The sequence below is a fragment of the Sylvia atricapilla genome, chromosome 30 (genome assembly GCF_009819655.1).
Source record: "Sylvia atricapilla isolate bSylAtr1 chromosome 30, bSylAtr1.pri, whole genome shotgun sequence".
In the NCBI taxonomy this organism is placed as follows: Eukaryota; Metazoa; Chordata; class Aves; order Passeriformes; family Sylviidae; genus Sylvia; species Sylvia atricapilla.
In genome coordinates this window covers 282-69,322 of record NC_089169.1, presented here as the reverse complement: position 1 = coordinate 69,322, position 69,041 = coordinate 282, and the positions used below count along the sequence as shown (strand labels likewise).

At 56.0% G+C, this 69,041-nt stretch overlaps 5 protein-coding genes and 2 pseudogenes across 5 annotated transcripts in view; 2 read left to right on the top strand and 5 right to left on the bottom strand.

Annotated features, from left to right (window-relative positions):
- LOC136372898 (Fc receptor-like protein 4) overlaps nt 1-8,319 on the top strand; it is a 19,927-nt gene extending 11,608 nt beyond the window's left edge. Inside the window, 3 exon segments of the mRNA XM_066337755.1 lie at nt 7,590-7,673; nt 8,080-8,101; nt 8,191-8,319. Coding sequence (XP_066193852.1) covers nt 7,590-7,673; nt 8,080-8,101; nt 8,191-8,317 — 233 coding nt within the window. The 3' untranslated portion in view covers nt 8,318-8,319.
- A 12,628-nt stretch (nt 8,320-20,947) lies between these two features.
- Nucleotides 20,948-24,676, top strand: LOC136372897 (Fc receptor-like protein 4; annotated as a pseudogene).
- A 3,004-nt stretch (nt 24,677-27,680) lies between these two features.
- Nucleotides 27,681-34,693, bottom strand: LOC136372896 (Fc receptor-like protein 4). The gene is given in 11 exon segments (XM_066337754.1): nt 27,681-27,787; nt 27,790-28,013; nt 28,487-28,539; nt 28,541-28,770; nt 28,860-29,126; nt 29,427-29,636; nt 29,639-29,656; nt 29,745-29,765; nt 30,422-30,503; nt 34,526-34,596; nt 34,642-34,693. Coding segments are annotated over 11 exon segments (1,335 nt in total).
- Nucleotides 34,694-35,188: 495 nt separating this feature from the next.
- LOC136372895 (Fc receptor-like protein 3) lies at nt 35,189-39,781 on the bottom strand (annotated as a pseudogene).
- A 1,378-nt stretch (nt 39,782-41,159) lies between these two features.
- Nucleotides 41,160-44,974, bottom strand: LOC136373042 (high affinity immunoglobulin gamma Fc receptor I-like). Its single transcript, XM_066337980.1, is given in 9 exon segments — nt 41,160-41,479; nt 41,674-41,695; nt 42,266-42,363; nt 42,434-42,725; nt 42,987-43,265; nt 43,366-43,620; nt 43,922-44,213; nt 44,215-44,261; nt 44,903-44,974. Coding segments are annotated over 9 exon segments (1,482 nt in total). The 5' UTR covers nt 44,952-44,974; the 3' UTR covers nt 41,160-41,331.
- Nucleotides 44,975-45,841: 867 nt separating this feature from the next.
- On the bottom strand, nt 45,842-47,443 carry LOC136372894 (zinc finger protein 418-like). Its single transcript, XM_066337753.1, has 2 exons — nt 47,395-47,443; nt 45,842-47,220 (listed from the first exon to the last, which is right to left on the bottom strand). Exons 1-2 carry the CDS (start codon nt 47,441-47,443, stop codon nt 45,842-45,844), a joined length of 1,428 nt encoding a protein of 475 aa, XP_066193850.1.
- A 6,620-nt stretch (nt 47,444-54,063) lies between these two features.
- On the bottom strand, nt 54,064-57,649 carry LOC136373047 (Fc receptor-like protein 4). Its single transcript, XM_066337982.1, is given in 7 exon segments — nt 54,064-54,178; nt 54,268-54,289; nt 54,662-54,748; nt 54,826-55,128; nt 56,477-56,755; nt 56,844-57,110; nt 57,331-57,649. Coding segments are annotated over 7 exon segments (1,377 nt in total). The 5' UTR covers nt 57,635-57,649.
- Nucleotides 57,650-69,041: the final 11,392 nt, after the last annotated feature.

Here is a 69,041-nt window from a genome sequence, read left to right as displayed (position 1 = left end):
TCTGTGCCTGTGTGCAGTGCCCGGGCTGGCTGCAGGCAGTGCCTTAGCCCTGCTGGGCTGTGCACAGGAGCTGCTCCTGGGCAGAGCTGTCTCTCTGCAGCGCTGCCCTTGCCAGGAGCTGCCTCTGTGCCAGGAGCCTGGCCTAGCTCAGCAGCACAGACATAGCACAAGAGCTTCAATGACCCTCTCGGGGCTTGTGCTGAGGCCCTGAACATCAGTCCCTCAGAGGGAGCTTGTCCTGGGTTGTAGTTTAGGATGTATTCTATCACCATCTTCAGTTAATGGCCCATCAATGCCTTGTGCATGGCTCATAGATAACTCTCTCCGGGAGTTATCTCTCTTTAATGGGCCATCAGGGACTTCCTGGATGACTCATCATCCCATTGTGAGATGCTCCGCCCACGGGGAGGAGCCAAGCATTCTCACCTGGATATAAACTGGGATTTGGGACAGTAGAGGCAGCCCTCACCCACTGGATTCCCAGAGGACCAGAGCTACCAGACCTTTCTATGAGATCACTGCTTCAGGAAGACCACCTCGTCTGGACTGCTTCCATCACCCGGATCAGGTTGTATTCTGACTCTGTCAGTGGTTTTTCTTTTTGTATTGTTACATTAATTTTATTTTATTTTAATTTTTTCCTTTTCTTCTCATTAAATTGTATTTCTGACTTAGAGCCTCTCACTTGGTTTGTTTTCAAACCACAACATATTTTTGGCGCCCAGTGTGGGGCACGAGGCAATAAGAAAAGTCAGAATTACAATTTTATTGAAGAAGACACCTGTCTGCTATGATGCTCAACATGCTTACATGTGTCTTATACCTATCTCCCTATATTTTTCTGAATGTGGGGCACTATCTGCCAGCCTTAATACTCCTGCGTAGACCAGGCTATGGTACTAAAATTGCTTTACTGGTCTATTATGTCCATTGCCTGATAAACTCTGAGGCAATGAACATCATTCAGAATATATACCCAGTCTTGTTTTCTTGTTCTAGTCTAGAATGCTACATCTGGGGCCTCAACAGTCTCCCCCAGCCCCTGTGGGGAGGAGTAAAGAATCATTTTTTCCAGCTTTTCAGGAATGACACAGAAGTTTTTGAAAATATTGAGTACCCTCTGGATGCCAAGGACAGCATGATGTTCTTGTTAGTCCTGCTTTGTTTTCTCTGTACGGCCAGCACCATGCTTAGAATCAAAACACTACATGGTGTGTTGGAGCATGTTCTTAAAGAAGTCAAAAAGGTAAAAAGAAGCAAAGCAACAGCATCAACGTCCACACAGACTGTCACAGAGGAGAAGGGAACCAAAGGTGAGGCAGCAGTATCCTCATCTACACAGACCATCACAGAAGAGAAAGAAGCCAAAGGTGAGGCAACAGTGTCCACATCTATGCAGACTGTCACAGAGGAGAAAGAAACCAAAAGTGCCGTCAGCATCTCCACACAAACCGTCACTGAACCGGAACGGCCTAAACCAGTAGCAGTTGCCACCACTCAGAAGAAGAAATCAAGGAGCAAATCAGTCCGCATAGCGACTGACGAGGGTGGAGCAGGACCTTCACACCCAGCTGAAGAGACAGAGATCATTACTCGCTCTCTATCTCTGGGTGAACTGCGTGACCTGCGAAGGGAATTCACCCGCCAAACCAACGAGTCCATCCTCACCTGGCTGCTCCGCATCTGGGACGCTGCAGCCAGTGACACCATTCTGGATGGAACTGAGGCCAGGAAACCTTTGCCTTGTTGGTCCCCACCTGTCATCTCTGTCTGCAGTTTCCTGGTATAACTGTTTTGGCAACACTTCCTCAGTGGGACCAATTAAAACTTCAAGAACCTTTGGAGTTTTTAATCTTACTTTGAGTTCTCAAGAAGTTCTTTGAACACACTTTCAGGGACTGAGTCTGATGTAAACAACTACAAATCCACGGAAGCATCATTCAAGTCCTTGTGCTGTGTCTATGCTGCTTAGCGGGGCTGGGCTCATGGCACAGAGGCAGCTCCTGGAAAACAAGAAGAGCTTCAAAAAGACATTTCTCCTGAGGAGCAACTGCTGAGCAGAGCCCAGCAGGGCTGAGGGCCCTGCCTGCAGGATCTGAGGGCTGTGAAGCAGACAGAGGTTCAAAGCAGCTGGAAGGACAATTCTGAGGTTCTTCATGCAGAAATCTTCGCCATTTCTGACACAGAAGTCTCTGGCTGCAGGGATCTCCTAAAGCTGACCCAGGACACGACTGACAGCACTGTAAGGATGGCTCTGCTGCCATTTCCTGCCTTGGGGAAGGATGTGCTCCAGTGCAGAGCTGCCCTGGGCACAGTCATTGGGACAGGGCAGGAAGGCTTCTGCTGCCAGGGACAGTTGCAGGGGCTGAAGCTGGGGCTGCAGCAATGGGAGCCAAGGGCTGTCATGCAGAGCAGGTGTTGCAGCCCTGAGGGCTCTTGGCCAGGCCAGGGGTATGTGCCACCTGCCGGGGCAGCTCTCAGCCTGCCTGGGAGCTCCCCATGGATGGTGGACGGGGGCTGTGTGTGCAAAGAGTGACTCCTGCCAGGGCTGGTCCTGCTGCAGGTCCTGTAGAGAAGGTGCTGTGTGGGCCAGGGCTGCTCAGAGCTCCAGCTCATGCCCAGGTCATTTCTGAGAGGACTTGTCATGAGCTCATTCAGGGCAAGAGTTTCCTGTTTGAGTCTCTGCTTTCTGCAATCTGTTTTCCCACTTTTCCCTGGCTCAGCTTGGTGGCGATGGAAACTCAGCTGTGCAGGGTAGAGCAGGGGCTGAGGCTCTTAAACCATCAGGCTGAGGATTCCTGGGAACCTCATCAAGTGCATCTAGCTCCCCAACCTCCAGGTCCATGCAACATCACCTTTCCATGGTGCCCAGGCCTGGGGGGAGCTGTTCTCTAATCCCTGCAGCCCCAAGCAGCTGCAGGGCAGAGGTGGTCCAGGGGCTGGGCTGGGCTCTGGCAGCACTGGCAGGAAAGGAGCCTGGGCCCACAGGAACAGCTTGGGCTGGGACAGCTCCAGCAGCAGAGCTGTGGGCAGGGAGGGTGGGAGGCAGTGCTGAGGGAAGCCCTGTTGCAGGGGAGGTGTTGCAGCTGCCAGCCATGCCCTGCAGGGCAGACACTGCCATGAGCAGCATAGCTTTATGTCCCCTCTCAGTCAGCGCAGCCCTCAGTCCAAGGGCTTGGGGCCCTCCGTTCCCTCCTGGGTTGGCAGAGCAGCACCAGAGATGAAGGGCATCTCTCCTGCCATGTGCCCATTCCCTGCTGACCAGGGCCGGGGAGCCACTGTCCTGCACTGCTGCTGCCTGGGAGGGGCCATGCAGGGCCAAGCAGGGAAAGGCTTTTCCTCAGGGCCCAGCTCTCTCTCTCTTTGCCTTGCCCAGGTACACCTGGCATTGCTGACGGGCTCTGTGGGAATGGCATTTCCAGCTGCAGGCTCAGGCCCAGCCCTTGGGCTCCTCCTGTGCAGGCTGAGCACAGCAATAGGGTGTCCCAGCTCCCTCTGCCCCGCGGAGCTCTGGACAGGGCAGGCGTGCAGGCAGGGAATGAGCTGACTCTGCTCCAGCAGTGCCATGGACAGGACACGTGGTGTGTTCTGGGGATGCCATCCAAGCTGTGAGCTGCCTCCAGGGGACACTGGGGGACAGGAGTGTCCTTGGCCAGGAGTGAGTCTGAGACTCTGAGAAAGGCTGAGCCACTTTGCTCTGGAGTGGGTCCCTCTGCTCTCAGCTGTGTCAGGCTGATTTTCAGGAGAACACAGTGACTGCCCTTGATCTCAGGAAGGGCAACTGAGGACAGATGGAGTGACAAAACAGCTCCCTTTACTTTTCACTGAGTTCCAGCCAATGCTCTTGTACTGCACACTTCTCTGTTTTTCCTTGGCACAGCAGGAAACCCTCTCAAACTGCCTTTGGCCATCGCTTAGTCCTGGACAGGAGATGCTGCCAAGCTCCTCTGTGTTAGGAGCAGTTTGGGCTAAGTCCAACCCCAGGACTGGACCTAGTCCCTGTTCCCACTGCTGCAGAGCAGAGCTAATCCCTCAATATCCATGGGAAGAGCCCCTGCTCTTCACAGCAACATGAGCCAAACCCCAGCAGAGCTCCAGGCACAGGGCTGGAGGATGTTCCATGTGGCCCTGCGGTGTCACACTGGCCCCTGGGTCACATGAGGCTTCGCAGTTTCACAAAGCACTTTTGGCTCTGTGGGCCCCACTCTGTCTGTTCTGCTGGTGAGCAGGGTCAGCACTTGAGAAAAGGAAAATTGGTTGGCACAGAGCAGCAGGGCTGAGAGAAAGGCTTGGACATTGCTCAGAAATGTCTCCCCTGACTTCTCACTCTCTTCTCCTTGAACAGCTCCCCATTTCCAGAGCCAGCAAATGTCCAACAGCAGCTCCATCAGCCACTTCCTCCTGCTGGCATTGGCAGACACACAGCAGCTGCAGCTCCTGCACTTCTGCCTCTTCCTGGGCATCTCCCTGGCTGCCCTCCTGGGCAACGGCCTTGTCATCAGCGCCTTCACCTGCGGCCACCACCTGCACAGCCCCATGTTCTTCTTCCTGCTCCTCAACCTGGCCCTCAGCGACCTGGGCTCCATCTGCACCACTGTCCCCAAAACCATGCGCAATTCCCTCTGGGACACCAGTGTTAGGATAGGGTTAATAATTTCTGTTACCACAAAAGCTGGGAATAGAGTCTGAGCTTCACTGCAACCAGGTGTTGCTTCCATTGTTCCAACCAAATCAAGTATAACTCTGCCTGGGTAATCGGGCTGGGGGGAGAAGGAGAAGATTGGGACGGCTTGTACGTAGAAATGAAGTAGGTCGGGTGAAACTGTACCTAATCATCATAAGATAGATGATCGAATTGTAATGATTGTTAGTAGCTGAACATAATTATTATTTCAAAGTAGAATCGTAAAGAAGATATTTACAAAAATTCATGCTTGGATGTATACAATAGAACAATGGAGGTTTAATGATTAACATAGAGTTATGTAACGGAGGGGTATAATATTGGGGCCTTCTTGGATCCTCATCGGAGTTGGATTTGGGGTTTTACCCCAGCTCCCAGAGTTCTCATCAATAAAGCACCCATGTAATCAGTTCCCCTTGATTATGTGTTTTCCTCGCTAACATTTTGGCGACCCAGGCGGTGTTGGGGTGGGTGAAGCCCCAGCTGTTTTGCCCTGGAGAGGGCCAAGCTGAGGAGTTAAGAAAGAATTTTGCAACTTCACCCAGAGCCCCTAAGGCAAAAGACAAACCTTCTAGTCATGGCAACCTGTCCGGAGACCCACAAGCCCCCTCGGGATCTTATGTAGATCTGTTACAAGTGATGTGTTTTGTACTATTTTCCTCCCTCCCTAGTATCCCATAAAATCCCCTGGGTTTCCTCTGGTTGGCAGAGGTACCTCGTACCTGGACCCCTTTCGCTGGTACCTTTGCAATAAAGTACCACCTGCGGAAATTCCACACGAGACCTCTCTCTCTCTCTCATCATGGCTGGCTAAAAGAGGGGCAAACTCACAAGGGCAGGAGCTGAGAGCACTGAGCTGAAATCACTGAGCTGATATCACTGCTCTGCCCTCCTGCTGGGAAGCCCCTCTGCCAGCTGAGGAGCGCCGTCACCCCCCAAGAAGCTGTTTCTAGTGAGACATCTTCTGGGTGTGGTTGTGGCTCTCTGGGTCCCAAGCGATGGACCCCTCGACCAGCTGGATGTCCCCTGCACACAGGGACATCCCAGAACATCCCAGTGCAATGAGACCCCTTGTTGCAATGGGGGACCCCTGGTGCATCCCAAGGCCTTTGGGATCCTTGAGACACTCCAGGTGTGACAGGTCCTTCCTGTCCCACAGAGTGTCTTGTGATGCAGCTCCCGGCACTGCTGCTGGTGGAGGGGGACACGGTGACACTGCGCTGCCGGAGCTGGGAAGATGGCACGGTCACTGGAGTACGATTTTACCACGAGGAGAAGGATCTGGGGGGGCCCATCAATGGGACCGAGCTGTCCCTGTCCCCCCTGCAGCTGCACCACAGTGGCAGCTACTGCTGCAGGGGCTGCGTGAGCTTTGGGCCATCACTGTGGTGGGAGATGTCATCACCAGTGACAGTGACAGTACATGGTGAATGTGGGAATGGGGATGGGAAACCCAAACATCTTCCCAGCTTTCCCCCACCAGTGCCTGGGTTCCTCATCCCTCATTTCATCCTTCCCTGGGTCACCCACACCTTCCCATGTCCCTCTTGGGTCCCTCATCTTTGTCCGGGCCCCTCTCCAGGTCCCCACATCCCTACCTGGCATCCTATACCCCTTCCAAGTTTCCAGCTCCATCTTCTGCTCTCCCTTCCCTACCTGGCTTGCTTTTACCCCTTCCTGCTTCCCTTCAGTCCCACCCTGGGCTCCTCCTACCCCTCTCTGAGCCACCTCACATCCCTCCCTGGGTTCACTTCTCCCTCAATGGGGTCCCCTTCAGCCTCCTCGCACTCCCCTCCTGCTGCTCGCATTATTTCCCAGCCCTCACAGATCCCCCATCCCATGTGCCCCTGCAGGGGTTCTGCTCTCGGGGGTGTCCCTGTGGGCGCAGCCGTGCAGGGGACAGGTGACACTGGGGGACTCCCTGGTGCTGAGCTGAATGGTGGCCAAAGAGACAGGTCCTCTGTCCTTCACCTGGCACTGGGAGGGCTCAGATGCACCACTGGGCACCGACTCTGCCTGGAGCTGCACCACACTGGGGACAAGGACAGCGGCCACTACCAGTGCGGGGCCAGCAACAGGGACAGTTGGCCCAGACCCCCTCACCGCATGTCATGTGAATGGGACCTTCAGGGTGGGGATGACCCCAAGCCCAGCATCCCCCATCCCACACCAGGTCACAGCCTGGTCACTGCAGGTCACAACCCTGAGTGACCAGACGCTCTGGCTGCCCTCACCCACAGCATCCCCAATGGGTGACTGGAAAACACAACCATAAGTCACAGTCCTGGGTGAAAGACTCCTTCTGTCTCCAGGTGCCACCAGGCGCAGACTCCCTCATGTCCCCCATCTGACACTCCCTCCCCCCATTCTCCTGCCCCCACACTGGCTGCCAGCCCCTCCTCCCAGCCTCAGCCCTGTCTCTGTCCCCACAGTGCCCGTGGCCAATGCCACCATCACCCCCGGTCCCCTGTCACACCAGGTGCACTAGGTGACCCCTGTGACCCTGCACTGCTCTGTGCAGGTGGGTTCAGCCCCTGTCACCTTCATCTGGCTGCACAATGGTCAGGAGGTGGCCCGGGGTCCTGTCCTGGAGCTTGAGACGTCGATGTGGGACATTCAGGCACCTACCAGTGCGTGGCCACCAACCAGCTGGACAGCCACCGCATGTTCTGGGCACTCAGCCCCAAACTGGCCCTGGAGGTGGCATTGTGGGGACATGGATGCACAGGTGGGCTCACACAGGGTTCCTATGTGGGCCTGAGACCTCTGGGTTCAACCCTGCTCTGTCCATGGCAGTGACACAAATGGAACAGGGCAAAGGAGGAGAACTCACGAGGTCACTTGGACTGCAGAACCTCTGGGGTAACTCTGGTTACCCCAGTGTGTCTCCCTCTATTTCCTGCAGTGGCTGCAGGGGTCCTTGGGTCCCTGTTGTTCCTGGTCCTGCTGATTGGTATCATTGTGGCCTTTTGCTGGTGGCACCACATGGGTAGGTAACAATGGGGGATGGGGGTCCTGGAGAGTGATGGGAAGGCCCCAGAATATAGTGGCCATGGCAGGGCAAGCACAGCCCCTGACTTGGGCAGTGCTGAGTGCTTAGAACCTTTCCTCTGGGCTCTGGGGTATCTGGGGAGGTGTTGCATGGTTGTGCACAGATGTTTGAGGTCCTATCAGGGTTTTTTTGGGGAATTCAGAAGGTCCCCCTCCCTGCCAGGCTCTGGGTTCTGGGGGCTCAGGGTGTTGGAAGAAGTGGGATGGTTCAGGGTTTCTGGGGGGCATCAGGGATACTGGGGGGGGCCTGGGGGGAATTGAGAATCTGGTGGTGGTTCAAGATTTCCGTGGGTGGATGGTGGCCCCTGGGACTCCAAAGTCACCCCTCCAGTTTTCCTTTGCAGATGCCAGGAAGCACCAGGAAAGGTGAGTTCAAGCTCCAGCCATGATACACCTTTTACCCAAACCCCCAGAACCTCACATCCCCTCTTCCACACACCCCCTTATTCCCACAGGGCCTTCCCAGAGCCTCTGGCATCCCCCGGGGAGGATCCTCAGGCGACCTACATTAAGCTGCAGGGGCCACATGGGCAATCATGGGAACCCAGTGACCTCTACGACAATCTACAACAACAGCTGTGACACTCTGGGGACCGGGAACCACTGAAAGATGACACTGGGGTGTGCTCCCTCCATGGCTCCTGTGGTTGCCCATCCTTCCAAGTGTAGTGGTCATGAGTCAGGGGGAGGCTACACAGGGCACCCAGTGCTCCCCATTTCCTCTCCCAGTACCCACAGAGGCTCCCCCATCCCCTTTCCCAGTACCTGCAGGGGTTCCTCAACTCCCATCTGAGTACTCCAAGTACCCTCAGTAACTTCCCCATTCTCTCCCCACAGTGCTAACAGCACACCCAGGGATTCCCCTTTCTCCATTCCTCCTCCCACTTCTCCTGTCCCATCCCACTGTAAAAGGGCAGTCAGGAAGGATTCTTTCTGATTGATTTTTTGGATTAAAATGGAGCACAAATGTGGCAATATTATATCTGTGGACTGTTTATTGATAAAGGAGGCTAAGTGTCCTTTCTGAAGGGAGATTGGAAGAGAGAGTAGAGAGGGAAAAGGAGAGACAGAGAGAGGAACAGAAGACAGGGACAGTGTTACTCCAAGAACCCTGTGTGCTTTGTTGCCATCACTTGGCAGATGGAGTGTGTGTGTGGTGAGCCCTTGTGGCTTTTGTGAGCGGCTGGGTGGGATTTCCAAGTGGCAGGAGCTGTGCGTCTCTGGCTTTGATGAGTGACGGCTGCAGGCTGGCTGCCGTGGGCTGGACTGCAGTGGGCTGGTGCAGCAGGCTCATTGCTGTGGGCAGCGTGGGCAATATGGCAGAGGCAGCAGGTGCGTGCAGGAAGTTGTTCCCTGCTCCTGGGCCAAAAATACAGCTTTTTGATGAAACTGACACAAATGGCGTTTCTTTGTTTAGCTCTGTCAGGCTTTAGGAATGGAATTCTTCAGTTTTGGGCTGCCAGTATGTCTTGGTTTGAAAGACAGGTGTCAAGGAAGTTGGGAACCTCCCTTGGAATGGAAAATGTGACACCCCCTCCCCCCCCCCCATTCTCTCTGAATTATTATAATTTTGAAATTAAGGGGCTTTCAGGCAAAGATATGGGAAGAGGAATAACAGTTCTGTACTAGTATATGTTGTGAGAAACAAATTAATGGACGTTGACTATCACTTGTGTAATGGTTTTGGTTTGTTTTCTTGGTTAATGCACTATTTATGTGGTGGTTTTGTTTGCTGAATTTTGTTTACCAACTGGGAGATAGGATTTTGGGAGAAAAAGGCGAAAGAGGCTTAACTTAAAAGTAAAAACTGATAGATTTTGTTAATATACACTAAGAAAAGAAAAAAAAAAAAAGGAAAATGAGACCTTCAAACACTTTTGTCTTTACTACAAACTGTTTACTTTCTTATAAAACACTGAGAGAAATCTATGATTTTCAGTTAGTTGCAACCATTTAAACACAATTTTGTATCACTTTGGGAGAGGAGCTTCTCTGGAGTTTATGGAGATACACACTACAAGAAAAGGTTTGGTGGCTCTTAATGTCACAAACCTGCAACCGCCTGGAATTTTGCAGATTCAGTTCAGTTTCCCCTACTTGACAGTTTCTTAAGCTACTTATGGGCTTTTGCATGTTTGGGGTACTGTTTTAAGAACGCTTTTCTAGTACAAAGCAAAGATTCTCTTTTTCTATCTTTAAAATTGTCTCTATCCCAAAAGAAATAGAGACTTCCTTTTATGCTCAGGAGCTGGGGCGTCAAAATCACTTCTTCTCTAGAAGCATTTTTGCCTCAAAGGCTGAGACCTCCTTATGTTTTCCCAGGAGCTAGGGACATATTCTATTCAAAATTCTGAATTAATTCTCATTTATATCAGTACTCACAACTTTTTGGCTAGAGCTTGCATTCTTCTAAACAGAATTATGATATTACAAGAAATTTCTCCATAATTTACATCCAGAGAAGTCTGGTCAGAAATGTTTACTTCTTCTATTCCTTTTTCCAATAGTCTTACTTAGTTCTTTCACTGGCTTTATCTCAGTGCTGTCCTTCTACATTTCAAACCACTCTGTCTTTCATGGAGGAGAGAAAAAGGTTAATGTCTTTGCCCAGAGTATTTTTTTTTTCCTTCATAACTTAAAGACCGCAAGTGATAGTGGAGAAAGAAAAGGGGAGAAGGAGCATGCTCAGGAATGCACCCTATTCCCATGGCACACCAATTCCCCTGGAACCACATCCCTGGGCTGCCCTGCCCCTCAGTAACATCCCCATTCTCTCTCCACAGTGCTAACAGCACACCCAGGGATTCCCCTTTCCCCATGCCCCCTCCCACTCCTCCTGTCCCATCCCACTGTAAAAGGGGCAGTCAGGGAGGATTCTTTCTGATTGATTTTTTGGATTAAAATGGAGCACAAATGTGGCAATATTATATCTGTGGACTGTTTATTGATAAAGGAGGCTAAGTGTCCTTTCTGAAGGGGGATTGGAAGAGAGAGTAGAGAGCGAAAAGGAGAGACAGAGAGAGGAACAAAAGACAGGGACAGTGTTACTCCAAGAACCCCGTGTGCTCTGTTGCCATCACTTGGCAGATGGAGTGTGCATGCGGTGAGCCCTTGTGGCTTTTGTGAGTGGCTGGGTGGGATTTCCAAGTGGCAGGAGTTGTGTGTCTCTGGCTTTGATGAGTAATGACTGCAGGCTGGCTGCCGTGAGCTGGACTGCAGTGGGCTGGTGCAGCAGGCTCATTGCTGTGGGCAACGTGGGCAATATGGCAGAGGCAGCAGGTGCGTGCAGGAAGCCTCTGCTCTTTTGAGGAAGTGGCAAAGCACCCGGTTGTATTTGGCGTGGCAGGCAATGGGAGAGACCCTGGTCGCAGCAGCCACAACTGGGTACAGGCAGCACCCATCCCATTGGGGAAGTGGTGGGGCACCAGTTTGGGGAAGCAGTGGAGCACCAGATCATCGCAAGAATGAGCTTCCTCTTGAAAGCAATGAAGAAGAACTGGTTTGGACAGGGAAGAAGGACCACAGGGAGGCAAAGGTGAGGGCAGGGGACGAAGGACAAATTGACCCTCTGAATGAGCCCCTGATCCCTCCAAGAAATCCAAATCAAAGAGGCTCCTGTTATGTCAGTTAACTGCTTTTATTTGCTAAGGCTCCTCCCACAGCCCAATTTTCTGGGCATTTTTCCCTGGGCATTTTTCCCAGGTATTTTTTCTGGGCATCCAGGCATCTGTCCTACCAGCCAGTGGGGTGTGTATGTGTGTGTGTCACTCACAGCCCACTCAAAGAAGCTTTCTCTCCTCTGGTCTGCTGTTACATGAAGCCTCGCTGGGTTCCTCAGGGCTCCCAGTACATGTACAGCCCCCAGAGTATTTTTTTGCCTCATGTATAGTGTACGTTGAGACATAAATGAAAATCAGATTGATTCCTCTCAACACCCAAAGATATGGGAAGAGGAATAACAGTTCTGTACTAGTATATGTTGTGAGAAACAAGTTAAGGAACGTTAACTTTCCCAGGGTATTGTACGAATTGATATTACATTATTGATCATATTGTTGAATAAATATTGTGATGGTGTTAGTGTTGGGATAGTGATGTGTGCTGTGGAGTGGTTGATGTTCTTGTGGTGGTCTGGTTGCAAGCTTGGTTTTTGAGGAGGTGTTTTTGTGTGTTGCGGTGTGGGTTTTGTGGATTTACACTGGATGGATTGTTGCTGGCCAAGCCTTTGGGACAGGACCTTAAAAGGAGCAGAGCTTCATCCAGTCATGGCCCTGAGAACCACAGTGACAAAACTGAATTGGCGCTAAGGAGGGTGACAGGGCCCGAGACTGTGTAAAACCAAAATGAATATGCATCAAGCTGATGCAGCACCAGGGGTCTAAAGGGTGAAGCTACCGTTTTGTGGACGAGCCTTTTACTTTGTGAATTTTTTTTTTATTGTTCTCAATAAAACTTTTAGAACTCCTTCCCACTTGGGGTCTGAGTTGTTAATAACATATATATATGTGGATAACAAGGCAAACAAACAACAACAATGACAGTGACAAACAGAACCAGGACCACGAGAATGGCTGCAGGTGCTTCCCATTCGGTGCAGTTCCGGACACAGCCAGCAGGGGCGCTGGTGGCTCCCAGCCGGGCAAAGCAGGTGCAATGATTCCGCCGAGGCTGCAGGGGGCGCTGTGGCACCAGCTCGGCTGTCTGTCTGTCTCTCTCTCCATGGTAATGGCGAGTGAAGCTGGCGCAAGGGGTGGAAAAGCGGCTTCCTTTACAAACTCACGGTGGGGAATTTGTCCTGGTTACCCTCTGGATAGTGAAATGTGCTGTAGCTGGAACCTTGAAAGCAGCAGCAGGAATGGCAGAGGTGAGCAGACTCCAGAGTGACAAAACAAAATGTAACAGAAATTCTGCAGCTGCAGCAAGAGCCGTGGGTTGTCCCAGCAGGCACACGGTGCTGGCTTCCACTGTAGCAAAACCAACCAGAGCAAAGGCAGAAGAACTTCGGGGCTGGACAGCAGCAGCCTGGCTCCCAAATGCAGCCAGGAGAGGCACCCTCAGAGGAGGACAGGCTCGAGGTTCTGGGGTTTCCCCTGAGGTGCCCGAGGAGTTGGTGAGGGTTCTTCCAGTCAAAGCGGATGTTAATAAGGTCAGAGTTTGACAGCTGCTCTTCTGAGCAAAGGCTCACCCACAGTAAAGAAGAAGCAGTACAGGGCTGGGTTTTGGCAGTGGCAGTGAATTCTCCCTGTGGGAAGTAGTTTGACTGTTCCTTCTGATCCTCAGATGGGGAGAGAGCTGGGAACTGAGCCCAGCCCCTCACACCCAAGCCAAAATCTTGCCCTGTCTCTGCCCTTCCCAAGAGAAAAAACCCATGGGCTGAGAAGCTCCAACCAGCTGAAGCCCTTCCCCTATCCTTGGCCACTTCTTTAGTCTCTCTTAGGGATGGTCCTTATTCTGTCTTAGCAACAAATTGGAGGAAACTCCTGGAGAGAAAGAAAACAAGAGGAAAAATCTTGACTTCAGCAAACTAAAACCAGGGGCAGCTGCCACTCCCACTCTCAGTGGAGGCACAGAAGGCAAAAATTCCAAAGGCCTGAGAGAGGAGCAATTTCCTGACACAGCAATGAGAGAACAAAAACCAACAGAAACAAGATTCAGAATCCAAAGGGTCACAAAAAGAACAATTTCCAGGGAAAGCTCCCGACAAGGAACAAACCCCAGACACTTCTCCCAGCATCCACAACACAGGAGAACCCTCTGGGTGCCAACAACCACAGCACTGTGAAACTCCTCACCTACCCAGGGCACAGGGAATAGACAGGGCTCTGCCCCATCCCTGCCCTGGGAACAGGGCACATCCCCCTCCTCTGGGGGGGCTGGGGGCTCTGGGGGGGAGCGCTGTGGGGATAAAGGGGATGTGTGGGAGGGGATGGAGAGATTTGGGGTGGGAGTAAAAGAGGGGCCACAGCTGGAGACCACCACTCACCTTTTCTAGAGCTTCCTTGTGGTTGCAGAGGAAAGAGGGGAGCAGTGACCGTGGAGTCCACAGGCCTCTAACCTTTCTAAGGATCCCTGAACACCCACGGGACCCTCATTTCCCCTCAGGAACCTCAAGCATCCCTGAAGCCCCCCAGAATTCATGAACCTCCCCAGTACCCTCAAACAACTCAGCCTCAAGAACATAAAGCCCAGCAGGGAGGGAGACTCCCCCAAAATGCCCTCAGGACCCCTGAAAGAACCGTGAACATCCCTACAGGACCCTCAGACGTGGTCACAATTCTGATGCTGTGGGTCTTGCTCTATCGCTCCCAGAAGTCTGAGGGGCTTCCTACAGCTCCCTGGGACCCCTGTCTCCTGAGGATGGGGGGAGGGGCTGGCACCCAGCAAAAGGGAGAGAAATTGGGGGATGACGGTGTCCTGGGGGATGCTGTGGGTGGGGTCACCCCCAATTCTGGGCTCCTGCTCACCCAGGACGATGACATTCAGGGGGACACTCTCAGCCACGCTGCCCCCATCGCTGACCCGGCAGTGATAGTGGCCGCTGTCATTGTTCCCAACGTGTTGCAGCTCCAGGTGGGGGCTGGTGCCCAGCAGTGCCCCTGAGTCCCCCCGGTGCCAGGTAAAGGACAGGGGACCTGTCCCCGTGGCCGCTGCACAGCTCAGCACCAGGTGGTCCCCCAGTGCCACCTGTCCCCCGGGGGGCTGACCCACACAGACACCCCCGAGAGCAGGACCCCTGCAGGGGGAGGGGGAACCAGGGGACAGTGAGGGACCGAGGGGATGTCGGAGAGGAGCAGGGGGACCCCAGTGAGGAAGGGGGGGCACAGAGCTGGCGGGGCAAGGAACCCAAATGAAGGATGGGGGGTTCAGGGAGAGGACACCTGGAGAGGAACGGGGGGGATGCCCGAGAGGGTGTGGGGACCCTGGGAGGGGATGGTGGGACCTGGGGACCATGGGGGGAGATCAGAGAGGGGTGGAGTTGACTCAGGGATGGGTGAAGTGACCCAGTGAGGGATAGGAGGACTCAAGCAGTGATGGGGGGACATAGAAAATGTTTACTGGAAAGATGAGGGTGCCCACGTAGGGCTGGGGGACCAAGTGAGGGACCTGGGAATGGATGGGGAACCTGCCACAGGAATGGGGGGACCCGGGCAGTAATGAGGGTCTCCAGGCAGAGGTGGGGGACATGGGGAGCTTCTCTCACAGCTCTCACTTGACCCAACACCAACAAAGGGACCACTAAAGGAAGTCCTGCAGGTGCCCCAAGTGCAGGAAGAGCTTCGTGCGCTGCTCCAGCTCCATCCCCCATGGGAGGATCTGTGCTGGGTGATTCCCAGTGACTCCCGGTGGGCAGAGCCCTGGTGATCCGTGGTGCCAGTGATCTGTGTTTGGGAGACAGCTGGGTGAGGGCTCCACATCCTCCTGGCTCCATGTGGCCTGTATTTCATTTTCATTTCTCTTTGTCCTTTCAAAACACCCAAAATCAGGGTAAAAATAAAGACACTGAACTAAGACATGCATGGGGACATGGGTGGATTTTCCAGGGGATGTGGGAGATGCTGGGTGTGAGGGAGTTGAGGGTTTCTGGCAGGGACTTGGGGGTTGCTCAGGGCTGTGGCACATCAGGCCAAGCTACTTCAGCTGCCCGAGAGACCCTGGTGGAGGTTCTGAGGCAGCTGCTCAAGGATCCCCTGCCCTGGAACTGTCCCCATTTCCCCCCCATCCCGGTTCCCAGTGTCCCCTGTCCAGGATCCCCCTCTCTTCCTGCTGTCACCCCCTTGTCCCACACCCATTCCTGTGTCACCCTACTCCCGGTCCCATCCTGCTCCCATCCCACTCCCATCCCAGTCTGGATCCCATTCCCAGTCTCATTCCCTGTTCCTGCCCCATATTCTCTCTCTGGCTGCTGTTTCCATATCCCCAGTCCCATAGTCCCTGCCTTGTTCCCATTCTCATATTCCCAGTGCCGTTGCCGGTGCCGCATTTTCATTTCTACATTCCCTGTCTCATTCCGATTTAGCAGCTCCCAGTCCTGTTCCCGTATTCTCGTTTCCGATCCCACCTTCCTAATCCTCATCTCATATTCTCTCTCCGGTTGCTGTTCCCATATTCCCTGTTCCGTTCCCATATTCCCGTCCCTGGTCCCCTTCTCGGTCCCTGTTCTGTATCTCCGGTACAATTCCTGGTCCCGGTCCCAGTCCCAGTCCCCGGTCCCGGACCCCTCTCATTGGACGCCGCCGCCACCGCTCTGCCCCCCAGTTCCCCGCGCTGCTCCCGTCCACCGATCACAGCGCGTAATCGCTCCTGTATTTGCATAACCATTCCCATTTTGATTTAGCCCCGCCCCTCGCCGCCAGCAGCCGCGGCGGGGCGCTGTGTCCTCCCAGTTCCCTCCCAGTGCTCCCAGTAAGAGCGATACTGGGAGGGAAAGCGCTCCCAGTTCCTTCTCAGTGCTCTCGGGATCGCTCCTGGGGCCGCGCCGGTTTGGAACCCGCCCAGGGCCGAGCGCGGCTGCTTTTGGGTGTGGGCACCGCCCGGGCCGGGCTGGGAGCGGAGGAGGAGCGGGAGGAAGAGGAGGGGGAGAGGACAAGGAAAAGGAAAGGCAGGAGCGGCAGGAAGAAGAGGAGCAGGAACAGGCGATCAGAGCAGGAGGAGGTGGAAAAGGAGCAGCGCGACGAAGTTCTCCCCATTCGGAACCTGCAGGTGAGCGGGGAGGGAGAGCTCGCCCCAAATCCATCTGGGGAAGGTCTTCAGGAGGGTTTTTTTTTTTGCGCGGCAGAGGATGCTTAGATCTTGCAGGACCTCAAAGCCGAGCCTGATATGCCCCTGGAGGGATCTTGGGGGATCCCACATGGCGATCAAGGGGACAGAGGGGAGATATCGGGTTAGGAGATCCCCGGGGGGGAACACGGGAGCCCCGGAGCGGGGAGAGCACAGAGGGGCGATCCTGGAGCCAGGGGACCCCCGGCAGCCTGGAGGGGTGTTGGAGCCTGGAGATGAGCGAGGTCCGGGCCCCCAGAGGCTGAAAGGGGCGCTGACTTCTGCAGCTGCACTTGTGCAGAGGGATCGTCAAACTCAACGTGCTCAGCGCTTGTTTTCCCTTCCAAACCAGGATTTCCCATTCCCAAACCTTGACCCGATGGAGGAGGAGGAGGCTGCAAGGAAGATGGCCCGGGAGCCCCAGGCAGGTGAGGAGGAAGTCAGTGCCCCTTTCCCCCTCTCTCCTGCTCCATGTCCCAGCCCAGCATGTCCCCTGGCTGCAGGGGCTGTCATCGCTGTCCTGCTGGGGATCCACTGGGGGGGAACTCCTTCCCTGTGGGACAGAGGCAAATCCCATCCTCTCCTTGTCCTTCCTCTCCCAGACACTGAGCTGAGGTCGGAGACCAGGGGGGAGAAATCCATGGAAGAGACCGATTCTATCAGCTCCACGGCACAGGAATCCAATGGGGAGGAAAAGCCCCAGAGATCCCACATGAGGAGGGGCTGCAAATGCAGATCACAGCAATCCGAGGAGGAAAGACCCACCCTGGATGGGAGAGGGATCCGGAGAGGTGGCCGGAGCTCAGAGCTGGAGATCCCTGAGCAGCTTCACAATGCTGAGAAACCCTACAAGTCCCCAAAATGTGAGAAGAGCTTCAGCCAGAGCTCTGACCTGATCCGCCACTGGAGAATCCACGCTGGGGAATGGCCCTACGAGTGTGGGGAGTGTGGGAAGTGCTTCAGGATAAGCTCCCACCTGATCAAACACCAAAGGAGCCACACCGGGGAGAGGCCCTACAAGTGTGAGCAGTGCAGGAAGAGGTTTCAGACCAGCTCCAATCTCCTCCTGCACCAGCGGATTCACAGAGAAGAGAGGCCCTTCCTCTGCCCCAACTGTGGGGTGGGATTCACACACAACTCCACCCTCGTCACCCACCACCGCATCTACACCGGGGAGAGGCCCTACGAGTGTGGGGTGTGTGAGAAGAGCTTCAGCCAGAGATCCTCCCTGATCAGCCACTGGGGAATCCACGCTGGGGAACGGCCCTACGGGTGTGGGGGGTGTGGAAGGAGCTTCAGCCGGAGCTGCCAGCTGATTGTCCACCAGAGGAGCCACACGGGGGAACGGCCCTACGAGTGTGGGGACTGTGGGAAGAGCTTTGGGACGAGCTCCCACCTGATCAAACACCTGAGGAACCACACCAGGGAGAGGCCCTACGAGTTTCCACAGTGTGGGAAGAGCTTCTCAGACAGCTCTAACTTGACCCAACAGCAACAGAGCCAGCACTAACAACAGCCCTGCAAGTGGCCCAAGTGCAGGAAGAGCTTCATATGCTGCTCCAGCTCCATCCCCCATGGGAGGATCCGTGCTGGATGATCCCCAGTGACTCCCGGTGGGCAGAGCCCTGGTGATCCGTGGTGCCAGTGATCTGTGTTTGGGAGACAGCTGGGTGAGGGCTCCACATCTTCCTGGCTCCCTGTGGCCTGGATTTCCTTTTCATTTCTCTTTGTCCTTTCAAAACTCCCCAAACTGAGGTAAAAATAAAGATGTTGAACTAAGATAAGGATGGGGAACATGAGGGGATCTTCCAGGGGATGTGGGGGATGCTGGGTGTGAGGGAGTTGAGGGTTCCTGGCAGGGACTTGGAGGTTGCTCAGGGCTGTGGGCACACCAGGCCAAGCAGCTCTGAGAGAGAGCTCGGTGGAGGTTCTGAGGCAGCTGCTCAAAGACTCCCTGCCCTGGAACTGTCCCCATCTCCCCCCCATCCCGGTTCCCAGTGTCCCCTGTCCAGGATCCCCCTCTCTTCCTGCTGTCACCCCCTTGTCCCACGCCCATTCCTGTGTCACCCTACTCCCGGTCCCATCCTGCTCCCATCCCAATCCAGACCCCATTCCTGTACTCATTCCCTGTCCCTGTTCTGTATTCTCTGTCTGGTTGCCATTCCCATATTCCCAGTCCCATATTCCCAGTCCCATATTCCCTGTTCTGTTCCCATTCTCATATTCCTGGTCCTGTTGCCAGGCCTGCACTTCCATTGCTATATTCTCTGTTCTATTCCCATATTCCCAGTCCCATTGCCATATTCCAGTTTTCCATCCCGTTCCCATCTTCCTATTCCCCATCCCATATTCTCTGTCTGATTGCTGTTTCCATATTCCTTGTCCCACTTCCATATTCCTAATTCCAGGTCCCATTGCAGCTCCCTCTCCCATATTCCCGGCCCCATTCCCAGTCTTTTTCCCATATTCCCTGGCCCCTTTCCTGTTCCCCATATCTGGTCCCTGTCCTGTATTCCCAGTCCCATTCCCAGTGCCATCCCCAAGGGCCACCTCTCACACGGGGCCCTCAGGGCTCCACAGCTCGGGCTGCCTGTGGCACACAAACCCTCCATCCCTGCTGCTGTCCTTGGCAGCTGCACAGAGCACAAGGCTTTGGGCATTTCTCAGAGGCCCCCGCTGGCCAGAGCAGCCCCTCCTGCCAGCACCTGCTGTGCCTCAGAGCCCTCCATCATGCTGGGGACATGGAGGGGACATGAGCCTGCAGGAGCCTCCTGCTCTTGACACAGGAGCAGGGCTGCAGCTCCAGCCTTTGGACCCTGGGCTGCAGCAGCCCAGGGGAGGCCCAGCTGCAGAGCTCGCAGCCCTGAATGAGTTTCTCTGCAACATTCTGAGCATCTCATATTCTCTCTTCAGTCACTGTTTCCATATTCCCTGTCCCGTTCCCATATTCCCATACCTGGTGCCATTCTTGGACCCTGTTCCGTATCTCCAGTACTGTTGTGTTGCACAAAAGAGTTTGTTTTGCACTGGGTGTTCTTTGATTATACCTTCCCATGTATCTTTGCACCTCTCCATCACTTGATACGCCATGTATCACCCCTCCTCCTGGGCTTTTTCCTCCTGGATTTTGTCATGTGAGTTCTACATTAAACCTGTGGGACCGTTTCCTACGAGCAATAAGAGCACCTTCTGTCTTTTATCTTTGTCCTAGCCCAGATTCCCCACAGAGGTCCACAGGGCCGGACCTTAGGGCTGAGGGAATCAGGGCACAATACCTTACCCAGTCCCATTCCTGGTCATGTCCCCTCTCAGCAGGTGCTGCTGCCATTGCTCCAGGCCCCCCAAGCCCTCACATGTCCATGGAAACATTGCTGTGCTATGGCCTGGGGTGTCCTGACACCACTGGCACCCCCACACTGGGTCACACAGTGCACCAGGGGTCCCAGGTTCCACAAACAGGGTCCCCCTGCACTGGGATGCTCTGGGATGTCCCTGGGTGCAGGGAAAGGGCTCTGGTCACACCAGGGGGTGACCCATGGAGCGGAGCCCACCCAGAGCCCTTGGGATCTGGCAGGTGCCAGGATGGGGACACCCAAACCCCCCTCAACATTTAAGACTCTCACGGGGGGCTGTGCCCAGTGGCAGGTCTGTCACACGTGTGGGCACTACTCTCAGTGAGAGTGAAGTGATTGGGTCCTTCCTGCCTCCAGTGCTGCCCATCCTTGTATCTGGTGGTGGCACCCGAGTCCTGGCACACAGAGGAGATGTGACCCATGGGCTCACTCAGCCTATGCCCACCCCTTGGACCCCCATTCCCCTGGGGCCCCAAGCATGGAATCCCCATTCTTTATGCCCCCTCTCCCTCTGACCGCCATCCCAGTATTCACATGGCCCAGGACCCTATTTCCAAGGAACCCTCTCCCATTCCTTCCATCCCCTGAAATCCTCCTTCCCCCAGGACCTTGATTCACCCAGAACACCCCACTGTTCCCACAGCCCATCCCTGGCACATGCATCCCATGACCCCAAATCCCTGCAGCCCACATTCCCCTGGGACTCCCATCCCTGAATCCCCCACCTCTGGAACCCCCAGTCCCATGGCACCCCCATCCCAAGTGACTCCCCCTCCTCAGGACCCTCATTCCCCATGGACCCAACCACTAGGACCCCCCATTGCCGTGGACACCCATCCCTGGCTCCCCAAACCCCCAGAGTCCCCCAGTCCTGAGAACCCCATGTCCCATTGTGTGCCACCCAGCCTTGTCCCCAGCCTGTCCCCACCCTGCCCACAGCCTGTCCCCAGCTTGTGGCCACCCTACCCCCAACAAAATCCACCACGATGTGAGGCGAGGCCTGACCCTGCTTCCTTCCGCTCTGTCTGAAGAGCTCACACCCAGGGGACAATCACCCCGTACAGCAAGTGGACAGCCAGTCCACATGGCTGGGGACACGGGGATGGCCTGGAAGGTGACACTGCTCCTGTGGGGTGAGTGCCCCAGGCACGGGTCTGACACCCCGGGGATGGGCCCTGGTGAGGGAGAGACCGGTGGGGAGGGGGCACAGGGGGGCTGTGGGGCCCTTCCCCAAGGCCAGCAGTCAGTGCATGAGGTGGCCTGGGTTGTGGGGTGGCTGAGGGGACATGGTCAGGGTGACAGGGATGGAGATACAGGGACAAGGGGACAAGCACCATGCAGATAGAAGCTATGGGACTGGTGAGGGTGACCTGTGCCAGCACGGAGTTCCCATGCCTGGGGTGTCCAGAATGTCCTCATGTCCTGCCTGAGCATCGGGTGGCCACAGTGCCTCCATCCCCAAGACATCTGTGCCACTCCAGCGTCTCTCCGGGGACAGTTCAAGGACCGCCCCACACCCTGTGCCCCTTTGCCATTGCCCAACCACCAGCCCTGTTCATTCTCCCTTCCAGCCCAGACCCTCGGCCTCACTGGTGAGTCCTCAGGAGATGCCATGTCCCCACCCCTCTGTCCCCAGCCCCACACTGGCCCTGGCAGGCTGGTGTCCCCGGTCACCCACAGGTGCCCAGACCACCCAGCTCCTGGTGGAACCCTCCTGGAGGCCGGCAGTGCTGTGGGACAGGGTGACACTGACCTGCTAGGGCTCGGGGACCGCCGGTGACACCACCTGGTACAAGGATGGGCAGCGATTGGGGCAGGAGAGACCAGACCATGTCCTTGTCACCAAGAGTGGCACCTACAGGTATGCCAAACCTGGCAGTGGGCGCAGCCCCCCCGTGAGAGTCTCAGATGGTGAGGGGGGTTTTGGTGTCCTGAGCCTGGCACCTGCTGGACTCGGAGGGCTCTGTGTGGGGTCTGCTCCATGGGTCACCCCCTGGTGTGACCAGAGCCTGTCCCCTGCACACGGGGATATCCCAGATCATCCCAGTGTGAGGGAACCATGTTTGTGGAAATGGGGACCCCTGGTGCTCTGGGTCGTCCCCATGAAAATGTTACCTTCTCAGTGTGACAGGACCCTCGTTCCCACAGGCCCATTGGTGCTGCAGGTGCCAGCGCGGCCGCTGCTGGAGGGGGACACGGTGACACTGTGCTGCCAGTACACATGAGACATGCCGGTCACTTCGGTGCGATTCTACCATGGGGACAAAGATGAGATTTCTCTATGGGACCAAGCTGTCCCTGTCCCCACTGCAGCTGCACCACAGCGGCCACTACCAGTGCAGTGGGCGGGTTGACTCTGAGCTGTCGCCGTGGGTGCAGTCGATGCCCGTGCAGTGACAGTGCATGGTGAGCACCCCACAGCCGCCACCCTGACCTCCCCACAGCCGCTCCACAGGGACTCAGGGTCACAAATCCCCCTCCTCTCTCCTTCCCACAGCTCTTCATTGTGCCAGTGCTGGAGGGTCGCCCCGATCCCATTGAGGGGTCTCCCCTCAATCTCAGCTGCCTCAGCACCCCCAGCACCCTGCAGCCCCAAACCCACCTCCTGCACCTCTTCTACCGGGATGGGCAGTTGGTGAGGGGCCTGCAGGTGTCCCCACAGCTCCTGGTGCCCGCCGTGGGGGTCTCCCACTCGGGGAATTACAGCTGCCAGGTGCAATCCAAGGGGGGGTCCGTGCAGAAGAGCAGTGCCTCACTCTGCGTCACAGTGCACAGTGAGTGTGGGGATGGGCACGGGGAGCCCCCACAGCCTCCTTGAGGTCCCCAGCCCTGCCTGGATACCCAATTACTGCCCAGAACCACCCGTCCCTGTTGCTGGGTCCCTATATGTTCCTGTGTCCCCTCCCTGAACCCTCATCGTTGCCTTGGGTTCCTTTCCAGGCCACCCCATCAGCTCTACACCACCTCTTCCTCATTGGGGTCCCCCTGCCTCTCCCCATTCCCCCAACCAGTCCCTCACTGTCCCCTGGTGTCCCTCCCCACCTGCAGTTGTCCCTCTTTTAGGGCTGTCCCTGTGGGTGCACCCCACTGGGGGACAGGTGGCACTGGGGGACCATCTGGTGCTGAGCTGCGCAGTGGCCATGGGGACAGGTCCCCTGTCCTTCACCTGCCACCAGGGGGACTCAGGGGCACTGCTGGGCACTTGCCCCCACCTCAACCTGCACCACGTTGGGGGACAATGACAGAGGCCAGTACCGGTGCTGGGTCACCGATGGGCACAGCATGGCCAAGACTCCCACACTGAATGTCACTGTCCTGTCACAGTATCCCCCATCCAAGCCATGCCACCCTCAGCCCAGCCATGGTACCCCACTTTAAGCAATGGCCACCACCACCACAGGACACAGTCCTGTAAGAGCAGAACTCTCTGGTTTGGGGTGTCCTTCACCCACACCCTCCCATATATTCCCCATCCCTTCCCTGTAGCCCAACCCCACTCCTGGGCCCCTTCCCCCATTCTCAGCTCTATCTTTATCCCCACAGTGCCCGTGTCCAGTGCCACCATCACGCCTGGTCCCATGTCACACCAGGTGCACACAGGTGACCCCGTGACCCTGCGCTGCTCAGTGCAGGTGGGTTCAGCCCCTGTCAACTTCACCTGGCTGCACAATGGCTGGGAGGTGGCCCAGGGTCCTGTCCTGGAGCTTGGGAACGTCGATGAGGGACATTCAGGCACCTACCAGTGCGTGGCCACCAACCAGCTGGGACAGAACGGGCACCGCGTGTTCCAGGCACTCAGCCCTGAGCTGGCCCTGGAGGTGACCCCTGGCTCACCCTGGGTCACAGGTAGGGTCACACGGGCTCACCGTTGTGTTCAGGACCCCCAGGATTCAGGGTGACTCAGATGTGTCCCCCTCTGTGCCCAGCAGTGGCTGTGAATGTCGGCAGGACCCTCCTGTTCCTGGTCCTGCTCCTGGCTGTCATCGGGGGCTGTCACTGCTGGCACCGCCGGGGTGGGTGACAGTGGGGACAGGGATGGTGGTCCTGGAGTTAGAGGAAGCCCCCAGAGTGGAGGCAGAGCTGGGGCAGCACCCAGGGTCCCTGAGCTGGGGAAACTGGGCCCACAGTGACCTTGGCTGGGGGTCTCGGGAATTTGGGAGGAATTTGGAGGGTCTTGGTTGGGCTCCAGGTCCATCCATGGGTGGGCTTTGAGAAACATTGGGGTGGCACAGGGAACTCCTGGAAGATTTTGGGAGCTCTTGGAGGGCCATGCAGGGATGTGAGGGGAGCTTTCTGGGGTCCTGGGGAAGTTTGGGGGGGTGCCCCTCCCTGCTGGGCGTGGGGTTCTGGGGACTTGAGGGGGGAGATTGAGAGGGGTTGAGGGCATTGTGGTGGTGCAGAAGTTCTGGAGGGTTCAGGGGTGCTTGTGGTGGCCAGGGGAAATCAGGGTTCTGGTGGGAATCACAGTTCCAGTAGGGATCTGGGGGTCCCATGGGTGGTTGGAGCTGCTGAGTTCCCAAAACGGTTCAGGGGTCTCAAGGTCCCCACAGTCATCCCCTCCGCTTTTCCTTGCAGCTGGCAGGAAGCGCCAGGACAGGTGAGTGGGGGGGTCCAGCAGGGACTCTCCCCCTCCCCAGACACTCCTCATACCCCCCCTTACCCCACAGGACCCCCTCAGAGGAGGGGGCAGTGCTGGACCCCCATGTCATGGGCACCGAGTGGGCAGGGGGGACAGGGACACATCACCCACAAGTGTCACAACACCCATGTCCTCACAACTGGTGTCACTCTCAGGGCCCCACGGGTGTTCCCCAGCCCTGCCCCACCTTAGGATCTAAAATGAACAAAGTGGCGCTGCTGAGACCCCAGGAGGCACAGCAGGACTCCCATGACACTTTCGAGAATATGTTGGGACACTGGGGCACACTGGCAGCACTGGGGGCCATCAATTTCCCTCAGTGGCCCCTTCTTCCTCTTCACTGCATCCCACAGGGCTCCTCATTCCCTCACCCAGTGTCCAGCAGGCACAAGACCCTTTCCTTCTTATTGTGCCCGAACTTCAGCATTTTGATTAAACTGTGTGAGAAGCAAGGCTCACTCCTTAATATTTGTACATGTTTAATAAGGGATAAAAGAGACCGCAAAAAGAGTGCTTGCCTACTGCCAGAGGCACATGGTTATCTATAACAAGCCTTCTTATGTACCTTTTCACCGTATTGTTTAAATACATATTCAAGAAGATTATACATATTCAAACATTCTTTTGAGTTTACTTCAACCAGAAAATCTTTTGCTTGGTTTGACCCATGCCATGTTTTCTTCAAGTACATGCCTGTGCTGGTTTTGCATTGATTGAAAAAAAGCTGTGGCAAAACCAATCAGTGATTAGCTTTGAATATTGACAACTTGTGGAACCAATTCAAGAGCTAGGTACGCCTCTGTGGCCACACAGGTCCAAATGAGAAGAATCCGGGGACAAGTTCCCTTCTCTCCCTGGCTGGGCAGAGGTCCCCAGGTGCTGACGGGATGTTCTTCTTTAAAATAATACCCCTTGAGTTGACGTGGCCCATTATGCAGCTGTGGGAAGGCTGTGTGATATGGGAGGGACTCCACAAATGCAGATTCCCCAGCAGCTGCTTTTGTGAGAACTAAAAAGCCACAAGAGAACTGTTCTTTCTTGTGGGGAAGTTTCCATGGCAGACCAAAAGAGACTTCTTTCTAGAAGAATCTGATGAAAGACTACTTTATAGGTAGTAAAGTGATGAAGAATTCCAAGTTTTGTCTCTATACTTTGTCTGTAATGAGGGAAAGTTATGGGGGAGTGGAAATGTTTTGAGGGTTTTATTCTGATTCTTATTATTTTTTTCTCTCTTGTAGTTTTGGTAATTAATCTGTCTATATATCCTTTAAAGTTTTGAGCCCACTTTGCTCTTATCCTAATCCTATTTTACAGCAGAAAAAGAGTAAATAATTGTAGTGTGCACACAAATCATTACACCCTCAATTTCACAATGGCACAACCCCCAGTTCTTCCCTTCAAAACCCTGGAGAGCACCTGAGCAGGGAACGAGGTGGTGGGAACCCCAAGGTGGGGGAATCAGGGGTGAGGGGTCTGCAGGGACGGCTGGGAGGCTGTGGGGGATCGGGGTATCCAGCTGTGCCCCCCCAGCACTGTTGCCTCAAGTTTGCCTGTTTTTCACTTTTTGCATTTTGTTGTCACGCAGCTTCAAGTAAACTGTGTATATTATTAGAATTGTTTACATTCTTCCTCTCTAGGAGGAGAATGATGATTGATGGTGATGGTCACCAACAAGGTCGAAGAGGTGGCTACCTTTGTAGCCAATCTTGGCCTGTCTGTAAATTTGTATATAATATGGAGTCAGAAAAATAAAGTAGAAGCTTTCTTGCTTGACCTCCTGCTGGCCTGCGTCGCCCTTTCGTGCTCCTAACAGCAGCCGCAAGTGTGACCCTCCGTCACAAGTGTGACCTCGACGGTGGGAAAGGAATTCAGCTGTCTGTGTCTGAGGTCACACAGCACTTTCTCTCTTGTACAGCGGAAGGAAGAGGCCATTTGTGCCAAGTGTCACAATGGAGGCAGGCACTTAGGGGGACATCCCGGGGGGTCCTGTCCTGGGAGGGACACATGCTGGCCAAGGGGGTCCTCCATTCTGAACTGGGGAGAGCGGTCATGTGTGTTGTGCAGGGCCTGTGCCTGTCCCCGGGACGCTGCTCCGCTGCCACTCGGCACTACGATCCAACCTGCTGCCTTGGCCACTTCTGCCCGCTGCCGGTGGCAGTGCCAGGACCGATTGGTGGCCGTGAGTTTGCCAAAGGAGCCGTTTCCCCTCCTCCCTCCCGGCCCAGGCCGCCATCGCCCCTGAGGGGTTGGAGCTGCACCAGGGCGCCCCCTGCTGGCCGGGAGTGCTCCCTGCAGCGCCCCCTGCTGTCCGGGAGGGCTCCCTGCAGCGCCCCCTGGCGGACCTGGTCATAATTGCACCAAAGAGAAAAAACCAGCCCTGAGTGGGTGAGGAAGTTCTGGGTTTGTGTTGATTGTTCTGTTGTCATCTAGAAATTTTCTGGTTAAGAGCTGTTATATACTTTCCTGCATTTTTTCCTGGAACCCCATTAATTTTTGAAATTGTCAAAATTGTGGGCATGGGTCCTCTTTCCATTCCAGGAAGGTTCCTGCTTTCTTTTGGCAGATATTTGTCTTTTAAACCAAGACAGTTGCTAACTCCTGGGTTCCAGCATGGATGGGACAGACGCTCCAAGAGAAGACAGGGTCACACACAGGGCCACCTCATGCTCTGCCTTTGAAGCCCTTGGCCCACCATGGGCCTTCCCCCTTGCGGGACTTCTGGTCACCTGGCCACTCAGGAACTGGGTTTGGCAGACTGTCACATTGTCCCCAGTGTTCCATGGCTGGCAGACTGATTGACAGATGGAGCCCTGTCTCACCATAAGCAAGGCCTGAGCCACCCTTACCACACACTGATGTTCCAAAATGTCTCAAGACATTAAACTTTTCCTGTCTCTGACACCCCACCCTGTGCCATGGCCTGATGCCGAGTGCCCTGGAGAAGGGAAAGGCTCAGGAACACCCATAGGGCCTTTGCCCACACAACTTGTGTGCAGAACACAGCAGAGGAACTGTTTGAGACAGGGGAAAAGACAATCCAGAGCCTCCTGAAGGCCACTTTGGCCATCACAGCAATGAAGGTCCAGAGCCCTGCCAGGTTCCTGTGGTGGAGGAAATGTGTTGGGGGAAGTATCTGGGGTTTGTTCCTCTTTGACGGTTTTCTCTGGAAATCGTTCCTTTTTTGATCCTTTGCATGCTAAACCTTGTTGCTGTTGGTTTCGTTCTCCTGTTGCTGTTTGCAGGAAATTGTTCTTCTCTCACCCAGGATAGTGACATTCGTGGGGACACTCTCAGCCACGCTGACCCATTGCTGGCCTGGCACTGGTAGTGGCAGCTGTCATTGTCCCCAGCGTGGACCAGCTCCAGGTGGGGGCCGGTGCCCAGTGGTGCCCCTGAGTCTCCCTGGTGCCAGGTGAAGGACAGGGGACCTGTCCCCACAGCCAGTGTGCAGTTCAGAACCAGGCAGTCCCCCTGTGCCACCTGTCCCCCGGGGGGCTGCGCCCACACAGACACCCCTGAGAGCAGGAGCCTTGTGGGAGGGGGTTGAACCAGGGCTTAGTGAGGGACACGGGTGGCGTTTTTGAGGGTCAGGAGGACCCCAGTGAGGAAAAGGGGGCCCAGAGCTAATGGGGAGCTTGGATAAAACCCAATGAATGAAGGGGGTACAGAGAGTGGGCTGAGGGACCACCACAGGGAGAGTATGGTGGGACCTGTGGACCATGAGGGGAGATTCGAGAGGGGTGGGGTTGAACCAGGAATGGATGAAGAAACCCACTGAGGGATGGGGGGACAAGGACAGGGAACCGAGCAGTGTGGAAGGGATGTGGAAAAAATTTATGGGAAAGACTGGTGTACGCATGTAGGGCTGGGGGACACAGCAAGGGACCCACGAAAAGATAGGAGACCTGAGACAGTGATAGGGGGCCCAGGCAGTAACTGGGGTTCCAAAGCACAGCCGGGGACTGTGGAGGCTGTGGGGGCTCCCCGTGCCCATCCCCACACTCACTGTGCACCGTGACGTGGAGCCAGGCGCTGCTCTTCTACACGGTCCCCCCCCTCAGAGCGCACCTGGCAGCTGTAATTCCCCGAGTGGGAGACCCCCACGGCGGGCACCAGGAGCTGTGGGGACACCTGCGCGCCCCTCACCAACTGCCCATCCCGGTAGAGGAGGTGCAGGAGGCGGGTTTGGGGTCGTAGGGGGCTGGGGGTGCTGAGGCAGCTGAGATTGAAGGGGGACCCCTCAGTGAGCTCGGGGGGACCCTCCAGCACCGGCACCATGAAGAGCTCTGGGAAGGAGAGGGGAGGAGAATTGTGACCCCCAGTCCATGGGGAGGGGCTGTGGGGGCACTGAGGTGTGAGATGTGGGGGTGCTCACCACGTACTGTCACTGTTACTGGTGCCGAGTCCTTCCACCCCTGTGATTTCCCAAAGTCCACAAAGCCCCTGCAGTGGTACTGGCTGCTGTGGTTCAGCTGCAGAGGGGACAGGGACAACTTGGTCTCTGTGGAGTCTCTGCTCACCTCCTCGTCCCCATGGTAGAACTGCACCTTGGTGACTGTCCTTTTCTGCATGACCCGGCAGCGCACTGTCATCGTGGCCCCCTCCAGCAGCGTCAGTGTTGGCACCTGCAGCACCAGCCAGTCTGTGGGACAGGAGGGTCCCATCATACTGAGGGGCTGAAGACTGGTCCAAGGTTGGTGCCCATGGAACTGGGGACATCTGGGTGGAGTCCCCATTTCGTGGGAGGATCCCAGAAGACACTAAGAGCAACCCCATGGCACAGGTGTCACCACAGGGGTCCCATCCCATTGGGATGTACTGGGATGTTCCTGAGTGTAGGGGGCAGGCCCTTGCCACAGGAAGGGTTTTGGGGCCAGTGACAGAGTGGAGCCCTCCCAAACCTATCAGGAAACCACCCTGATCATTTAAGATCTCCCCTCACCGTTTGCGACGGTCACAGGTTGGCTGAGCCCACTGCTGGATCTGTCACACGTGTAGGTGCCATTCTCAGTGACAATGAGGCGGTTGCGTCTGTTCTGCCCCCAGCGCTGCCCATCCTTGTACCAGGTGGTGTCACTGGCACTCCCCGAGCCCTGGCAGGTCAGTGTCACCTGGTCCCACAGCACCGCTGGCCTCCAGGGGGGCTCCACCGGAGATGAGTGGTCTGGGCACCTGCAGGTGACAGGGGACACCAGCCTGCCAAGGCCACCGCGGGGCTGGGGACAGAGGGGTGGGGACATGGCATCCCCTGAGGACTCACCAGCGAGGCCGAGGGTCTGGGCTGGAAGGGAGAAGGGACAGGGCTGGGTGGGGGTGGCACGGCAGGCATGGCAGCCTCTGGGGATGACGTGTGGTGTCTGTCCCCAAACTGTCCCTGATGAAATACTAGGGTAGCACAGAGGTCTTGAATAAAGGGACACCTCTGTCTCCCTGGAGTGAGGCAGGACATAGGGATACTGAGGACACTCCATGTTTGAACAGGTCACCTCCACCATCCTCTCAGCACGTGTCCCCATAGCCACATCCCCTTGACAATGATCCCGTTCCGATGGCACCTGTCCCCATGCCCCATCTGCATCGTATGTGGCCCTTGTCCCTGTCCCTGCATCCCTGTTCCTCTCTCCGTCCCCACTGCTGCCCCAGCCGCAAGGTTTCTTCTGCCACATCCTTGTCCCCAAACCTCTACCCCCCTGTTTCTGTCCCAACATCCCAGTTTCTCTGTTCCTGTTCCCCTGTTCCTTTCCCCACAGCCCCCCACACAAAGACTCTGGTCACACTGGGCTCCATGCCCATGCACTGGCTCTGCTGGCCTTGGGGAGCTCAGGGGACCCCACAGCCCCCCTGTGCCCCATCCCCACCAGTCTCTCCCTCACCAGGGCACATCCCCGGGGTGTCAGACCCGTGGCCAGGGCACTCACCCCACAGGAGCAGTGCCACCTTCCCCGCCATCCCCGTGCCCCCAGCCATGTGGACTGGCTGTCACTCGCTGCTGTGGCCACCGGTCCTCTGGGTGGCAGCTCTTCGGATGAAGAGGAAGGAAGCGAGGTCACACCTTTTCGCCATGTGTAGGTGGCCCTTGGTGGGGGCAGGGTGGAGGAAAGGAGGACACACAGTACGGGAAAGGCTGGGGACATGATGGGACAGTCTGGGGGCTCAGTGGGGGATGGTGTTCCCAGGAGTGGGGGGCTCAGGAGTTGTGGAGAGTCAAGGATGGGTGTACAGGATAATGGGGGTCCAGGGATATTGGGGTCTCCATGCCTGGGGAGATTCAGGAATAATGATCCTTTGGGAACATGGTCTCCAGGGACTTCAGATGTTGGGATGTGGGTCCCAGGGTTGGAGGATCAGGGGGATGAAGGGGACGCTCGGGAAGAGGGGTTGTGGGGGAAGAAGCAGCCCAGGAGATGGGATCAAGGCAATGGTGTTCCTGGGCAATGGGAGTCCTGGGATGGGGGTCCCAGGGAGGAGAGACCAAGGGAATGGGGGTCCCAGGGTTGGGTTCCCAAGGGAATGGGGCTCCCAGGGATGGGCAGTGGCTGGGTGGGCACAGGGGTCACAGCTCCTTCCCTGGGTTCCTCAGATTTTGGGGTGACTCAGAGCCCAGCACAGCCCCCACAATGTGCTCATGGCCAAGGGGGCACCCCAGGGTTGAGGCTCTGGGTCTGTGCCCCAGACACCCCGGGGCTTTTTCCCATCCCCCCATTTCCTGGCTCAGCCATCCCAGGGAACACCTGAGCAGGTAACGGTGGGGGGATCCCAGGAAGAGGCAAAGGGGGTGGGGAGTGCAGGCAGTGTTTGGGGGGCTGTGGGGGATGAAAGATTTTCACTTTCTCTTTGCTGCAGCAGAAGGAAGAGCTCCTTCCTGCCTGGTGCTCCATTCCCCAGCTGCTCTTGCTGGCTCAGATCTTGCTGGGGATGAGTGAGAATGGAGAATTCTGGACCCCTCCAGGAGCTGCTATTCCCCAGGACAGAACCCCCTTGGCCAGCATGTGTCCCCTCCTGGGCCAGGACCCCCCTGGATATGCCCCCCAGGACAGAACCCACCCCTCGTGTGACACTGGGCACAAACGGCCTCTTCCTTCTGCTGCAGGAGAGAGAAAGTGAAAGTGTTGGGAGGGCAGAGCCGGACGCTCCCGTCTCCCACAGCCTCCCAGCCCTCCCTACATTCCCCTCACCCCTGATGCCCCCAGACCCATTCCCTGCTCAGCTGATCCCCAGAATCTTGAAGGCAAGAACTGGGGCTTGTGCTATTGTGAAACTGAGGGTGTAATGGTTCGAGGGCACAGTAGAATTATTCACTTTATTTCTGCTTTGAGATACAATTAGGGGAAGAGCAAAGTTGCCTCGAAACTTTAAAGAATATATATAGAGAGATTATTTACCAAAACTACAAAAGACAAATCAAAATTAATAGCAATCAGAATAAAACCTTCAAAACACCTCAGCTCCACCACAACTTTCCTTTGCCTCCTCAAAAACAAAGTACACACACAAAACTTGGGACCCTTGGTCACTTTACTATAAAGTAGTCTTTCATCAGTTTCTTTTAGAGAGAGAAGTCTCTTTTGGTCTGCCATGGAAACTTCCCCACAAGAAAGAGCAGTTCTCTTGTGGCTTTTTAGTTCTCACAAAAGCAGCTACTGGGGAATCTGCATTTGTGGAGTCCCTCCCATATCACACAGCCTTCCCACAGCTGCATAATGGGCCTCGTAAACTCATGTGGTTCTTTTTAAAGAGGCACAGTTCAAAAGCAAAGGTTTTCTTCCTCTCTAGGAGCAGAGATCTTTTCTCTTTCTGAGGGCAGATCTTCCTCTTCATCTCATCTCTCTCTCTCTGTTCAAGCTTCTCACAGGATCACAAGTACTTCAATATTTACTTAGTTGACCACAAATACCTTTGCTCAGATCTACAATTTGAAAACTCTCATCTCCCCATCCATGCCTTCCACCACTTCGACAGATATTCTAGTATATCACAGTCCATTGCCATAGCTTACAAAAGAAGTTCAGCCTAAAACCAAGACATCTTCTTGTTGTCTTGCCATCTAAGATTCAGCTCCTCCTTCACTGACTTTGATATCTTCATGTTGTCTCTCTTCATGGTTTCACTCTGTCCTTTTGTCTCACTTAAGAAAGGATTTAATGTTTTGCAAGTTTTACCTGTGCAAAGAAAGGCTCTTGCAGCTCTGCAGAGGCCGTGATGGTTCTCCCGGGCAGTGTCCAAGGAGGTAAATTCAGGCCGTGCCGGGGCTGGGCCAGGATCTCAGGGGCTCTGGCTGCATTCAATTTTCAGCTGCGGGGCCACTCTGCATGGCTGCAGAGCTGCCCCTGCTCTTGGCCACAAGATATCTCCAGCTGCTGGCGCCTCTCCCTCCACAAGGGCTCTTGGTGCTGGCGGCTGGAACTTTTCCTAGTAAAGAATTCTTCCCGAGCCGCGCTGGGGCTTCCCCCTGTTATAAATGACTATTATAAAGTTGGCTTTTTGCAAGATGTGTGCTGTATGATTAATAACTTTGTGGTAAGAATATAAGTTTTTATTTCTGCTGTTAATAAAGAAAATTAGGCATAGTGGCAGTAGTGATATAGTATGCTTAAACTGTCTGTTTGGCCAGGATAAAATATAAAGAAGACTCTGCTATTGATATACCAGCTATCAGCAACTCTCATCTGAAGAAAGCACGGACCAAGGCCCAATCTGGAGGTGATAATGAAGACACAGCCAAGAAACACACAGCTCTAAAAAGGCAGACCCAAGGAGGGGCCATGCAAAACAGTCCCTGGAATATGGAAACTAGTTTATGGAAAAATATGAATACTCAAAAGATTGATATAACATAAAGGGTATTTAAAGAAATCTTGTGAAATAGCAATTTGGGAATTGGCTAAATGCCAAGTCACCTGGCCAGCCATACTTTGCTTTTTTTTTCCTCATCTCCTAATTGTCTTATCTTTTTATTAAAACTTATTTCTTAAAATCTACCAAAAAAGTGAATCTGGTTTTTCACACCCCCCGTTCCTGTGCCCTGCGAGGCCTCCCGGGGCCGCCATGGGGGCGGCTTGAGCGGCACTGTGTCAGCAGCCGCTGGAGGCTGATCCGGCCGGGACGGGGCATTCTCTCCTCCCCTGCCCTGCCCGGGAGCCGCCGGGCCCGGCCCTGCCAAGGCGACAGCAGCGGCCGGGCCCGGCCAGGGGACCTGGGGACCTCTGCCCAGGCGGGGACAGAAGGGAACTTGTCCTGCGGTTCTTCTCATTTGGACCTGTGTGGCCACAGAGGCGTACCTAGCTCTTGAACTGATTCTGCTGGTTGTCAATAGTCAAAGCTAATGACTGATTGGTTTTGCCAGAGGTTTTCTTCAATCAATGCAAAACCAGCACAGACATGTACTTTAAGGAGATGAGTCGTGCATGAAACCAAGCAAAAGAATTCCCAGAACATGCAAAGTCGAAAGAATATTTGAAATATACATAATGTTCTTGAATATGTGTTTAATGAATACAATGAAAAGGTACATTACAAGAATTGTTATAGATGACTGCGTGCCACATGCAGTTGCCAAGCACCTGGCACACTGTTTGCTGTCCCTTTATTACCTTATTTTTCCCTTATTAATATTTAAACATACTAAGGAGTGAGCTTTGCTTCTCACACAGTTTAATCAAAATGCTGAATTTTGGGTACAATAAGAGGGAAACGGGTCCTGTGCCTGCCCGGCAGTGAGTGGGGGATTGAGGATCCCTGTGGGGTGCAGTGAAGAGGAAGAAGAGAACTCTGAAGGGAATCGATGCCCCCCAATGCTGCATATTTCCCTCCATGTCACAGCACACTCTCAAAGGTGTCATGAGGTGTCACCTGCTGTCCCTTGTAGGGTCCCAGAAGCTCCACATTTGTCACTTGTGGATCCCGAGATGGGGCAAGGCCAGGAAACACCTGTGGGGGTCTCTGACAGTGACACTGCTTGTGGGGACCTGGGTGGGGGTGACACCCGTGGGTGACATGTCCCTGTCCTCCCCTGTACTCACCCCCTGCCCGCTCAGTGCTCACAACGTGGGGGTCCAGCACTGCCCCCTCCTCGGGGGGAATCCTGTAGGGATAAGGGGAGGTCTGAGGGGTGTCTGGGGTGGGAGAAAGAGAAGTCCTGGCTGGAGACCCCGACTCACCTGTCCAGGAGCTTCTTGGTGGCTGCATGGAAAAGAGGATCGGGGTGACCATGGGGACTCGGAGACCCCATAACTTTCCTGGGACCTCAGCAGCTCTAACCGACCATCCACCCCAAATCCCGACAAGAGCCCTAACTCCTACTAGACCCCTGATTCCCCTGGGACACACCAAGCACCCCTGAACCCCCCTAGAACTTCTGCTCCACTGCAGTGCCCTCAAAAAGCCCCCTGGTGTCCCCACCCTCTGAGCCCAAGAACTCCAAGCCCAGCAGGGAGGCCACCACCCAAACTCCCCCAGGTTGCAAGAAACATCCCCACCCATTCCTGAATGGCCCTCCAAGAGCTCCCCAAAACCGCCAGGAGCTCCCAGAGACACCCCAATGTTTCTCAAAGCCCATCCAGAAATGTCCCTGGAGCCCAAGAAAGACCATCCAAATTCTCCCCAAATTCCCCAGATCCCCAGCCAAGATCACTGTGGGCTCAGTTTCCCCGAGCTCAGGGGCCCTGGGTACTGCCCCAGCTCTGCCCCCACTCTGGGGACTTCCCCTCACTCCAGGACCACCATCCCTGTCCCCATTGTCACCCACCCAGTGGTGCCAGCAGTGACAGCCCCCAATGACAGGAGTAGGACCAGGAACAGGAGGGTTCTGCCGACATTCACAGCCACTGCTGGGCACAGAGAGGGACACATTAGGGTCAACCTGAACCCTGGGAATTTTGAACACCCTGTTGACCCCATGTGACCTCACCTGTCACCCCAGGGTGAGCCAGGGGTCACCTCCAGGGCCAGCTCCGGGCTGAGTGCCCAGAACACAGGGTGCCCGTCCTGTCCCAGCTTGTTGGTGGCCACGCACTGGTAGGTGCCCAAATGTCCCATATCGATGTCCCCAAGCTCCCAGACAGGACCCTGGGCCACCCCTTGCCCATTGTGCAGCCAGGTGAAGGTGACAGGGGCTAAGCCCACCTGCACTGAGCACAGCAGGGTCACGGGGTCACCTGTGTGCACCTGATATGACAGGGGACCGGGGGTGATGGTGGCATTGGCCACAGGAACTGTGGGGACACAGACGGGGCTGACACCTGTAGAGGTGAGATCAGGGATGCTGTGTTTGGGGTCACCCTCACCCTGATTGCCCCCTCACCAAGGACAATGGCATTCAAGGAGACACTCTCAGCCACGCTGTCCCCATCGCTGACCCAGCACTGGTAGTTGCTGCTGTCATTGTTCCCGATGTGTCGCAGCTCCAGGCAAGGACTGGTGCCCAGCGGTCTCCCCGAGTCCCCCCGGTACCAGGTGAAGGACAGGGGACCTGTCCCCGTGGCCACTGCACAGCTCAGCACCAGGCAGTACCCCGGTGCCGCCTGTCCCCCAGGGGGCTGCGCCCACACGGACACCCCGAGAGCGAGACCCCTGTGGGGGGTGGGGGAAACCAGGGAGCAGTGAAGGACACAGGTGGCATTTTTGAGGGGCAAGGGGACCCCAGTAAGAAAGAGGGGCCCTGGATCTGATGGAGCGCTTGGACAGGAACCCCAAGGAATACAGGGTTCAGGGAGGGGACACCTGGAGAAGGCTGAGGGGGCACCACAGGGAGGGTATGGTGGAACCTGGGGACCATGAGGGGAGATCAGAGACGGGTAAGATTGAACCAGCAATGTGTGAAGGGACCGAGTGAGGGATGGGGGGAAATAGAGGGGGGCTCGAGAAGTGATGGAAGAACGTGGAAAAACTTTAGAGGAAAGATGGGAGTACCCAGGAAGGACTAGGGGACTTGGAGAGGAACCCAGGAGTGGATGGATGACCTCTGACAGGCATGGGGGTCCGGGCAGTAATGGGGTCCCCAGACAGAGCAGGGGACTCGGTGAGGCAGTGGGGGCTCCCTGTGCCCATCCCCACACTCACTGTGCACCATGACACAGAGCCGGGCGCTGCTCTTCTGCACGATCCCCACCCCAGAGCGCACCTGGCAGCTGTAATTCCCCGAGTGGGAGACCCCCATGGCGGGCACCAGCAGCTGTGGGGATACCTGCGGGCCCCCCACCAACTCCCCATCCCGGTAGAAGAGGTGCTGGATGTTATGAATAAAATTGGGAATGTTCAGACTGCGAAGGGATTTGCCAGTTTCTGTTCCAGCCGTATTGCCTGTTATTGTTCTAACCCTGGTTGAAATTCCCAGTTAATGTCCCAGTTAATGTACCTACCCCCTTCAATTCTAAAAGTTTGCTGTTAAAGGGTTTTTATCTGTTTTATCTGTTGTATTACCCTACCTTTAGTTGTTTGTACCCCTCATCCCCTCTAACTCGTAGGGTAACCCAGCCGCTGCTCCCCAGAATTGATGCCACGTTCCCCATAAGGACTTGCGTACCCATGCATATTAAAATCGTGTTGCCGCCTAGGAATAAAACAACCCTGACCAACGAGCCACTTTAAAACACACAAAGAGACTCCGAACTGCGCACTGCGTGCTGTGAAGGACCTAATGGAGCTAATCACACCCATTCCAGCCCAACGAGTGAGTCACCACGGCTTGAATGGCACTCGAGCATGGAGACCCCCTCAGGCTACTGAGCCCAAAAGGAGCCTTGGGACGATCCCGCGAGGGCAGAGGCCTCCAGTCCTGCCGGAAACGACAGGCCTGCGTGAGCCCTCCTCCTGGACGTCGACCATCGGGAGCAGCGGCGGCGGCGCGCACCCCCGAGCCCCCCACCTCTAGGCCCTTCTCTAATAAAGGCATAATCAGGGAGCAGAAGGTCTCCTGGCCCGTTTCTTTGACACTGGATGTTATAAATTGGCCAGGAGACCTGCTCCTTTGAAAAGCCTTTTTTAGTCAGCTCTTTCAAGGGGGAACGCGAGGGGTCGCCTGTGCCGTCGCCGCTCCTGTCGTTGTTCTCGCTCCTGTCGCCGTTCTCGTTCCGGCTGCCGCTGAGGATCAGGTGTCAGACGAATCTGCTGCTCTCACTGCAGAGTCGGGTGTTCCGGCCTCGCGGGAATCCCCAGGAACTCAACTGGGCTCGGGTGGTCTAGGGGCGTCACTTCTTCCCAGTATCTTTGTGGTTATGGCGAGGTGGCAGAATCAGAATTCGGTCTCTAGGTAGCTGAGGGTCTTCTCGGTGTTGTAGTGTTTCCCTTTTATCTGGGTTTTGTGCTGGGTCGCGGCTTTTGGGTCCGTTTGCCGGCAACTGCACTTTGGTTTTGGAGCGGTGCACCATGGAAGTCCTTGGATTTTCCTATTAGGCAGGGCTGGCAGTTCGAGGAGCCGGCGGGGAATGGTGACAGTCTAGCCCGATGTAAGGGGAAGGGAACCCAGGGTTTTAGAGGGGGTATACAACATGGAATAAGGTTTTGAGGGTACAAATTTTGGTACAAACAGCATAACTTTCTTAACAGACAGGTTACAACTGGCATAACATTTTAAACAGCATAACTTTCTTAACAAATGACAGACTGTGTCAAAAATGGGAATTTCTTACATTTCATTCATTTCACTGGAGGTGGGTTCGGGGCCGCCGGGGGCTGAGGGTGCTGAGGCAGCTGAGATTGAGGGGGGACCCCTCAGTGAGCTCGGAGGGACCCTCCAGCACCGGCACCGTGAAGAGCTCTGGGAAGGAGAGGGGAGGAGAGGACTGTCACTCTGATTCTGCTAGGAAGTGGCTTTGGGGGTGTCAGGATATTGGAGTTCCAGCCATGGGGGTGGTCACCATGCACTGTCACTATCACTGGTGCTGACGATGACTGCCATGTGCCCACCAAGCCTTCACAGTGGTAGCGGCCGCTGTGGTGCAGCTGCAGTGGAGACAGGGACAGCTTGTTCCCCCTGAGGAACCCACCGAGATCCTTCTTGTCCTTGTAAAATCTCACCCTGCTGACCGACATGTCCTGCTTGTCCTGGCAGCGCAGTGTCACTGTGTCCCCCTCCAGCGGCGTCCTTGATGTCACCTGCAGCACCAGCTGGTCTGTGGGACAGGAGGGTCCCGTTGCACTGAGGGGCGGGCACGAGACTGGTCCAAAATGGATGCCCAAGTAACTGGAGATATCTGAGTGGAGTCTCCACTGCAAGGGGATCTCAGGGGACACCAGGAGCAACCCCATGGCACAGGTGGAACCGTGGGGGTCCCATTACACTGGGATGCACTGGGATGTCCCTGTGTGCAGGGCACAGGCTCTTGCCAGCACGAGGGGTGTGAGGCCATCGATGGAGTGGAGCACACCCAGATCTATCAGGAGTCATTGTGAACATTTCACATCCCCCACAGTGGGTGTGCTGAGCACATGGCTGGGTCTGTCACACGTGTAGGTGCCACTCTCAGTGACAGTGAAGTGGGAGCGTCTGTTCTGCCCCCAGCGCTGCCCATCCTTGTACCAGGTGGTGTCACCGGCAGTCCCCGAGCCCTGGCAGGTCAGTGTCACCTGGTCCCACACCACCTCCAGTAACAAAGGGGGCACCACCAGGAGCTGGGTGATCTGGGCACCTGCAGGTGACAGGGGACACCAGCCTGCCAGGGCCAGTGCAGGGCTGACGAAGTAGAGCTGGGACATGGAATCCCCCGAGGACTCACCAGCGATGACGAGGGTCTGGGCTGGAAGAGAGAAGGGACAGGGCTGGGTGGGGGTGGCCCTGCAGGGAGAGCAGCCCTGGGGGATGAGGTGTGGTGCCTGTCCCCAAACTCTCCCCAACAGAACACTGGTGTAACACAGAGGTATTCATGAGAAGGACACCTCAGTCTCCCTGGGCTGAGGCAGAGCATGGGGACACTGCAGAGCCCCCATGCTTGCAAAGGTCACCTCCACCAGCCTCAAAGCACCTCTCCCCATGGCCACATCCCCATAGGCCCGTGCCCGTAATCCCTTTCCAATGGCACTAGTCCCCATGTCCCATCTGCATGGTACATGGCCCTTGTCCCTGCATTCCTGTTCCCCTCTCCCTACCTTGGGAACCTTAGGGGACCCCACAGCCCCCCGGTGCCCCCTCCCCACCGGTCTCTCCCTCACCAGGGCCCATCCCCGGGGAGTCAGACCCGTGGCCAGGGCACTCACCCCAAAGGAGCAGTGTCACCTTCCCGGCCATCCCCGTGTCCCCAGCCATGTGGACTGGCTGTCACTCGCTGTTGTGGCCACCGGTGCCCTGGGTGGCAGCTCTTCGGATGAAGAGGAAGGAAGCGAGGTCACACCTCGTCCCCATGTGTAGGTGGCCCTTGGTGGGGGCAGGGTGGGGGATGGGCGGAGACACAGTAGGGGACAGGCTGGAGACTCAGTGGGGGATGGTGTTCCCAGGAGTGGGGGGCTCAAGGGTTGTGTGGAGCCAAGGATGTGTGTCCAGGAGAATGGGAGTCCAGGGGAACTGGCGTCTCCATGCCTTCTGGGATTCAGGCATGGGGGTGCTTAGGAATATGTTCCCAAAAGAGGTGGGGTCATGGGTTGTGAGTCCCGGGGTTGGGGACACAGGCCGAAATAAGGTGAACCTCGGGAAAAGGGATTTTGGGGAAAGACGCAACCCATGGAATCAGGCCATTCAAGGATGGGGGTCCTGGGGGAAAATGGCATGCAGGGATTTCTGGTCATGGCATGTGGATCCCAGGTTTTGGGTGTAGAAGGAAAAAAGGGAGTCCTTGGGAAGAGGGTTTGTGGAGGACGAAGCAGCCCAGGGGATGGGATCAAGGCAATGGTGGTCCTGGGCAATGGGAGTCCTGAGATGGGGGTCCCAGGGAGAAGAGACCAAGGGAATGGGGGTCCCATGGTTGGGTTCCCAGGGGAATGGGGGTCCCAGGGATGGGCAGTGGCTGGGTGGGCACAGGGGGTCTCAGCTCCTTCCCTGGGTTCCTCAGATTTTGGGGAGACTCAGAGCCCAGCACAGCCCCCACAGTGTGCTCATGGCCAGGGAGGTGGGTTCTGTCCTGGGGGCAAATCCAGGGAGATCCTGTCCTGGGGGGATCCTGTCCCAGGGGAGGGAGACATGCTGGCCAGGGGGGTCTTGTCCTGGGGAATGCAGCCCCAGGCAGGAAGGAGCTCCCCAACTCCTCCTCCTTGAAGCCAGTGGCCATCCAAGTGTGGGGCCCAGCCATGGCCCAGCCCCAGGGCACAGGGATGAACATTGGCCAGCCCTGCTCTGGCCAGCCCCAGGTGGCAGCCAGGACCTGAGGGTCCACCCTGCCCCCTTGGCTTTGATTCTGGCAGCTTCAGAGCTGCTGCAAAGGTGAGAATTCTGTGGGGGAAAAAGGTATGGCTGTGGTTTGCTGAGCCCTGCAAGAAGCACAAAAGCCAATGGGAGCCCAAGCAGTGGCTCTGTGAGGGCCTTTGATGGTTTTCAGAGCAGGGCTGGCTGGAAACGGCCCCTGCAGGGGCAGCTGGGAGGGAACCAGTCCGGAAACGCAGCAATTGATAATTTTGTACCTCTCTGCAAGGGGCTGAGAGAGCCCCAGAAGTTCTGCAAATCTCACACCCATCTGCTCAACAACCTGACCTGGACCTCCTTTCTTCACGAGATGAACAGACAGAACTCAATGAAAGAAAGAAAGCACAAACATTTTTCCCAATTTAATCAAAAAGCTGCATTAGGAACGCAGTAAGTGAGGTAGGGGTTGTGTGCCCCCCTGGCACTAAGAGGGGAATTGAAGAACGCCGTGGAGTGCTGTGAAAGGCCAAAGGAACCCCTGAGGGGAATTGATGCCTCCAAGTGCTGCTGGTGTCCCTCAGTGTCACAGCACACTCTCAGAGGTGTCACTGGGGTCCCTCTGTCCCTCATAGGGTCTTGGCAGCTCCGTGTTGTTCACTTGTGGATCCCGAGGTGGGGCAGGGCCAGGGGACACCCGTGGGGGCCCTGAGAGTGGCACCAATTGTGGGGACCTGGGTAGGGGGTGACACCCGTGGGTGATGTGTCCCTGTCCCCCCTGTACTCAGCCTCTGCCCGCTCAGTGCCCATGACATGGGGGTCCAGCACTGCCCCCTCCTATGGGGGTGTCCTGTGGGGACAACGGGGGGGTCTGAGGGGTGTCTGGGGTGGGGGAAAAAGGGAGTCCAGGCCAGAGCTCCCCACTCACCTGTCCTGGGGCTTCCTGGTGGCTGCAAGGAAAAACAGAGGGGGCGACCGTGGGGACCCCTGCCCCTGAAACTTTCTGGGACCTTGGTAGCTCCAACAACATCCCGCCCCCCCCCCCCAAATCACCACTGGAGTCCTGAAACCTACCGGGCCACTGATTTTCCCCTGGACACCCCAAGAACCCCTGGACCCCCAAAACACCTGCACCATCACAGGACTCCCAAGCCTCCATTGTCCCGAATCCTCTTAGCCCCCAGAACCCCAAGTCCAGCAGAGAAGGAAATGCCCCAAATTCCTCCAGGACCCCAGAAAAATCCCCCCTGCCCCACATTCCTGAACAACCCACCAAGAGCACCCCAAACCCTCCAGGAGCTCCCAATGCCAGCCAATGATCCTCAAAGCCCACCCAGGGATGCCCCTGAAGCCCAATCAAAACTATCCAAATTCTCCCCAAATCCCCCAGACCCCAACTGAGGTCACTGTGGGCTCCGTTTACCCCAGCTCAGGGGCTCTGGGTGCTACCCCAGCTCTGCCCCCACTCTGGGAACTTCCCCTCACTCCTGGACCTCCATGTCCCCCCAGTTGTCACCCACCCCAGCGGTGCCAGCAGTGACAGCCCCCGATGACAGCCAGGAGCAGGACCAGGAACAGGAGGGTCCTGCCGACATTCACAGCCACTGCTGGGGACAGAGGGGGACACATCGGGGTCACCCTGAACCCCTGGGGTCCTGAACACTCCGGTGACCCCGTGTGACCCTACCTGTGAGCCAGAGGTCACCTCCAGGGCCAGCTTAGGGCTGAGTGCCTCGAACACGTGGTGCCCGTCCTGTCCCAGCTGGTTGGTGGCCACACACTGGTAGGTACCTGAATGTCCCACATCGACGTCCCCAAGCTCCAGGACGCCACCCCGGGCCACCTCCTGGCCATTGTGCAGCCAGGTGAAGTTGACAGGGGCTAAGCCCACCTGCACTGAGCAGTGCAGGGTCACGGGGTTACCTGCATGCACCTGGTGTGACAGGGGACCGGGGCTGATGGTGGCATTGGCCACAGGCACTGCAGAGCAAGAGACAGGGCTGAGGCAAGGAGGAGGAGGTAGCTGACCTGGAGGGATAACGACAGGCTGAAGAATGAGCGTGATTTGGAGTTCCCTGGATGGGGCTCACCCCATGAAGGGGTGAGGGGATACAGAGAGTGGTGATGGAACACACAGCAGAGGTGGCTGTGCCCAAGAAATTTGCCAGGGGGACATGGAAATACCAAGACATGGGTGCCATGGAGGCTGTGGGGGCTCCCCGTGCCCATCTCCACACTCACTGTGCACCGTGACGCGGAGCTGGGCACTGCTCTTCTGCACGGTCCCACCCTCGGATTGCACCTGGCAGCTGTAATTCCCCGAGTGGGAGACCCCCACAGCAGGCACCAGGAGCTGTGGGGACACCTGCGGGCCCCCCACCAACTGCCCATCCCGGTAGAAGAGGTGCAGGAGGCGGGTTTGGGGTCGTAGGGGGCTGGAGGTGCTGAGGCAGCTGAGATTGAGGGGGGACCCCTCGGTGAGCTTGGGTGGACCCTCCAGCACCGGCACCGTGAAGAGCTCTGAGAAAAATAGGGGAGATGAGAACTGTCACTCTGAGTCCACGGAGAAGTGCCCTCGGGGGTGTCAGGATATTGGAGTTCCAGCCATGGGGGTGCTCACCGTGCACTGTCACTGTCACTGGTGCTGACAGTGACAGCCCAAAGCTCACAGAGCCCTCACAGTGGTACTGGCTGCTGTGGCGCAGCTGAAGGGGAGACAGAAACAGCATGGTTCCACTGAGGAACCCCCCCAGATCCTTCTCGTCGTGGTAAACTCGCACCCTGCTGACCGACATGTCCTCCATGACCCGGCAGCACAGTGTCACCATGTCCCCCTCCAGCAGTGTCAGTGCTGGCACCTGCAGCACCAATGGGCCTGTGGGACAGGAGGGTCCTATCACACTAAAGGGGTTCGAGATTGCTCCAAGGTGGGTGCCCATGGCACTGGGGACATCTAAGTGGAATCTCCATTGCACAAGGGGATCACAGGGACACCAGGAGCACATTGCAGCACAGGTGTCACCACAGTTGTCCCATCACTCTGGGTTGCACTGGGATGATGTCCCTGTGTGCAGGGGCCAGGCTCTTGTAACACGAGGGGTGTGAGGCCACCCATGGAATAGAACCCACCCAGACCTACCCAGAAGCCACCATGAGCATTTAAGATCCCTCCTCACCATTTAAGACTGTCAGGGGTGGGCTGAGCCCACTGCCAGGTCTGTCACACGTGTAAGTGCCACTCTCAGTGACAGTGAAGCGGTAGCTTCTGTTCTGCCCCCAGCGCTGCCCATCCTTGTACCAGGTGGTGACACTGGCAGGCCTTGAGCCCTGGCAGGTCAGTGTCACCCGGTCCCACAGCACCGCTGGCGTCCAGGGGGGCTCCACCAGGAGCTGGGTGGTCTGGGCACCTGCGGGTGACAAGGGACACCAGCCTGCCAAGGCCACCGCGGGGCTGGGGACAGTGGGGTGGGGACATGGCATCACCTGAGGACTCACCAGTGAGGCCAAGGGTCTGGGCTGGAAGGGAGAAGGGACAGGGCTGGGTGGGGGTGGCCCTGCAGGGACAGCAGCATCAGGGGGATGAGGTGTGGTGTCTGTCCCCAAACTGTCCCCTATGGAACACTAAGGTAGCACAGAGGCCTTGAGGACAGGGACACCACAGTCACCCTGGCCTGAAGCAGGACATGGGGACACTGTGGACACCCCATTCTCCTACAAGTCACCACGACCATCCTCACAGTTCCTGTCCCCACAGCCACATTCCCATGGCCCTGTGCCTGTGATCCCATTTCAATGGCACTTGTCCTCATGCCCCATCTTCATGGTATGTGGCCCTTGTCCCTGTCCCTGCATCCCTGTACCCATGTCCCTGTCCCCACTGCTGCCCAGCCCCAAGGTTCCTTTTGCCACATGTTTGTCCTCACATCTCTATCCCCCTCTTCCTTTCCTCACATCCCAGCCTCTGTTCCTGTTCCCCTGTTCTTGTCCCCATAGCCACCCAATGACTCTGGTCACACTGGGATCCATGACCATGCTCTAATTCTGCTGGAAATGGGGACCTTGGGGGACCCCACAGCCCCCCTGTGCCCCCTCCCCACCGGTCTCGCCCTCACCAGGGCCCATCCCCGGGGTGTCAGACCCGTGCCTGGGGAACTCACCCCACAGGAGCAGTGTCACCTTCCTGGCCATCCCCGTGTCCCCAGCCATGTGGACTGTCTGTCACTCGCTGCTGTGGCCACCGGTCCCCTGGGTGGCGGCTCTTCAGATGAAGAGGAAGGAAGAGAGGTCACACCTTCCCCCTCCATGTGTAGGTGGCCGTTGGTGGGGGCAGGGTAGGGGATGGGTGGAGACACAGTAGGGGACAGGTTGGGGACATTATGAGATAGTCTGGGGGCTCTGTGGGGGATGGCGTTCCCACGAGTGGGGGGCTCAGGGCTTGTGGGGAACCAAGGATGGGTGTCCACGAGAATGGGGGTCCCGGGGAACTGTAGTCTCCATGTCAGGGGGGATTCAGGCTTGAGGGTTCTGGGGAACATGGTCCCAAGAGATGTGGGGTCATGTGACGTGGGTCCCAGGGCTGGGGATGCAGGGAGAAATAAAAGGAACCTCAGGAAGAGGGGTTTTGGGGAAAGAAGCAGCCCATGGGATGGGGGCATTCAGGGATGGGGGTCCTGTGGGAACATGGTCTCGAGGGATCGGGGGTCATGGGATATGGGTTTGAGGATTGGGGGGGAGGGGAATAAAGGAGACTTTTGGGAAGAGAGGGTCTAGGGGAAGAAGCAGCCCAGGGGATGGGATCAAGGCAATGGTGGTCCTGAGCAATGGGAGTCCTGGGATGGGGGTCCCAGGGAGGAGAGACCAAGGGAATGGGGGTCCCAGGGTTGGGTTCCCAGGGGAATGGGGGTCCCAGGGATGGGCAGTGGCTGGGTGGGCACAGGGGTCACAGCTCCTTCCCTGGGTTCCTCAGATTTTGGGGTGACTCAGAGCCCAGCACAGCCCCCACAATGTGCTCATGGCCAGGGGGCAGCCCAGGGTTGAGGCTCTGGGTCTGTGCCCCACACACCCTGGGGCTTTGTCCCGTCCCCCCATTTCCTGGCTCAGCAATCCCAGGGAACACCTGAGCAGGTAACGGTGGGGGGATCCCAGGAAGGGGCATAGGGGGTGGGGGGTGCAGGCAGTGGTTGGGGGGCTGTGGGGGATGAAAGATTTTCACTTTCTCTTTCCTGCAGCAGAAGGAAGAGTTCTTTTATGCTGAGTTGAGGACGTGGCTTCTGTGCTGGGGAGGCACATCCAGAGGGTTCCCGCCCTGAGGGAAAAGGGCTCCTCTGCTGTTGCTGTTGGGTCAAGTTAGAGCTGTCTGAGAAGCTCTTCCCACACTGTGGAAACTCGTAGGGCCTCTCCCTGGTGTGGTTCCTCAGGTGTTTGATCAGGCTGGGCCTCCGGCTGAAGCTCTTCCCACACTCCCCACACTCGTAGGGCCTCTCCCCATTGTGGATGCGGCGGTGGGTGACGAGGGTGCAGTTGTGCTTGAATCCCACCCCGCATTCGGGGCAGCAGAAGGGCCTCTCATCCGTGTGAACCCGCTGGTGTGTGAGGAGATTGGAGCTGCTTGAAAACCTCTTCCTGCACTGATCACACTCGTAGGCCCTCTCCTCGGTGTGGCTCCTTTGGTGTTTGGTCAGGTGGGAGCTCGTCCCGAAGCTCTTCCCACAGTCCCCACTCTCGTAGCGCCGTTCCCCCGTGTGGCTCCTCTGGTGGACAATCAGCTGGCAGCTCCGGCTGGAGCTCCTTCCACACCCCCCACACCCGTAGGGCCGTTCCCCAGCGTGGATTCCCCAGTGGCTGATCAGGGAGGATCTCTGGCTGAAGCTTTTCTCACACACCCCACACTCGTAGGGCCTCTCCCCGGTGTGGATGCGGTGGTGGGTGACGAGGGTGGAGTTGTGTTTGAATCCCACCCCACAGTCGGGGCAGAGGAAGGGCCTCTCCTCTTTGTGAATCCACTGGTGCAGGAGGAGATTGGAGCTGGTCTGAAACCTCTTCCTGCACTGCTCACACTCGTAGGGCCTCTCCCCGGTGTGGCTCCTTTGGTGTTTGATCAGGTGGGAGCTTATCCTGAAGCACTTCCCACACTCCCCACACTCGTAGGGCCGTTCCCCCATGTGGATTCTCCAGTGGTGGATCAGGTCGGAGCTCTGGCTGAAGCTCTTCTCACATTTTGGGGACTTGTAGGGTTTCTCAGCATTGTGAAGCTTCTCAGGGATCTCCAGCTCTGAGCTCCGGCCACCTCTCCGGATCCCTCTCCCATCCAGGGTGGGTCTTTCCTCCTCGGATTTCTGTGATCTGCATTTGCAGCCCCTCCTCATGTGGGATCTCTGGGGCTTTTCCTCCCCATTGGATTCCGGTGCCGTGGAGCTGATAGAATCGGTCTCTTCCATGGATTTCTCCCCCCTGGTCTCCGACCTCAGCTCAGTGTCTGGGAGAGGAAGGACAAGGAGAGGATGGGATTTGCCTCTGTCCCACAGGGAAGGAGTTCCCCCCCAGTGGATCCCCAGCAGGACAGCGATGACAGCCCCTGCAGCCAGGGGACATGCTGGGCTGGGACATGGAGCAGGAGAGAGGGGGAAAGGGGCACTGACTTCCTCCTCACCTGCCTGGGGCTCCCGGGCCATCTTCCTCGCAGCCTCCTCCTCCTCCATCGGGTCAAGGTTTGGGAATGGGAAATCCTGGTTTGGAAGGGAAAACAAGCGCTGAGCGCGTTGAGTTTGACGATCCCTCTGCACAAGTGCAGCTGCAGAAGTCAGCGCCCCTTTCAGCCTCTGGGGGCCCGGACCTCGCTCATCTCCAGGCTCCAACACCCCTCCAGGCTGCCGGGGGTCCCCTGGCTCCAGGATCGCCCCTCTGTGCTCTCCCCGCTCCGGGGCTCCCGTGTTCCCCCTTGGGGATCTCCTAAACCAATATCTCCCCTCTGTCCCCTCTATCGCCACGTGGGATCCCCCAAGATCACTCCAGGGGCATATTGGGCTCGGCTTTGAGGTCCTGCAAGATCTAAACATCCTCTGCCGTGCAAAAAAAAAACCCCTCCTGAAGACCTTCCCCAGATGGATTTGGGGCGAGCTCCCCCTCCCCGCTCACCTGCGGGTTCCGAATGGGGAGAACTTCATCGCACTGCTCCTTTTCCACCTCCTCCTGCTCTGTTCTGCCTGCTCCTGCTCCTCTTCTTCCTGCCGCTCCTGCCTTTCCTTTTCCTTGTCCTCTCTCCCTCCTCTTCCTCCCGCTCCTCCTCCGCTCCCAGCCCGGCCCGGGCGGTGCCCACACCCAAAAGCAGCCGCGCTCGGCCCTGGGCGGGTTCCAAACCGGCGCGGCCCCAGGAGCGATCCCGAGAGCACTGAGAAGGAACTGGGAGCGCTTTCCCTCCCAGTATCGCTCTTACTGGGAGCACTGGGAGGGAACTGGGAGGACACAGCGCCCCGCCGCAGCTGCTGGCGGCGAGGGGCGGGGCTAAATCAAAATGGGAATGGTTATGCAAATACAGGAGCGATTGCGCGCTGTGATCGGTGGACGGGAGCAGCGCGGGGAACTGGGGGGCAGAGTGGTGGCGGCGGCGTCCAATGAGAGGGGTCCGGGACCGGGGACTGGGACTGGGACCGGGACCAGGGACAGGGACCAGGACCGGAAACAGGGACAGGGACCGGGGACCAGGAATTGTACCGGAGATAGAGAACAGGGACCGAGAAGGGGACCAGGGACGGGAATATGGGAACAGCAACCGGAGAGAGAATATGAGATGAGGATTAGGAAGGTGGGATCGGAAACGAGAATACGGGAACAGGACTGGGAGCTGCTAAATCGGAATGAAACAGGGAATGTAGAAATGAAAATGGGCACTGGCAACAGCACTGGGAATATGAGAATGGGAACAGGGCAGGGACTATGGGACTGGGGATATGGAAACAGCAGCCAGAGAAAGAATATGGGACAGGAACAGGGAATGAGACTGGGAATGGGATCCAGACTGGGATGGGAGTGGGATGGGAGCAGGATGGGACCGGGAGTAGGGTGACACAGGAATGGGTGTGGGACAAGGGGGTGACAGCAGGAAGAGAGGGGGATCCTGGACAGGGGACACTGGGAACCGGGATGGGGGGGAGATGGGGACAGTTCCAGGGCAGGGGATCCTTGAGCAGCTGCCTCAGAACCTCCACCAGGGTCTCTCGGGCAGCTGAAGTAGCTTGGCCTGATGTGCCACAGCCCTGAGCAACCCCCAAGTCCCTGCCAGAAACCCTCAACTCCCTCACACCCAGCATCTCCCACATCCCCTGGAAAATCCACCCATGTCCCCATGCATGTCTTAGTTCAGTGTCTTTATTTTTACCCTGATTTTGGGTGTTTTGAAAGGACAAAGAGAAATGAAAATGAAATACAGGCCACATGGAGCCAGGAGGATGTGGAGCCCTCACCCAGCTGTCTCCCAAACACAGATCACTGGCACCACGGATCACCAGGGCTCTGCCCACCGGGAGTCACTGGGAATCATCCAGCACAGATCCTCCCATGGGGGATGGAGCTGGAGCAGCGCACGAAGCTCTTCCTGCACTTGGGGCACCTGCAGGACTTCCTTTAGTGGTCCCTTTGTTGGTGTTGGGTCAAGTGAGAGCTGTGAGAGAAGCTCCCCATGTCCCCCACCTCTGCCTGGAGACCCTCATTACTGCCTGGGTCCCCCCATTCCTGTGGCAGGTTCCCCATCCATTCCCAGATCCCTCACTTGGTCCCCCAGCCCTACGTGGGCACCCTCATCTTTCCAGTAAACATTTTCTATGTCCCCCCATCACTGCTTGAGTCCTCCTATCCCTCACTGGGTCACTTCACCCATCCCTGAGTCAACCCCACCCCTCTCTGATCTCCCCCCATGGTCCCCAGGTCCCACCATCCCCTCCCAGGGTCCCCACACCCTCTCTGGCATCCCTCCCATTCCTCTCCAGGTGTCCTCTCCCTGAACCCCCCATCCTTCATTTGGGTTCCTTGCCCCGCCAGCTCTGTGCCCCCCCTTCCTCACTGGGGTCCCCCTGCTCCTCTCCGACATCCCCTCGGTCCCTCACTGTCCCCTGGTTCCCCCTCCCCCTGCAGGAGTCCCGCTCTCGGGGGTGTCTGTGTGGGTCAGCCCCCCGGGGGACAGGTGGCACTGGGGGACCGCCTGGTGCTGAGCTGTGCAGTGGCCACGGTGACAGGTCCCCTGTCCTTTACCTGGCACCGGGGGGACTCAGGGGCACTGCTGGGCACCAGCCCCCACCTGGAGCTGCGACACATTGGGAACAATGACAGCGGCCACTATCACTGCCGGGTCAGCGATGGGGGCAGCGTGGCTGAGAGTGTCCCCCTGAATGTCATCGTCCTGGGTGAGCAGGAGCCCAGAATTGGGGGTGACCCCACCCACAGCATCCCCCAGGACACCGTCATCCCCCAACTTCTCTCCCTTTTGCTGGGTGCCAGCCCCTCCCCCCATCCTCAGGAGACAGGGGTCCCAGGGAGCTGTAGGAAGCCCCTCAGATTTCGGGGAGCGATAGAGCAAGACCCACAGCCTCAGAATTGTGACCTCGGCTGAGGGTCCTGTAGGGATGTTTGAGGTTCTTTCAGGGGTACTGAGGGGTTTTTGGAGGGTCTCCCTCCCTGCTGGGCTTTGTGTTCTTGAGGCTGAGTTGTTTGGGGGTACTGAGGAGGTTCATGAATTCTGGGGGGCTTCAGGGATGCTTGAGGTTCCTGAGGGGAAAATGAGGGTCCCGTGGGTGTTCAGGGATCCTTAGAAAGGTTAGAGGCCTGTGGACTCCACGGTCACTGCTCCCCTCTTTCCTCTGCAACCACAAGGAAGCTCTAGAAAAGGTGAGTGGTGGTCTCCAGCTGTGGCCCCTCTTTTACTCCCACCCCAAATCTCTCCATCCCCTCCCATACATCCCCTTTATCCCCACAGCGCCCCCCTCCCAGAGCCCCCAGCCCCCCCAGAGGAGGGGGATGTGCCCTGTTCCCAGGGCAGGGATGGGGCAGAGCCCTGTCTATTCCCTGTGCCCTGGGTAGGTGAGGAGTTTCACAGTGCTGTGGTTGTGGTTGTTGGCACCCAGAGGGTTCTCCTGTGTTGTGGATGCTGGGAGAAGTGTCTGGGGTTTGCTCCTTGTCGGGAGCTTTCCCTGGAAATTGTTCTTTTTGTGACCCTTTGGATTCTGAATCTTGTTTCTGTTGGTTTTTGTTCTCTCATTGCTGTGTCAGGAAATTGCTCCTCTCTCAGGCCTTTGGAAGTTTTGCCTTCTGTGCCTCCACTGAGAGTGGGAGTGGCAGCTGCCCCTGGTTTTAGTTTGCTGAAGTCAAGATTTTTCCTCTTGTTTTCTTTCTCTCCAGGAGTTTTCTCCAATTTGCTGCTAAGAGAGAATAAGGACCATCCCTAAGAGAGACTAAAGAAGTGGCCAAGGATGGGGGAAGGGCTTCAGCTGGTTGGAGCTTCTCAGCCCATGGGTTTTTTCTCTTGGGAAGGGCAGAGACAGGGCAAGATTTTGGCTTGGGTGTGAGGGGCTGGGCTCAGCTCCCAGCTCTCTCTCCATCTGGGGATCAGAAGGAACAGTCAAACTACTTCCCACAGGGAGAATTCACTGCCACTGCCAAAACCCAGCCCTGTACTGCTTCTTCTTTACTGTGGGTGAGCCTTTGCTCAGAAGAGCAGCTGTCAAACTCCAGCCTTATTAACATCCGCTTTGACTGGAAGAACCCTCACCAACTCATCGGGCACCTCAGGGGAAACCCCAGAACCTCGAGCCTGTCCTCCTCTGAGGGTGCCTCTCCTGGCTGCATTTGGGAGCCAGGCTGCTGCTGTCCAGCCCCGAAGTTCTTCTGCCTTTGCTCTGGTTGGTTTTGCTACAGTGGAATCCAACACCGTGTGCCTGCTGGGACAACCCACGGCTCTTGCTGCAGCTGCAGAATTTCTGTTACATTTTGTTTTGTCACTCTGGAGTCTGCTCACCTCTGCCATTCCTGCTGCTGCTTTCAAGGTTCCAGCTACAGCACATTTCACTATCCAGAGGGTAACCAGGACAAATTCCCCACCGTGAGTTTGTAAAGGAAGCCGCTTTTCCACCCCTTGCGCCAGCTTCACTCGCCATTACCATGGAGAGACAGACAGACAGCCGAGCTGGTGCCACAGCGCCCCCTGCAGCCTCGGCGGAATCATTGCACCTGTTTTGCCCGGCTGGGAGCCACCAGCGCCCCTGCTGGCTGTGTCCAGAACTGCACCGAATGGGAAGCACCTGCAGCCATTCTCGTGTTTCTGGTTCTGTTTGTCACTGTCATTGTTGTTGTTTGTTTGCCTTGTTATCCACATATATATATGTTATTAACAACTCAGACCCCAAGTGGGAAGGAGTTCTAAAAGTTTTATTGAGAACAATAAAAAAAAATTCACAAAGTAAAAGGCTCGTCCACAAAACGGTAGCTTCACCCTTTAGACCCCTGGTGCTGCATCAGCTTGATGCATATTCATTTTGGTTTTACACAGTCTCGGGCCCTGTCACCCTCCTTAGCGCCAATTCAGTTTTGTCACTGTGGTTCTCAGGGCCATGACTGGATGAAGCTCTGCTCCTTTTAAGGTCCTGTCCCAAAGGCTTGGCCAGCAACAATCCATCCAGTGTAAATCCACAAAACCCACACCGCAACACACAAAAACACCCCCTCAAAAACCAAGCTTGCAACCAGACCACCACAAGAACATCAACCACTCCACAGCACACATCACTATCCCAACACTAACACCATCACAATATTTATTCAACAATATGATCAATAATGTAATATCAATTCGTACAATACCCTGGGAAAGTTAACGTTCCTTAACTTGTTTCTCACAACATATACTAGTACAGAACTGTTATTCCTCTTCCCATATCTTTGGGTGTTGAGAGGAATCAATCTGATTTTCATTTATGTCTCAACGTACACTATACATGAGGCAAAAAAATACTCTGGGGGCTGTACATGTACTGGGAGCCCTGAGGAACCCAGCGAGGCTTCATGTAACAGCAGACCAGAGGAGAGAAAGCTTCTTTGAGTGGGCTGTGAGTGACACACACACATATACACCCCACTGGCTGGTAGGACAGATGCCTGGATGCCCAGAAAAAATACCTGGGAAAAATGCCCAGGAAAAAATGCCCAGAAAATTGGGCTGTGGGAGGAGCCTTAGCAAATAAAAGCAGTTAACTGACATAACAGGAGCCTCTTTGATTTGGATTTCTTGGAGGGATCAGGGGCTCATTCAGAGGGTCAATTTGTCCTTCCTCCCCTGCCCTCACCTTTGCCTCCCTGTGGTCCTTCTTCCCTGTCCAAACTCGTTCTTCTTCATTGCTTTCAAGAGGAAGCTCATTCTTGCGATGATCTGGTGCTCCACTGCTTCCCCAAACTGGTGCTCCACCACTACCCCAATGGGGTGGGTGCTGCCTGTACCCAGTTGTGGCTGCTGCGACCAGGGTCTCTCCCATTGCCTGCCACGCCAACCACAACCGGGTGCTTTGCCACTTCGCCAAAAGAGCAGAGGCTTCCTGCACGCACCTGCTGCCTCTGCCATATTGCCCACGTTGCCCACAGCAATGAGCCTGCTGCACCAGCCCACGGCAGCCAGCCTGTAGCCGTCACTCATCAAAGCCAGAGACGCACAGCTCCTGCCACTTGGAAATCCCACCCAGCCACTCACAAAAGCCACAAGGGCTCACCGCATGCACACTCCATCTGCCAAGTGATGGCAACAGAGCACACGGGGTTCTTGGAGTAACACTGTCCCTGTCTTCTGTTCTTCTCTCTGTCTCTCCTTTTCGCTCTCTACTCTCTCTTCCAATCCCCCTTCAGAAAGGACACTTAGCCTCCTTTATCAATAAACAGTCCACAGATATAATATTGCCACATTTGTGCTTCATTTTAATCCAAGAAATCAATCAGAAAGAATCCTCCCTGACTGCCCCTTTTACAGTGGGATGGGACAGGAGGAGTGGGAGGAGGAATGGGGAAAGGGGAATCCCTGGGTGTGCTGTTAGCACTGTGGAGAGAGAATGGGGAAGTTACTGAGGGTACTTGGAGTACTCAGATAGGAGTTGAGGAACCCCTGCAGGTACTGGGAAAGGGGATGGGGGAGCCTCTGCGGGTACTGGGAGAGGAAATGGGGAGCACTGGGTGCCCTGTGTAGCCTCCCCCTGACTCATGACCACTACACTTGGAAGGATGGGCAACCACAGGAGCCATGGAGGGAGCACACCCCAGTGTCACCCTCCAGTGGTTCCCGGTCCCCAGTGTGTCACAGCTGTTGTTGTAGATTGTCGTAGAGGTCACTGGGTTCCCATGGCCCCTGCAGCTCCATGTAGGTCGCCTGAGGATCCTCCCCGGGGGATGCCAGAGGCTCTGGGAAGGCCCTGTGGGAATAAAGGGGTGTGTGGAAGAGGGGATGTGAGGTTCTGGGGGTTTGGGTAAAAGGTGTATCATGGCTGGAGCTTGAACTCACCTTTCCTGGTGCTTCCTGGCAGCTGCAAAGGAAAACTGGAAAGGTGACTTTGGAGTCCCTGGGACCTCCATGCACCTGCGGGAATCCTGAAGCACCACCAGACCCTCAATTCCTGACCACCCCTGATGACTCCTAACACTCCTGAACCACCTCAGTGCACTGGACCCCCTGAACCCCCAGAAACCAAATCCTGGCTGGGAGGGGAACCTTCCAAATTGCCCCAGGACAGGATCACTTGTCTAGCAACATCCCTGCAAGACCCTCCAACACCACCCCAAATCCTTGAGGACCCTGAGCAAAGGAACTGAGTGCTCAACACTGCCCAAGTCAGGTGCTCTGGGTGTCACCCCTCACCCCAAATTCCACAGCCCCCATTGCCCCCATTGTCACCCACTCATGTTGTTCCACTGGTGACAGCCCACAGCTACACCTACAAGCAGGAGCAGGAACAGGAGGGACACACCAACCCCTGTAGCCACTGCTGGGAACAAAAGGGGCATGTCAGGGTCACTTGTCACTTCAGGGGCCTGCAATCCCAATCACACTGTGTGACCCCACCTTTTTTCCAGTGTTCCTGCGGTGTCACCTCCAGGGTCAGCTCAGGGCTGAGTGCCCAGAACACGTGGTGCCCGTCCTGTCCCAGCTGGATGGTGGCCACACACTGGTAGGTGCCTGAATGTCCCACATCGACATCCCCAAGCTCCAGGACAGTGCCATGGGTGAACTCCTTGCCATCACGCAGCCAAGTGAAGTTTACAGGGGCTGAGCCCACCTTCACCGAGCAGCGCAGGGTCACGGGGTCACCTGCACACACCTAGTGTGCCGGGGGACTGGGGGTGATGGTGACACTGACCACGGGCGCTGCAGGAACAGAGACAGGGCTGAGGTGAGGAGGAGGGGCTGTCACCCAGAGGGGGCGGAATAGAAAGTCTGTGTGGTGGCACCTGGAGACAGAGGGTGTCCTTCATCCAGGACAGTGACCCCATGGTGGTGAAGGTCATCGTGTGCTGTGGGATGAGGGCATGTGATGGATGAGGGGTGAAGGATGAGGATGGGATGAAGGTGAGGTGAGGATGGGATGAGGGCTGCAGTGTGCGAGGGTGGTGATGGTCATCACCTCGTGGGGGGCACGGAATGGCATGGGGGGGATGTGATGTGTCTGATGAGGCATATCAATTGGGGCATCACCCCAATCCCAAGGGTCTCACTGCCCTGGGAGGGTCACTCTCAGTAGGGTGAATGTGACCTGATGGGGAGTGGGGCATGTGACAGCTGGCATTAGGGATCCATGGCCTGGATGTCCTCCGTGGGGACACCTGGAGCCAGACAGTCCCAGTTCCCTGTGACACCCAGTGGTGGGGGCTGTGACTTGGGGTGGGTTGGGGATGGTGTGGGGGGGTTGGGGTGGAATGGGATTGTGTGGAATTGGGGATGCTGTTCGTGGGATCACCCCATGCCCAATGGTCCTGCAGGCCCAAGACAGTGACATTCCATGTGGGGCTCTCAGCCACGCTGCCCCCATTACTGGCCCAGCACTGCTGTGGCCACTGTCCTCATCCCCGAAGTGCCGCAGCTCCAGCTGGGGGCCAGTGCCCAGCAGCCCTCCCAAGACCTCCCAATGCCAGGTGAAGGACAGGGAACCTGTCCCTATGTCCACCACACATCTCAGCACCAGTCAGTCCCCCATTGTCACCTGTCCCCCAGGGGACTGAACCCAGAGGGACACTCGGGAGAGCCAGACCCCTGCAGGGGGACACAGGAGAGACTGGGGACACGGGAGGAGTGGCGAACACCAGGGAGAAGTGAAGGTCTCAGGGAGGGGGAGGATTAGAGTGGGATGAGGGGATCCCAGTGAGGAAGAAGAGGCCCAGATATGGGGCAGAGGCTGTGAAAGGGCTGGAAGGAACCCGAGGTAAGGCTGGGAGACTGAGCTTGGGGATATATGCAGCGGGTTTATGGGAACCACGGGGAAGGTTTTGGGGAACACAGACAGGGATGGTGGGACATGAGGACAAGAGAGGGACCTCAGAGAGGGAGAGGTGCAGCTAGGGAGGGATGAGGGGACCTGGTGAGGGATGCAGGCAGCAGGAAATGTGATGGGAGGAACCAGAGAGACACCTGGGAAGGCAGGGTGGCATGCACAGGGTTGAGGAAGGCTGGGAGAGCTGAGAGGGCTGTGGGGGCTCCCCGTGCCCATCCCCACACTCACTGTGCACCGTGACGTGGAGCTGGGCGCTGGTCTTCTGCACGGCCACCCCATTGGACCGCACCTGGCAACTGTATTTCCCAGAGTGGGAGACCCCCACGGCGGGCACCAAGAGCTGTGGGGACACCTGAGGGCCCCCCACCCGCAGCCCATCGCGGTAGAAGAAGTACACGAGAGGGGCTGGGGGCTCCAGGGGGCTGGGGGTGCTGAGGCAGGTGAGATTGAGGGAGGACCCCTCGGTGAGCTTGGTCCGACCCTTTAGCACCGGCACCATGAAGAGCTCTGGGAAGGAGAGAGGAGGGGAACTGTGACCCTGAGTCCCACGGTAGGGCCTGTGGTGGTGCTGAGGTGCAAGGTGTGGGGTGCTCACCGTACACTGTCATTGTCTCTGACTCTGACTGCCTCCACACACTTTGTATCCCAGAGTGCACATGGCACTTGCAGTGGTAGCAGCCGTTGTGGTGCAGCTGCAGAGGGGACAGGGACAGCTCGGTCCCACGGTGGGACCACCCCACCCTCTCGTCCCCATGGTAGAATTTCACCTCAGTGACCAACACGTTCTGCCGGCCCCAGCAGCACAGTGTCACCCTGTCCCCCTCCAGCAGCGGCCACATCGGCACCTGCAGCACCAGGGAGTCTGCAAGACACAGGGGTCCTGTCACACTGGGGCTGGTCCCGTTTCCACTGTGATCCCCCATTGGGTCACATCCAGAGCACATGGGGTCCCCAATTCTACAAACAGGGTCTCCTTGCACTGGGATGTCCCCAGAGCAGGGAGGTGACCCATGCAGTGGGGACTACCTAGAGCCCCCCGGGTCTAGTGAGTGCCAGGTTTTGGACACCGAAACTCCCCTCACCATCTGAGACTTTCACAGGGGGGCTGAGACTACTGCCAGGTCGGTCACACGTGTAGATGCCACTCTTGGTGACAGTGAAGTTGTCGGGTCCATTCTGCCGCCATCTCTGCCTGTCCTTGTACCAGGTGGTGTCACTGCTGGTCCCTGAGCCCTGGCAGCTCAGTGTCACCCGGTCCCACAGCACTGCTGGCCTACAGGGGGGCTCCAACAGGAGCTGGGTGATCTGGGCACCTGAAGGTGACAAGGGACACCAGCCTGCCAGGGCCACCATGGGGCTGGGGACAGTGGGGTGGGGACATGGCATCTCCTGAGGACTCACCAGCGAGGCTGAGGGTCTGGGCTGGAAAGAAGGGACAGGTCTGGGTGGGGGTGGCACTGCAGGAACAGTGGCACCTGGGGGACAGCGTGTGGGGTTTATCCCCAGTGTTCCCAATGGGACAGTGGTCCTCATGAGAAGGCGCTCAGGGATGGTCCCCAACAGGTCTGGACAGACCTGTCTGTGTCACAGCTGCCCAAATGCCACATCCCTGTGGCATGGGCACCCAAGGGTCAGGGCTAATGCAACCACCTCAGGGTGACATAGGGCATGGGAACACTGTGAACACCCTCAGTGTGGGAACACCACAGAGACACCAGGCAGCCACAGGTCACATCCACCAGCCCCTTGGCACCTGTCCTCATGGCCCACCTGCAGGGGGCTAGTCCCTTTGTCCCTCTTCCTGCATCCCTGTTCTCCTGTCCCTGTCACCACCGCTGCCCCAGCCCCAATGTGACTGTCATGTTATCCTTGCTCCCAGATTTCAGTCCCCCTATGCTTGTCCTCCCATTCCTGTCCCCACAGCAACCTCACAATCCCTGTCACACCAGCTTCCACCTCATTCACTGGCTCTACTGGCCTTGGTGACACCTGGGGACTCTGCAACCCCCCTGTGCCCCCTCCCCACCGGTCTCTCCCTCACCAGGGCCCATCCTCGGCGTGTCAGACCCGTGCCCGGGGCACTCACCCCACAGGAGAAGTGCCACCTTCCAGGCCATCCGCGTGTCCCCAGCCATCCAGGCTGGCTGTCACACACTTCTGTGGCCACCTGTCCCCTGGCTGACGGCTCTTTGGCTAAAGAGGAAGGAACTGAGGTCACATCTTGTCCTCATGTGTAGGTGGCACTTGGTGGGGGCAGGGTGGGGAGAGGCTGGGGACATAGAGGGACTTGCTGGGACATGGTGGGACCTGATGGGACATGGGCATGCCAGGACTTGGGGGCTCCAGCCATGTGGGGAGCTAAGGAGGGATTTCCAGAGGAGCAGGGCAGCCCAGGGATGTGGTTCCAGGGGAACTGGTGTGCCATGGGAATAGGGTGCATTCCTGAGCATGCTCCTTCTCCCCTTTTCTTTCTCCACTATCACTTGCGGCCTTTAAGTTATGAAGGAAAAAAAAATACTCTGGGCAAAGACATTAACCTTTTTCTCTCCTCCATGAAAGACAGAGTGATTTGAAATGTAGAAGGACAGCACTGAGATAAAGTCAGTGAAAGAACTAAGTAAGACTATTGGAAAAAGGAATAGAAGAAGTAAACATTTCTGACCAGACTTCTCTGGATGTAAATTATGGAGAAATTTCTTGTAATATCATAATTCTGTTTAGAAGAATGCAAGCTCTAGCCAAAAAGTTGTGAGTACTGATATAAATGAGAATTAATTCAGAATTTTGAATAGAATATGCCCCTAGCTCCTGGGAAAACATAAGGAGGTCTCAGCCTTTGAGGCAAAAATGCTTCTAGAGAAGAAGTGATTTTGACGCCCCAGCTCCTGAGCATAAAAGGAAGTCTCTATTTCTTTTGGGATAGAGACAATTTTAAAGATAGAAAAAGAGAATCTTTGCTTTGTACTAGAAAAGCGTTCTTAAAACAGTACCCCAAACATGCAAAAGCCCATAAGTAGCTTAAGAAACTGTCAAGTAGGGGAAACTGAACTGAATCTGCAAAATTCCAGGCGGTTGCAGGTTTGTGACATTAAGAGCCACCAAACCTTTTCTTGTAGTGTGTATCTCCATAAACTCCAGAGAAGCTCCTCTCCCAAAGTGATACAAAATTGTGTTTAAATGGTTGCAACTAACTAAAAATCATAGATTTCTCTCAGTGTTAAATAAGAAAGTAAACAGTTTGTAGTAAAGACAAAAGTGTTTGAAGGTCTCATTTTCCTTTTTTTTTTTCTTTTCTTAGTGTATATTAACAAAATCTATCAGTTTTTACTTTTAAGTTAAGCCTCTTTCACCTTTTTCTCCCAAAATCCTATCTCCCAGTTGGTAAACAAAATTCAGCAAACAAAACCACCACATAAATAGTGCATTAACCAAGAAAACAAACCAAAACCATTACACAAGTGATAGTCAACGTCCATTAATTTGTTTCTCACAACATATACTAGTACAGAACTGTTATTCCTCTTCCCATATCTTTGCCTGAAAGCCCCTTAATTTCAAAATTATAATAATTCAGAGAGAATGGGGGGGGGGGGTCACATTTTCCATTCCAAGGGAGGTTCCCAATTTCCTTGACACCTGTCTTTCAAACCAAGACATACTGGCAGCCCAAAACTGAAGAATTCCATTCCTAAAGCCTGACAGAGCTAAACAAAGAAACGCCATTTGTGTCAGTTTCATCAAAAAGCTGTATTTTTGGCCCAGGAGCAGGGAACAACTTCCTGCACGCACCTGCTGCCTCTGCCATATTGCCCACGCTGCCCACAGCAATGAGCCTGCTGCACCAGCCCACTGCAGTCCAGCCCACGGCAGCCAGCCTGTAGCCGTCACTCATCAAAGCCAGAGACGCACAGCTCCTGCCACTTGGAAATCCCACCCAGCCACTCACAAAAGCCACAAGGGCTCACCGCATGCACACTCCATCTGCCAAGTGATGGCAACAGAACACACGGGGTTCTTGGAGTAACACTGTCCCTGTCTTCTATTCCTCTCTCTGTCTCTCCTTTTCCCTCTCTACTCTCTCTTCCAATCCCCCTTCAGAAAGGACACTTAGCCTCCTTTATCAATAAACAGTCCACAGATAAAATATTGCCACATTTGTGCTTCATTTTAATCCAAGAAATCAATCAGAAAGAATCCTCCCTGACTGCCCCTTTTACAGTGGGATGGGACAGGAGGAGTGGGAGGGGGCATGGGGAAAGGGGAATCCCTGGGTGTGCTGTTAGCACTGTGGAGAGAGAATGGGGAAGTTACTGAGGGTACTTGGAGTACTCAGATAGGAGTTGAGGAACCCCTGCAGGTACTGGGAAAGGGGATGGGGGAGCCTCTGCGGGTACTGGGAGAGGAAATGGGGAGCACTGGGTGCCCTGTGTAGCCTCCCCCTGACTCATGACCACTACACTTGGAAGGATGGGCAACCACAGGAGCCATGGAGGGAGCACACCCCAGTGTCACCCTCCAGTGGTTCCCGGTCCCCAGAGTGTCACAGCTGTTGTTGTAGATTGTCGTAGAGGTCACTGGGTTCCCATGGTTGGCCGTGTGGCCCCTGCAGTTGCATGTAGGTCACCTGAGGATCCTCCCCGGGGGATGCCAGAGACTCTGGGAGGCCCTGTGGGAATAAGGTGGTGTGTGGAAGAGGGGATGTGAGGTTCTGGGGGTTTGGGTAAAAGGTGTATCATGGCTGGAGCTTGAACTCACCTTTCCTGGTGCTTCCTGGCAGCTGCAAAGGAAAACTGGAAAGGTGACTTTGGAGTCGCTGGGACCTCCATCCACCCACGGAAATCTTGAACCACCACCAGCTTCTCAATTCCCCCCAGGCCCCCCCCCAGTATCCCTGATGCCCCCCAGAAACCCTGAACCATCCCACTTCTTCCAACACCCTGAGCCCCCAGAACCCAGAGCCTGGCAGGGAGGGGGACCTTCTGAATTCCCCAAAAAAAACCCTGATAGGACCCCAAACATCTGTGCACAACCATGCAACACCTCCCCAGATACCCCAGAGCCCTGAGGAAAGGTTCTAAGCACTCAGCACTGCCCAAGTCAGGGGCTGTGCTTGCCCTGCCATGGCCACTGTATTCTGGGGCCTTCCCATCACTCTCCAGGACCCCCATCCCCCATTGTTACCTACCCATGTGGTGCCACCAGCAAAAGTCCACAATGATACCAATCAGCAGGACCAGGAACAACAGGGACCCAAGGACCCCTGCAGCCACTGCAGGAAATAGAGGGAGACACACTGGGGTAACCAGAGTTACCCCAGAGGTTCTGCAGTCCAAGTGACCTCCTGAGTTCCCCTCCTTTGCCCTGTTCCATTTGTGTCACTGCCATGGACAGAGCAGGGTTGAACCCAGAGGTCTCAGGCCCACATAGGAACCCTGTGTGAGCCCACCTGTGCATCCATGTCCCCACAATGCCACCTCCAGGGCCAGTTTGGGGCTGAGTGCCCAGAACATGCGGTGGCTGTCCAGCTGGTTGGTGGCCATGCACTGGTAGGTGCCTGAATGTCCCACATCGACGTCTCAAGCTCCAGGACAGGACCCCGGGCCACCTCCTGACCATTGTGCAGCCAGATGAAGGTGACAGGGGCTGAACCCACCTGCACAGAGCAGTGCAGGGTCACAGGGTCACCTGTGTGCACCTGGTGTGACAGGGGACCGGGGGTGATGGTGGCATTGGCCACAGGCACTGTGGGGACAGAGACAGGGCTGAGGCTGGGAGGAGGGGCTGGCAACCAGTGTGGGGGCAGGAGAATGGGGGGAGGGAGTGTCAGATGGGGGACATGAGGGAGTCTGCGCCTGGTGGCACCTGGAGACAGAAGGAGTCTTTCACCCAGGACTGTGACTTATGGTTGTGTTTTCCAGTCACCCATTGGGGATGCTGTGGGTGAGGGCAGCCAGAGCGTCTGGTCACTCAGGGTTGTGACCTGCAGTGACCAGGCTGTGACCTGGTGTGGGATGGGGGATGCTGGGCTTGGGGTCATCCCCACCCTGAAGGTCCCGTTCACATGACATGCGGTGAGGGGGTCTGGGCCAACTGTCCCTGTTGCTGGCCCCGCACTGGTAGTGGCCGCTGTCCTTGTCCCCAGTGTGGTGCAGCTCCAGGCAGAGTCGGTGCCCAGTGGTGCATCTGAGCCCTCCCAGTGCCAGGTGAAGGACAGAAGACCTGTCTCTTTGGCCACCATTCAGCTCAGCACCAGGGAGTCCCCCAGTGTCACCTGTCCCCTGCACGGCTGGGCCCACAGGGACACCCCCGAGAGCAGAACCCCTGCAGGGGCACATGGGATGGGGGATCTGTGAGGGCTGGGAAATAATGCGAGCAGCAGGAGGGGAGTGCGAGGAGGCTGAAGGGGACCCCATTGAGGGAGAAGTGAACCCAGGGAGGGATGTGAGGTGGCTCAGAGAGGGGTAGGAGGAGCCCAGGGTGGGACTGAAGGGAAGCAGGAAGGGGTAAAAGCAAGCCAGGTAGGGAAGGGAGAGCAGAAGATGGAGCTGGAAACTTGGAAGGGGTATAGGATGCCAGGTAGGGATGTGGGGACCTGGAGAGGGGCCCGGACAAAGATGAGGGACCCAAGAGGGACATGGGAAGGTGTGGGTGACCCAGGGAAGGATGAAATGAGGGATGAGGAACCCAGGCACTGGTGGGGGAAAGCTGGGAAGATGTTTGGGTTTCCCATCCCCATTCCCACATTCACCATGTACTGTCACTGTCACTGGTGATGACATCTCCCACCCCAGTGATGGCCCAAAGCTCACGCAGCCCCTGCAGCAGTAGCTGCCACTGTGGTGCAGCTGCGGGTGGGACAGGGACAGCTCGGTCCCATTGATGGGCCCCCCCAGATCCTTCTCCTCGTGGTAAAATCGTACTCCAGTGACCGTGCCATCTTCCCAGCTCCAGCAGCGCAGTGTCACCGTGTCCCCCTCCACAAGCAGCAGTGCCGGGAGCTGCACCACAAGACACTCTGTGGGACAGGAAGGACCTGTGACACCTTGAGTGTCTCAAGGATCCCAAAGGCCTTGGGATGCACCAGGGGTCCCCCATTGCAACAAGGGGTCTCATTGCACTGGGATGTTCTGGGATGTCCCTGTGTGCAGGGGACATCCAGCTGGTCGAGGAGTCCATCGCTTGGGACCCAGAGAGCCACAACCACACCCAGAAGATATCTCACTAGAAACAGCTTCTTGGGGGGTCAGGGCGCTCCTCAGCTGGCAGAGGGGCTTCCCAGCAGGAGGGCAGAGCAGTGATTTCAGCTCAGTGATTTCAGCTCAGTGCTCTCAGCTCCTGCCCTTGTGAGTTTGCCCCTCTTTTAGCCAGCTGTGATGAGAGAGAGAGAGGTCTCGTGTGGAATTTCCGCAGGTGGTACTTTATTGCAAAGGTACCAGCGAAAGGGGTCCAGGTACGAGGTACCTCTGCCAACCAGAGGAAACCCAGGGGATTTTATGGGATACCAAGGAGGGAGGAAAATAGTACAAAACACATCACTTGTAACAGGTCTACATAAGATCCCGAGGGGGCTTGTGGGTCTCCGGACAGGTCGCCGTGACTAGAAGGTTTGTCTTTTGCCTTAGGGGCTCTGGGTGAAGTTGCAAAATTCTTTCTTAACTCCTCAGCTTGGCCCTCTCCAGGGCAAAGCAGCTGGGGCTTCACCCACCCCAACACCGCCTGGGTCGCCAAAATGTTAGCGAGGAAAACACATAATCAAGGGGAATTGATTACATGGGTGCTTTATTGATGAGAGCTCTGGGAGCTGGGGTAAAACCCCAAATCCAACTCTGACGAGGATCCAAGAAGGCCCCAATATTATACCCCTCCGTTACATAACTCTATGTTAATCATTAAATGTCCATTGTTCTATTGTATACATCCAAGCATGAATTTTTGTAAATATCTTCTTTACGATTCTACTTTGAAATAATAATCATGTTCAGCTACTAACAATCATTACAATTCGATCATCTATCTTATGATGATTAGGTACAGTTTCACCCGACCTACTTCATTTCTACGTACAAGCCGTCCCAATCTTCTCCTTCTCCCCCCAGCCCGATTACCCAGGCAGAGTTATACTTGATTTGGTTGGAACAATGGAAGCAACACCTAGTTGCAGTGAAGCTCAGACTCTATTCCCAGCTTTTGTGGTAACAGAAATTATTAACCCTATCCTAACACCGGTGTCCCAGAGGGAATTGCGCATGGTTTTGGGGACAGTGGTGCAGATGGAGCCCAGGTCGCTGAGGGCCAGGTTGAGGAGCAGGAAGAAGAACATAGGGCTGTGCAGGTGGTGGCCGCAGGTGAAGGCGCTGATGACAAGGCCGTTGCCCAGGAGGGCAGCCAGGGAGATGCCCAGGAAGAGGCAGAAGTGCAGGAGCTGCAGCTGCTGTGTGTCTGCCAATGCCAGCAGGAGGAAGTGGCTGATGGAGCTGCTGTTGGACATTTGCTGGCTCTGGAAATGGGGAGCTGTTCAAGGAGAAGAGAGTGAGAAGTCAGGGGAGACGTTTCTGAGCAATGTCCAAGCCTTTCTCTCAGCCCTGCTCCTCTGTGCCAACCAATTTTCCTTTTCTCAAGTGCTGACCCTGCTCACCAGCAGAACAGACAGAGTGGGGCCCACAGAGCCAAAAGTGCTTTGTGAAACTGCGAAGCCTCATGTGACCCAGGGGCCAGTGTGACACCGCAGGGCCACATGGAACATCCTCCAGCCCTGTGCCTGGAGCTCTGCTGGGGTTTGGCTCATGTTGCTGTGAAGAGCAGGGGCTCTTCCCATGGATATTGAGGGATTAGCTCTGCTCTGCAGCAGTGGGAACAGGGACTAGGTCCAGTCCTGGGGTTGGACTTAGCCCAAACTGCTCCTAACACAGAGGAGCTTGGCAGCATCTCCTGTCCAGGACTAAGCGATGGCCAAAGGCAGTTTGAGAGGGTTTCCTGCTGTGCCAAGGAAAAACAGAGAAGTGTGCAGTACAAGAGCATTGGCTGGAACTCAGTGAAAAGTAAAGGGAGCTGTTTTGTCACTCCATCTGTCCTCAGTTGCCCTTCCTGAGATCAAGGGCAGTCACTGTGTTCTCCTGAAAATCAGCCTGACACAGCTGAGAGCAGAGGGACCCACTCCAGAGCAAAGTGGCTCAGCCTTTCTCAGAGTCTCAGACTCACTCCTGGCCAAGGACACCCCTGTCCCCCAGTGTCCCCTGGAGGCAGCTCACAGCTTGGATGGCATCCCCAGAACACGCCACGTGTCCTGTCTATGGCACTGCTGGAGCAGAGTCAGCTCATTCCCTGCCTGCACGCCTGCCCTGTCCAGAGCTCCGTGGGGCAGAGGGAGCTGGGACACCCTATTGCTGTGCTCAGCCTGCACAGGAGGAGCCCAAGGGCTGGGCCTGAGCCTGCAGCTGGAAATGCCATTCCCACAGAGCCCGTCAGCAATGCCAAGTGTACCTGGGCAAGGCAAAGAGAGAGAGAGCTGGGCCCTGAGGAAAAGCCTTTCCCTGCTCGGCCCTGCACGGCCCCTCCCAGGCAGCAGCAGTGCAGGACAGTGGCTCCCCGGCCCTGGTCAGCAGGGAATGGGCACATGGCAGGAGAGATGCCCTTCATCTCTGGTGCTGCTCTGCCAACCCAGGAGGGAACGGAGGGCCCCAAGCCCTTGGACTGAGGGCTGCGCTGACTGAGAGGGGACATAAAGCTATGCTGCTCATGGCAGTGTCTGCCCTGCAGGGCATGGCTGGCAGCTGCAACACCTCCCCTGCAACAGGGCTTCCCTCAGCACTGCCTCCCACCCTCCCTGCCCACAGCTCTGCTGCTGGAGCTGTCCCAGCCCAAGCTGTTCCTGTGGGCCCAGGCTCCTTCCCTGCCAGTGCTGCCAGAGCCCAGCCCAGCCCCTGGACCACCTCTGCCCTGCAGCTGCTTGGGGCTGCAGGGATTAGAGAACAGCTCCCCCCAGGCCTGGGCACCATGGAAAGGTGATGTTGCATGGACCTGGAGGTTGGGGGAGCTAGATGCACTTGATGAGGTTCCCAGGAATCCTCAGCCTGATGGTTTAAGAGCCTCAGCCCCTGCTCTACCCTGCACAGCTGAGTTTCCATCGCCACCAAGCTGAGCCAGGGAAAAGTGAGAAAACAGATTGCAGAAAGCAGAGACTCAAACAGGAAACTCCTGCCCTGAATGAGCTCATGACAAGTCCTCTCAGAAATGACCTGGGCATGAGCTGGAGCTCTGAGCAGCCCTGGCCCACACAGCACCTTCTCTACAGGACCTGCAGCAGGACCAGCCCTGGCAGGAGTCACTCTTTGCACACACAGCCCCCGTCCACCATCCATGGGGAGCTCCCAGGCAGGCTGAGAGCTGCCCCGGCAGGTGGCACATACCCCTGGCCTGGCCAAGAGCCCTCAGGGCTGCAACACCTGCTCTGCATGACAGCCCTTGGCTCCCATTGCTGCAGCCCCAGCTTCAGCCCCTGCAACTGTCCCTGGCAGCAGAAGCCTTCCTGCCCTGTCCCAATGACTGTGCCCAGGCAGCTCTGCACTGGAGCACATCCTTCCCCAAGGCAGGAAATGGCAGCAGAGCCATCCTTACAGTGCTGTCAGTCGTGTCCTGGGTCAGCTTTAGGAGATCCCTGCAGCCAGAGACTTCTGTGTCAGAAATGGCGAAGATTTCTGCATGAAGAACCTCAGAATTGTCCTTCCAGCTGCTTTGAACCTCTGTCTGCTTCACAGCCCTCAGATCCTGCAGGCAGGGCCCTCAGCCCTGCTGGGCTCTCTGCTCAGCAGTTGCTCTTCAGGAGAAATGTCTTTTTGAAGCTCTTCTTGTTTTCCAGGAGCTGCCTCTGTGCAATGAGCCCAGCCCCGCTAAGCAGCTTAGACACAGCACAAGGACTTGAATGATGCTTCCATGGATTTGTAGTTGTTTACATCAGACTCAGTCCCTGAGAGTGTGTTCAAAGAACTTCTTGAGAACTCAAAGTAAGATTAAAAACTCCAAAGGTTCTTGAAGTTTTAATTGGTCCCACTGAGGAAGTGTTGCCAAAACAGTTATACCAGGAAACTGCAGACAGAGATGACAGGTGGGGACCAACAAGGCAAAGGTTTCCTGGCCTCAGTTCCATCCAGAATGGTGTCACTGGCTGCAGCGTCCCAGATGCGGAGCAGCCAGGTGAGGATGGACTCGTTGGTTTGGCGGGTGAATTCCCTTCGCAGGTCACGCTGTTCACCCAGAGATAGAGAGCGAGTGATGATCTCTGTCTCTTCAGCTGGGTGTGAAGGTCCTGCTCCACCCTCGTCAGTCGCTATGCGGACGGATTTGCTCCTTGATTTCTTCTTCTGAGTGGTGGCAACTGCTACTGGTTTAGGCCATTCCAGTTCAGTGACGGTTTGTGTGGAGATGCTGACGGCACTTTTGGTTTCTTTCTCCTCTGTGACAGTCTGCATAGATGTGGACACTGTTGCCTCACCTTTGGCTTCTTTCTCTTCTGTGATGGTCTGTGTAGATGAGGACACTGCTGCCTCACCTTTGGTTCCCTTCTCCTCTGTGACAGTCTGTGTGGACGTTGATGCTGTTGCTTTGCTTCTTTTTACCTTTTTGACTTCTTTAAGAACATGCTCCAACACACCATGTAGTGTTTTGATTCTAAGCATGGTGCTGGCTGTACAGAGAAAACAAAGCAGGACTAACAAGAACATCATGCTGTCCTTGGCATCCAGAGGGTACTCAATATTTTCAAAAACTCCTGTGTCATTCCTGAAAAGCTGGAAAAAATGATTCTTTACTCCTCCCCACAGGGGCTGGGGGAGACTGTTGAGGCCCCAGACGTAGCATCCTAGACTAGAACAAGAAAACAAGACTGGGTATATATTCTGAATGATGTTCATTGCCTCAGAGTTTATCAGGCAATGGACATAATAGACCAGTAAAGCAATTTTAGTACCATAGCCTGGTCTACGCAGGAGTATTAAGGCTGGCAGATAGTGCCCCACATTCAGAAAAATATAGGGAGATAGGTATAAGACACATGTAAGCATGTTGAGCATCATAGCAGACAGGTGTCTTCTTCAATAAAATTGTAATTCTGACTTTTCTTATTGCCTCGTGCCCCACATTGGACGCCAAAAATATGTTGTGGTTTGAAAACAAACCAAGTGAGAGGCTCTAAGTCAGAAATACAATTTAATGAGAAGAAAAGGAAAAAATTAAAATAAAATAAAATTAATGTAACAATACAAAAAGAAAAACCACTGACAGAGTCAGAATACAACCTGATCCGGGTGATGGAAGCAGTCCAGACGAGGTGGTCTTCCTGAAGCAGTGATCTCATAGAAAGGTCTGGTAGCTCTGGTCCTCTGGGAATCCAGTGGATGAGGGCTGCCTCTACTGTCCCAAATCCCAGCTTATATCCAGGTGAGACTGCTTGGCTCCTCCCCGTGGGCGGAGCATCTCACAATGGGATGATGAGTCATCCAGGAAGTCCCTGATGGCCCATTAAAGAGAGATAACTCCCGGAGAGAGTTATCTATGAGCCATGCACAAGGCATTGATGGGCCATTAACTGAAGATGGTGATAGAATACATCCTAAACTACAACCCAGGACAAGCTCCCTCTGAGGGGACTGATGTTCAGGGCCTCAGCACAAGCCCCGAGAGGGTCATTGAAGCGTTGTGCTGTGTCTGTGCTGCTGAGCTAGGCCAGGCTCCTGGCACAGAGGCAGCTCCTGGCAAGGGCAGCGCTGCAGAGAGACAGCTCTGCCCAGGAGCAGCTCCT

What these genes read in the sequence shown, in the direction of transcription:
- LOC136372894 (XM_066337753.1), bottom strand. Translation starts at nt 47,443, where the DNA reads ATGGAGGAGGAGGAGGCTGCGAGGAAGATGGCCCGGGAGCCCCAGGCA. An exon ending in GGCCCGGGAGCCCCAGGCAG is followed by an intron (nt 47,221 to 47,394) that starts GTGAGGAGGAAG and finishes TTCCTCTCCCAG; the next exon opens with ACACTGAGCTGAGGTCGGAG.